Raw genomic sequence first — 72,089 nt, 5'->3', positions numbered from 1 at the left:
TGGGCGACCCAGCCGAAGCTGAGGCTTAGATACGCGCATTGGAGTGCATCTTTACTTTTCTTCGCTGCACGGAAGAGGAGAGACTCTCGTGCGTATCATTCCAGCTAACGGGAGCGGCTGACTTTTGGTGGGAAGCCCGCCGAAAGACACTGACTCCCGAGCAATGGGCAGCCTACACATGGGAAAGCTTTAAGACTGGCTTATACGATAAGTATATTCCCAAAAGCTACAGAAAGAAGAAAGAGGCTGAGTTCTACAACCTGAGGCAAGGGAAGAGGACAGTGACGGAATACGATAGAGAATTCTGTGATCTATCACGTTGTAATGGCCCGACTTTTTATTAAGGATTATAGACTTTTAATTACTGATTTAAGGATTGATTATGGTAATTAGGGTTCAGCATCCATTAATAAAATACGAACTTATATGAATTTGATGATTTATATTTGTGATAATTTATTTTTATTTTCAATAGATAATGCATTCAAAATATATTTTGAGTCCATTAATTTATTGTGGAGGATTTAAACTGAAGTGTTAAATATGAATCTTTTATCGATTGTTTACTTGAGCACATGAGTTATTTAATTTATGTTAGAGGCAAGTCCAAATGGATTTTATGCTTCAATGAGAATTAGGCTTATATATCTTAATGTGTTTATATGAGATTGGGTTTATATGATTAGTATGTTAATCTTTAGATATTTTATTTAAACCTTAGATATTTTGCTAATTGAGATTAAAGGAATACATGGTTACAATTCATCCACCTATCTCATTCCTCTATAAAACGTCCCCAACACTTCACATTTTTCTTCACTCTCCTTCACACTCAATTCCTGCAGCAAGTTCACACAGCAACTACACCACCAGACCAAGGTTTTCTTCTTAAACTGAGCTCGTTTATTTTGAGCTCTCTATTTTATTCAACTATTGCAGAGAACCACCAACACATACGAATTTCTCATATTCCATTTCATGTGCATATGTAGCCTGCCTGTTTATAAACGGAATTTACACATACAAATGAAGGGTTGAAATTACAGGAATGAATGTTTAAGTGCAGTATGCTCGATTGAAGAACATTTACAGTATTTGAAAATGAATTCAGTAAAAAGCCTATTTCTATGCGTTTGACTGAAATCTGGGGTGAGCCCCTGTTTTGTGTCAGATCCGAGGGAGACGACAGCCGCGGTGGCTGCCGATGGTCGACGGAAGGCGGTGGAGCCGTGGTTCCGTTCTGCCAAAGGGCAAAAGAAGAGAGAGAGAGGGATTTCAGATTTTTAATTTAGAAAGGGAAGGATATTGAAAATAAGAAAAGAGGAAGGAAAGTTAGGGTTTTTACCTGGGCTATCTCAGGCGACGGCGGCTCCTCTACGGCTCCTGGCCGTGAGTCCACCGGCGAAGGAAAGACGGCGTCGACGGCACAGCAGGGGCTGTTTCCGTGCATCCTGTTTCCAGAGAAGGAAACTGAGACGAGAGAGAGAGAGAAATAGAGGGAATGGAGAACAGGGGGCGGCCGTGGCGTTGAACGGAGCCGGCCGTTCCGCCGTGGAGGTGAGGCGGAGGAGGTGACAGCGGCGGCGTGGTTGCGCTTGCTGTGTCTTGTTTCCGGCAATCTAGAGGGAGAGAGAGATAGAGACGAGAGGGTGAGAGAGGACGAGAGTTCAGGGGAGGAGAGAGAGGCAGCAGCCGCGCCGCTCGCCGGCGGCGGCGGTGGCGGCCGCGTTGAACGGCAGGCGGACAGAGGGAGTCCGAGAAAGAGAGATGAGAGGGTGAGTGTTGGCTGAATGTGTGTGTTTGAGTATGTTTAGTGTGTGTTTTATTTAGGTTTAGAATTAAAAGTGGGCTTTGGGCTTTTATTTAAATTGTTGGGCTTCCTTTTAATTTTTTTGACTGATGGGCCTTTCCTTGTTAATTGGGCTCCTTTTAATTTAAAATGTTTGGGCCTTGATTAAAGAAAATATAATGGACCTAATTTATCTAATTAATTTGGGCTTGTATTTATTTAAATCATTTGAGCTCTTATTTATTTAATTTAAATTGAGCTTGATTAATTTAATTACATATGAACCTTTAAATTAATTATTTAAATAGAGTTCATTTATTTCAAGTATTTTTATAAGTGGATTTTAAAATAAAATATTTTGAGTTAGACTCTAAATTAATGAATTCTCTTCAAAGGCTTATTATATGGATTATTTGAAAAGGATTAAATTGTTTTACGTATGAGAAAGCATGATCTATGATTGTATAATTTGTCTATGTGATATTATATGATTCATTAATAAATGACGGAATGTCTGACTTGATGGCGTGAGTAGAACGAGTTATGATTTATGTGCATGATGATGTTCGAATAAATAGTTTCGAACCTAAATGTTAGTTATGTGATAACTGTTTTGAGTTAAGGTTTTGAACGAGACAAGATTAATATGGATGCTAGAACCCTAAAATCATTAAAGGAGATAGTTTAGTTTAGAGACCTATCTTCCTTTCTTTCACAACTCCTTCTCGAACTTATCGATTCTTTGTCAATAAAGGTCCAGGCGGGAAGTGATAGCTAAAGAGGGAAGTAACTCTACGCCCGTTGTGGGAACGAATAAGGTGGGCTTTCTTAAAACACGTATATAGAGATCCCCTGCATACAGGCCTCTTATACGAAATGAAATGAATGACATGATATAACTGTATTATTTTAAATGGTGAATGGTTCTTACGAAATGAAATGTTTATGGAAATGATTAAATGATGAATGGTTCTTATGAAAGGAAAGGAAATGTTTATGAAATGATTGTCTGCCAAAAATGTTTATGTTTTATGTATGTATCCTATCTGTGTTGGTTCGCCAACTATAAAGGAAATCGAATTCGGACCCTACGCTAGACGAAGGTTTGCTAGTAAGGGTTAACGTGTACACCATGGAGACTGTGTGTCGCTTGCGACCGGTCTTGGCGTCCGTGGAAGGAGGCCTCCTTCCCGGCGCGTGAAAGGAACAGATATGGATCATATAGACTGAAAATGGGATGCGCATCCAACTTTATGAAATGAAAGAAAATGTTTAGTAAGCACAGGTTTTTCAAGTAAAACCCTGTGTGTTACTGTTGGCAGTACAATAAATGATATAAAATGTTATGTTTCCGGCATATGTTCACTGAGTATTTTTACTCAGCCCTGCATGTTGTTTTCCCTAATGTGCAGGTTGAGCGGGTGATGGAATGGAGTGGAGTTGAGCGGATGTACCTTTTGACATAGAACAGTAATGTAACCTTGAGTATACATCTTCATATGTATAACTCACACGTATTTCCGCTGCAAGATACTATGATTATGCTAATGTTTTATTTCAAGTATGATACTCTTCTGTTGGGTAATCCACTTTGACGGGCCTTCCCGAACGAACGTCTTGTATTTGCCCAAGTGATCAGTTATGATCCTAGTGTTATATAATAAATGTCTCTTTTCGTAAAATGTTTGATTGTTAAGTAAATGCCCCTTTCTTTCCCCGCTTCTTAATCCCCTTCCCGAGTCATAACCCCGGTTTAGCCATCCTTAGGGATTGCGGGCTGTGACACACGTTATGCTCCACAGCAGGTGGATACTGATGAGAAGATGGCGGAGAAATTTTGTGCCGGTCTGAGGCACGAAATTAGGATGACCCTAGCTAGTCACGGTGGACTCTCCTACACCGAGTCCCTGAACAGGGCACTGGACGTCGAAGCTGCGATGCTAGTGGAAAGGTTGGCTCCGCCACAAACTTCAGCGCCAGCCAACCTACCTGTACGTCCTCAGAACTTCAAAGGGAAGCGCAACTGGAACAATCAAGGAGGGAGTGAGAACCCGACCAACAAGAAGCCATGGCAAGGAGGTGCGCCGTCCTGGCAAGGAGGTGCGCCATCATGGCAAGGGAGTGCGCCGTTTGGATAGTTTCAGCCACAAGGGCAAGGGAAGCAAAAGGGTCTTGCCCCGGCCGGAGGCAACCAAAGACAGAACGAAGTACCCCCTTGTCCAAAATGCAACAAACCACATCGTGGTGTTTGTAGGGCTGGAACTGACGGTTGCTACACGTGTGGCCAGAAGGGTCACTACTCTCAGTGCCCCAATAGACAGCAGGGCGCTGCAATTAGGGCCACTTATGCCCAACCCCTCCGAGCAGTTCCAGGGCAACAGCAGCCCCGCCAACAACAGCCACACCAGCACCAACAGCGCCAGCAGCAACAGAAACAGCTGCAACAACCGCCGCAGCAGGCAAGAGCCTTTGCTATCACCCAAAACCAGCCCGAGAAAAACCAGGGAAACCTGGCAGGTATGGGCAAGCTTAAAGGTTTTTCCATTATGATTCTGTTCGATACTGGTGCTTCGCATTCTTTTATCTCAGCCCCTTGCGTAGATACCTTAGAAATCGAATCAGAACGAGCTAAGTGTGCCTTAAGAATCACTACACCCTCAGGAGGAAGATCTACTACCACTCATGTTTGTTCGAACGTAGAATTTGAAATGGGAGAACTTAAGATGGTAGCAAACAATCTTAATATTCCGCTTATGTGGGACGTAGATATGATCTTAGGAATGGACTGGTTAGCCGAGAATTACGCCACCATCCTTTGTAGTGAACGAAAGATTTCCCTTCGACCACCCGGAAAAGAACCAACGGAATTTCACGGCATCGGTATGAAGAAGAGAGTACCAGTGATATCCGCACTACAAGCCAGAAAGGAGATGATGAAGGAAGGAAGCACAGCTTATCTCGTCTACCTAAATGGGGAAGCTGGTAGCGACAAGAGGGTGGAAGATGTGCCAGTAGTACGAGATTTTCCGGATGTTTTTCCAGAAACATTGCCAGGACTACCCCCAGATAGGCAACTAGATTTCACCCTTGACCTAGAACCTGGATCAGCCCCAGTATCAAAGGCACCATACAGGATGGCCCCAAAGGAATTGCAAGAATTGAAGGTCCAACTACAAGAACTTTTGGACTTAGGTTTCATCAGACCTAGTGTCTCACCTTGGGGAGCGCCTGTACTCTTTGTCAAGAAGAAAGATGGAGCCATGAGAATGTGCATTGATTATCGAGAGTTGAACAACTAACGCTCAAAAACAAATACCCTCTCCCGAGGATAGATGATTTGTTTGACCAACTCAAGGGAGCCAGTGTGTTCTCCAAAATAGACTTAAGGTCAGGGTACCACCAGCTGAAGATCAGACCAGAGGATGTACCCAAGATCGCTTTCCGAACGAGATATGGCCACTATGAATTCATAGTCATGCCATTTGGTCTAACCAATGCACCGGCGGTATTCATGGATCTCATGAATCGAGTTTTCCATCCGTACTTAGACAAATTCGTCTTAGTGTTTATAGATGATATCCTCATCTATTCTAAGAGTGACCTAGAACATGAAGAGCATTTGAGAATCGTCCTAGAGACTTTAAGATCAGAGAAGTTGTTCGCCAAATTCAGCAAGTGCGAGTTTTGGCTGAAAGAAGTGATGTTCCTAGGACATATCGTGTCAGTAGATGGAATCAAGGTAGACCCCGCCAAAGTGCAAGCAGTGCACGATTGGAAATCACCAACCACCCCTAATGAAATCCGAAGTTTCTTAGGTTTAGCAGGATACTACTGGAGATTCATCGAAGGATTCTCTAAGTTAGCAAGGCCAATGACGCAACTACTTCGCAAAGGAATCGAGTATAAATGGACCAAAGAGTGTGAAGCCAGCTTCCAAGAGCTGAAGAGGAAATTGACAACTGCACCAGTGCTAGCAGTTCCAACAGCCGATAAAGAATACCTGATCTACATCGACGCATCCAAAAATGGATTGGGTTGTGTGTTGATGCAGGAAGGGAAGGTCATCGCCTACGCTTCACGACAACTAAGGCCACAGGAGTTGAACTACCCCACTCACGACCTAGAATTGGCAGCAATTGTGCATGCTTTGAAGATTTGGAGACACCATCTATACGGAGTTAGATGTGAAATCTTCACTGATCACAAGAGCCTTAAGTACTTTTTCGAGCAGAAAGACCTGAACATGAGACAGAGGAGATGGCTCGAACTCGTGAAGGATTACGATTGCGGTATCAATTACCACCCAGGAAAAGCTAACGTAGTAGCTGATGCTTTAAGTCGTAAAACTCAATCCGAGTTAGGACTTCTTCTCACTCAAGAAGACACGCTCGTAAGGGACTTCGACAGATTGAAGTTGGAAGTGGTTCAGCCAACAGCAACGACAAAAGCAATCATCGCAACTCTGGTAGCCGCCCCAGACCTCAGAGGAAGGGTCATCAGTGCCCAGAGAGCGGACGAAACCTTAGAGAAAGTTCGTCTTAAGATCCGAACAGGCACGTCCGGAGACTACCAAGAGGCAACGGATAACGCCGTTCTTTTTAAGGGAAGGTTGTGTGTACCCCACAACGAGGAACTCAGGAACGAGATCATGAGTGAAGCTCATGACACGCCCTATACCGCTCATCCCGGGAGTACCAAAATGTACCAAGATCTGAAACAGAAGTTTTGGTGGGACGGGATGAAGCGAGATATAGCCTCGTTTGTAGAGCGCTGCCTTGCATGCCAGCAAGTGAAAGCTTTACATCAACGACCATATGGGAAATTACAGCCTTTGGAAATCCCAGAATGGAAGTGGGAGCACATAGCGATGGATTTCGTGACGGGTTTACCCAAGACGAAGAGGGGTAACACAGCTATTTGGGTAATAGTAGACCGTCTCACGAAGTGCGCTCACTTTTTACCGATTCCAATTACCCATGGATCGGAGAAACTAGCCCAACTGTACATCCGTGAGATTGTACGGCTTCATGGGATACCAATATCCATCACCTCGGATAGAGATTCAAAATTTACTTCTAGATTTTGGATCAGCTTGCAGAAAGAGTTAGGAACACGATTGAACTTTAGCACCGCTTTTCATCCTCAAACAGATGGACAATCGGAAATGACAATTCAGACCCTTGAAGACATGTTGAGGACAGTAGTGCTAGACCGAGGAGTAAGTTGGGAATCAGTGCTGCCACTGATCGAATTCGCCTACAACAACAGTTACCAGGCGACCATTGAGATGGCACCTTACGAGGCGCTTTATGGAAGGAAGTGTAGATCACCACTTTACAGGGATGAAGTGGGTGAAAGAAAAATCCTTGGGCCAGATGCAGTAAGCGAAATGATCGAGACCATCCGCCAGATTAGAGCAAGGATTAAAGAAGCCCAGGATAGACAGAAGTCTTATGCTGATACCCGACGAACCGAATTACAATTTCAAATAGGAGACAAGGTTTTCCTTAAAGTGTCACCCTCGAAAGGGATCGTTAGATTCGGTGTTAAGGGTAAGTTAAGACCCCGTTTTGTAGGACCTTATGAGATCCTTGAATGAATAGGTCCCATAGCATATAGGTTGGCACTGCCACCTAGCTTTGGAAACATCCACAATGTGTTCCATGTATCACAGTTGAGACGGTACGTGTTTGACCCCAAACACGTGATCCACCAAGAGGAAATGATTCTTAACCCAGACCTGACGTACGAGGAAAGACCGGAAGCTATCTTGGACCGAAAGGTGCAAGAGTTGAGGAATAAATCGATCACGTCAGTCAAAATTTTATGGAGACACCATGGACCAGAAGAGGCAACATGGGAAATTGAGGATCAAATGAAAGAAAAATACCCAGACCTTTTTACATAGATATGCAAATTTCGGGACGAAATTTTTGTAAGAGGGGTAGGATGTAGTAACCCACTCTTTTATCAGTATTTTAATTACAGTATTGTGTGTTTATTTACCTATCTGTCAGTAATTGAAGTTTTATGTTTTCTATTATGTTTCTGAATTTATGAATCTCGGTGACAAAGTCACTTAGCTAACAGTATGCTTTATTTATTTTCGCGCGTTTAAGACCGCGATGAGAATCTTTGAGTTGATGAATGATGATTAATCCGAGTTATAACCAACTTAGCTAAGTTGTGTTATTTATCAAGATGGAGTTTATCTTCGCATGATTTACCAAGTCGTGAATTAATTCCGACTTTGAGGATAATTAAATCTACGGATTTAATTTAAGTATTAGAATAACGAACGCATTAAATCCACGGATTTAATTTAGCTTTATCGTTTAGCAAAAACGAAACCCGTTTCTCTATTTCGGAGAACCAACACTGAGAGGTTTTTTTTTAGATCGTTCACTTAAGTCACATCACACCACTCTACACCTCTCTACCTCTCTACTTCGGCTACACCTAGGATTAGAAAGGAAGGAAGAAGGATGAGGTGGGCAACGGCCACGGCAGCAGCCCCCATTGGGCGAGCAGCCGAAGGGCCGCACGCCACCTCCACGCCAGAGCAGCAGCAGCCACGGCAGCAGCCTTGGGCTGGGCAGCCAAAAGGCCTCAACTTCCGCACGCCAGCGCTGCCCAACCACAGCCGAGTAGACTAGGCTGTCCTTGAAGCCCTACACAGCAGCAGCGCCCCCTCAACTTCCACGCCAGCACTGCCCAACCAGCCAAGACCACGCCAGCTGCAGCTCCTCCCATTGGGCAGCAGCCGAAGAGCCGCACGCCACCTCCACAGCACGGCAGCAACAGCAGCAGCAAAGCAGCAGCAGCTCCTCCATTGGGCGAGCAGCTGAAACGTCTCCCCCACTCCACGCAAGCCCTCCCCCTTAGGCACTCGAGTGCATCAGCCGAGCCTATTTAAACTCCCCTTCACTCCTTTGTGCCACCCCTTCTCCCTTCGGCACTCTGAAAATCCAGCAGCAACAGCAAGAGCTCCATTCCTCTCTCTCGACGCCTTCCACGGAGAAGATTAGACCGAAGCCCTTGCTGCACTTTCAAGGTAAGACACGGCCCTTTCTCCTCCCTTCGCCGTGTTCCCTTCCGTTTGTTTTCAAGCCTAAGAACTTAGCTTTCATTCCAGTTTGAACCTCGACGATCGAAGAAGCGAGGATCCATCGTGCTTGTCCGACCAAAGCGCGCAACAACAAGGTAACTCTCGACCTCTAATATGAAGGAATATTAAACTGAATTAACGTTCCGCTTTGCCCGATGATCGTTTCTTGGATTATTATTAATTTATCATACAACGATTAATCCTAACATGCTCCTATGAATTTAACAGCTGCACGTTGGAGTTCAGAAATACCTGAAGAATTCCTAAGAATTCGTCAATCTGTCGCTGAACAGGTCAGCCAACTTCAACGCTCCGTTTGACCCCTCAAACGACCTCTAGTCGTATTTTGTGCCGAAATACGACTTCTTCGTCTTCGAGAGAGCTTACCGTGGCCGCCTGATTCGTCTGAATCGGAGTTCTGTGGAGGAAGTTATGGCCGTTTTACGGAGACTGCCAGAACATGGTTTCCTGCGAAAATCTGACTCCAGCTCTGATCTTCTCGACTGTATCCCGCTCAGCTTTCACCGTTGGATGGACAACGATCTATGAAAGTCCCAAGAGAGAAATAAGTCCCACACGTTTTTCTTCCCTGTGCCCCACAGCTCTCAAAACCCTAATATTTTATCAGTGTGTTTTCCCTGAGAGCTGACAGCTGTATTTAAATAAAATTAAATACGTGTGGGCACAGAATTAGTGTAGAAGGCGTCTTTCTCTCCTTCTAGGGCTAGGAGACATTGGGCCAGTCCAGGGACCAGATACAAGGAATAAAGATGGGCCTCAAATAAATTAATTTATCTATGGTCAGCCCAGACCATAATTAATTTATAAATATCAGTTCATTCCACTAGAGAACCGATACTGACTTACCCCTTTATTGCCGGTGATGAGTCGGGGCTTGTATTTAGACTTATTAAATCTCCGTATTTAAAATATCCGACATCCATTAATTAATTAGAGCTCTGACAGCTTAAATTAATTAATCTCTTTATAAATCCTTAAGCAGTACCACTCAAACTTTATTATTACGCCTGAACTTAATCAACCTGCAGGGTTTAGCGTAATAAACCTTATTGAGCTCCTTAAGGGGATGTCATTATCCTATACCGGATACGGGTACTAATACAGATAATCAAATATCATATATTAACCGCTATCACCCAAGATACAGAGTACTCGAGTTAGTATATAACTTTCACCCATAGTAAGTCAAAGTGATATACGAATTAACATATATATCTGAATACTTATTAGTATTAAGATCTTATAAGTCACCGAGATCTTGATTCTTCACTTAAGTCAGATAGAAGAATACATCTCAACTGTGGTCCTATCAATACGTAATGACGTACCAGTATAGACAAGTAGCCAAGACAAACTACTTCCATCTATACTGCAGCCTAAACCAATAACTTGTCCTAGAGTTATTTCGGCTGTGATCATATTATATCTCTTAAGGTTATTCCAATTATATGGTCTTCTGTGATCTACAACACACCATATAATCTACTTATATAGAGATAAAGAACATACATATGCAATCATAAACACAATCAGATAGGAGATTAGATAGTGAACTTAGGAAACATTGTATACAAGCATAAAACGTTCTTGCTTTCAGTATACAAATCCAACAATCTCCCACTTATACTAAAGCAAACTTTTAGTATACAATGCGTCTATTTACCAATCACCTAACACTTCTCCCACTTATACTTAAAGTTTCCTAAGTGGGTGGCATCAATCTGGCATCAATCGCATTCCCATCTTTCAATGACCATTTGCGATAAGCCTATTGTGAAAGATCAGTAGGTTTCTCCAATATGTGAGAATTTATTCTTTGAGCACAAAAACCTCGATTTACGAATAATCGTATAACTTGGTACTTACTCTCCATGTGTTTAACCCCTTGTGGTTCTTGGATTCCTTATAGTTCGCAACTGCACTTGAGGTATCACGAAGGTGATGCTCCCACGCAAACTAGGAATTACCCTTAGATCCTGGAGGTAGTGGTCAAACCAAAAGGTTTTACCTCCCAAGAAAAAAAAACACATAGCTCGAGGTAATTATTCTTTGTTCCGGTCAGCCTGGAAATCCGAAACCGTATAATCCAAAAAGGGAACTAAACTGTCTAACTGGTAAACTATCCTTATTCTCTAGTCATGGACTTGAGAATATAATTTACCACAGTTCAGTGTCTTAACTAGGACTATACTGATATCTTACAACCATGCTAATTGCATAGCAAATATAAGATCTCGTACATAGTAATCCATACATGAAGCTATCTACTGCGGAAACGTAGAATATTGTCTTCATTTCCTCAACCTCAAAAGGCATCTTAAGACATAGTCTTTAGATAAAGGAACGCCATATCTAAAAGGTAGCAATCCTTTCTTGGCGGTATTCATACTACAACGAGTATTCTCAGTATCAATGTAAGACACTCGAGATAAGCCCAACATCCTTTTCTAGTGATCCCTTATTACTTTGATCACAAAGATGTATACTGTACCTCCTTAGTCTTTCATATGAGACTGTTCGGATAACCATTACTTTATGTCTTAACAATAGCTCCATATTGTCGCCAATTAGGAGGATATTGTTTACATAAAATGCAAGATTAACCACATCACCGATGACACGAGAGCGATTGACACGAGATGTTTCTCTCCCTCCCTCACGTAACCTCGATGGTTTAAGTGAGCTGCTATGGGTAAAATGATCCGAATGTTCTGAGCATGGCACTGGCGAAAATATCATCATAACCTATACCTTCACACTGGGCATAACCTTTCGCCACCAGTCTAGCTTTAAAAGCTACGACCTTGCTCATTCGGACTTATCATTCTCTTGTATACTCACTTGCAACCTATGGCTTTACGGCATTCTGGTAGCAAGATTTTCTTAGTATACAACCATATTCTTAATGGATTGCTCCATTGAGGCGTGCCAGAAATCTACATTCTCGTCTTCCACTAATTCCAAGTAGATATCTGGGTTGATTCTCTTATATTCACTACTAGGGACTGAATCCAAAGATTCTCCCAAGAACATAAATCGATCGGGTTGTCCCACAACCCTCCCACTACAATGGATCTGTGGTGGCACATGTGTGTCAACAGTGCGTGCAGTGTCTTGTGGTACAAAACTCTTGCACACTTGGCTTGGGTGATGGAATCGCCTGTCTAATGTCTTCAATTTCTTGAAGTACACTATCTGACTTGGATTAGTGATTACTCTCATAGTCCACTTCTAAGAATTGTGTGTCATTGCTAATAACCACCTTCTGATTCTTTAGGACTAATTGCAAAGATACATAACTCATCATCGAACATATTTTTTTAATAGTGACCTATTTCTTCTCTCCACCACACCATTTTATATAGGGATTACATGGTGTAGGTAAACTGGGTTGGAATCCCAAACACTGACAATGAATCAGAAAAGATCATTCCTAACACATTATTGGCCCTTTATCCCCTTTGTCATGAATGACCTGGTCTCCATCTTTTCCTCTATACAGGATTCGCAGGTTCGAAATAGTACAACCTGGATTGAATCCAATGTACTTATTTAGACACGAGCCTTTGGATCCTATTAAGATAGATGTGACCTATTTCTAGGGTATCAATATATGTGTAAGATCCTCATGAGAGATTAGCCTTAACTTTTCTCTTTCTTTTGTTCGATGATGTAAATGCAATATAAAGGTATTTTGTAGACAAGTTATAGTATGAAGAGAGATGTTCAAAATACCAGAATAGACAACTTTGTCATTTCTTATGATAGAAACACCACTATCAAAAATGACATAAGATCCATCTATTCAAAATTTTGAAACATGATAAGGAACTCTCAAAAACTAAACTATGTCTTTAGAACTTAAAGACAAGTCTCCAATTGCAATAACTGCGACTCTAGTCACGTTGCCTAGGAAGACAATCATCTCATCACTTCGCAGCTTCCTTGTCAGCTTACAAAAAGCCATGCAAGGTGTAACAATCATTATCAGTTTCTCTCGTTATCCACTACTCACAATTGAGTAGAAAACGAGCTGACATGTCTCAGTTACTATAGCAAGTGAAGTACCTTAACCCTTTGCCTTGAGTATTGAAATAAGAAATCTCCAATACTCAATCTTATCACACCACTACTCCCACTATTTCCCTTGTCTTTCTTGCCCCTTGGATCCTTCTTCTTCCCGTCTTTTGACGGAGAAGATGGCCATCCTTTGGCAATAACAAGTGTTTGCACATCTTTTTCCCACAACTTCCTTAGCTGTAACTAGAGCATTCAACAACTCAAAAGAGTATATTCTTTCTTGCTCACAACAGCGTTGAGGCGGAAGTTCTTAATTAAAAGACTTGGGAAGAAAGTTCAGGATAATATCGACTTTTGCCTCACCGTCGATACTTCCACTGAGCAAGTCAAGTTCGTCAAAATTTGCATGACATGCTCGTACACTGAGTTGTGCTCACTCATAAAAATAACAAGATTACTCTCATCAAATTTAAATGAGCAGCTCAGTTCGACTCTCCGAACACTTTCTTGAGATTTAGCATGATGCTAATAGCATCGTCCATGCCCTGATGTTGGAGCTACAAGGTTTGTGACATTATACTCATAATAAAGCATATAGCCACATTATTCGTCACATGCCACCTTTTATGCAGTTCCTTTTTCCCATCAGTTGTCTCATTGTTCGAACAAATAGAACGTCGAGTAGTAAGCAACACAAAAAATTGTGTTAGTTTGTGATAAAGATGAAAATCCAAAACTGCGTTTCCTTTTTCTATAGGTGGACCGGTTAAAAGACTTTGTGCAAGAATAAAGAAACAGGAGACATAGACATATCTGAAAGTAACGAACATAAAGCACATAATTCGTAACAATAATATTGTAACCTTTTGATAAAACAATATTAATGAAACCTCCAACGGCTCAAAGAATTCCATGTGCAAGCCACGTGGGGTGGACGTTTACACACGAACTCCTCAACCAGACTATTTACCTAGTCATTTAATTTCTATCCATGTCAACTTAACCTTTTGACAAAAGAAATCAATAGTTGGCACCTTAACTAGACCATATCATCATCAAGAAGGGACTCCTTTGGGAGTTGTACATTGTACTTGATATGATATCTAAGCAATGACCACATTTTAACCTTAAAAATTAAATTCTCGAAATTAGCATACTCACTCGGACCATGCCGCTTTCAATTTAATTTCCTTGGTTATCTTATTTAATACCATTCTCCAAAGTACTTGTGAAAAATTATACAAGTAAGCCACGTGGGGTGGACGTTTACTGCATAACTCCCACTACTTTAATGGTTTTAAATATTTTTATAGAAACCTCTTCTGACAAACTTATGAAAAACAAATATGAAGTAAGCCACGTGGGGTGGACGTTTACTCATATTGCTAATCACTTTGTCTAGAGACCGCATGTGGAGGTCTACATAATTTTAAGAATAAAAATTAATAAGAAGTAACCACAATTTAACTTTGAAATTAAATTCTTGAATTTGACATACTCACTCGAACCATGCCGCATTCAATTTAATTTCTTAGTTATCTTATTTAATTCCATCCTCTAAAGTACTCGTGAAAATTATACAAGTAAGCCACGTGGGGTGGACGTTTACTGCATAACTCCCACTACTTTAATGGATTTAAATATTTTTATAGAAACCTCATCTGACAAACTTATGAAAGAACAAACATGAAGTAAGCCACGTGGGGTGGACGTTTACTCACATCGCCAATCACTTTGTCTAGAGACCGCTTGTGGAAATCTAAATAATTTTTAATCATCCATAAAATTATTAAGCTTAGTCTTTTTTCTTTCAAAAGGTTTGATCATGCTCAACACATAATCCTAAACATGCTCATCTAGAACGCAACATGTAAAACATGCTTGCAGAATTCTAAAAAACATGCTTAAGAAAACGATAAACCTAGCATGCTTGTCTAAGCGCAGTTAATAAGCACATATTAACAAGCAAAGATAAAACAGCATGCAAAGAGCATAAAGGATTAACACCACGACATGCAAAGAACAGAATTAAAACAATAAAGTTCTTCGTGACCCATTCGTGGAATCCCAATTCTAATCTATTACATTTAAAACAGAAAAGAAAAGGCGCAAAAACGTAAAAACTCGGCCCGAACAGCTTCATCAGGCCCGTCTTTGAAAATAGGGTTTGGGCCCCCTAGGGTTTGAAAATCGGCCACCTAGGGTTTGGAACCCTAGGCGCCGCCGCCTCCCTTGCTCGACAGCCGCTGGACAGCGCCGCCGCAGCAGCTCCCGGCGTGCATCCCGGCACGAGCAGCAGCCCGGCGCAGGCACCCGCCTGGCTCGGCAGCAGCTCTCGGCGCCACCAGCTGCAGCAGCAGGCGCGCGCAGCCACTAGCAGCGGGCTCCAGCGCGGACTGGACGGCAGCAGCGGCAGCGGCAGTGCGTCGCCTCCCGGGCACGCCGCGCGCACAGCGAGCAGGCACTGCCTGAGGCGCGCGCTGCCCCCATCACTCGCCTCCTCCTCGCCTTGACCCGCGCCATCAGTAGCGGACCCCGGCCCCTCGGCGCGCAAGCAGCAGCGGCCGTGTGACGCCGTCCGGGCACGCAGCGCGCGAAGCGCACATGCGCAGCCCTAGGCGTGCACCGCCCCCACTCGCCCCAGCGTCCGCCTCGCCTCGCCTCGGCCTCGCCTCGCTGATCCGCACGAGCAGCAGCAAGGACGCACGACGCCAGCCCGGGCGCGCGACGCACAGCGCACAAGCGCTCGTGCGCGCGCGGCCCTCGGCGCCGGCGGCCTTGCTCGCTCCGTGCCCGTTGGCCTCTTTACTCTCCAACTCCGTTCTTCGATGTTGATTCGTCGTCGTCATCGTTCCGTTTTCCAACAATTACAGATTACAAAGGAAAACAAATACAATTTGAAACCCTAATCTAACCACGGATTTACTCGTGGTGAAAAACGATTACAACGTCAAACGACGTATTCCACGAATCAACGAACCACGAAGAACAACAGCAGTAAAAACAATGCACATTATTAATCGTACATAAATTAATAATAGAACCAAGAAAATAATCCTGGGCTCTGATACCAATTGAAGGAATATTAAACTGAATTAACGTTCCGCTTTGCCCGATGATCGTTTCTTGGATTATTATTAATTTATCATACAACGATTAATCCTAACATGCTCCTATGAATTTAACAGCTGCACGTTGGAGTTCAGAAATACCTGAAGAATTCCTAAGAATTCGTCAATCTGTCGCTGAACAGGTCAGCCAACTTCAACGCTCCGTTTGACCCCTCAAACGACCTCCAATCGTATTTTGTGCAGAAATACGACTTCTTCGTCTTCGAGAGAGATTTCTGTGGCCGCCTGATTCGTCTGAATCGGAGTTCTGTGGAGGAAGTTATGGCCGTTTTACGGAGACTGCCAGAACATGGTTTCCTGCGAAAATCTGACTCCAGCTCTGATCTTCTCGACTGTATCCCGCTCAGCTTTCACCGTTGGATGGACAACGATCTATGAAAGTCCCAAGAGAGAAATAAGTCCCACACGTTTTTCTTCCCTGTGCCCCACAGCTCTCAAAACCCTAATATTTTATCAGTGTGTTTTCCCTGAGAGCTGACAGCTGTATTTAAATAAAATTAAATACGTGTGGGCACAGAATTAGTGTAGGAGGCGTCTTTCTCTCCTTCTAGGGCTAGGAGACATTGGGCCAGTCCAGGGACCAGATACAAGGAATAAAGATGGGCCTCAAATAAATTAATTTATCTATGGTCAGCCCAGACCATAATTAATTTATAAATATCAGTTCATTCCACTAGAGAACCGATACTGACTTACCCCTTTATTGCCGGTGATGAGTCGGGGCTTGTATTTAGACTTATTAAATCTCCGTATTTAAAATATCCGACATCCATTAATTAATTAGAGCTCTGACAGCTTAAATTAATTAATCTCTTTATAAATCCTTAAGCAGTACCACTCAAACTTTATTATTACGCCTGAACTTAATCAACCTGCAGGGTTTAGCGTAATAAACCTTATTGAGCTCCTTAAGGGGATGTCATTATCCTATACCGGATACGGGTACTAATACAGATAATCAAATATCATATATTAACCGCTATCACCCAAGATACAGAGTACTCGAGTTAGTATATAACTTTCACCCATAGTAAGTCAAAGTGATATACGAATTAACATATATATCTGAATACTTATTAGTATTAAGATTTATAAGTCACCGAGATCTTGATTCTTCACTTAAGTCAGATAGAAGAATACATCTCAAACTGTGGTCCTATCAATACGTAATGACGTACCAGTATAGATAAGTAGCCAAGACAAACTACTTCCATCTATACTACAGCCTAAACCAATAACTTGTCCTAGAGTTATTTCGGCTGTGATCATATTATATCTCTTAAGGTTATTCAAATTATATGGTCTTCTGTGATCTACAACACACCATATAATCTACTTATACAGAGATAAAGAACATACATATGCAATCATGAACACAATCAGATAGGAGATTAGATAGTGAACTTAGGAAACATTGTGTACAAGCATAAAACGTTCTTGCTTTCAGTATACAAATCCAACATAATACCACTCTTTTCAGCATGAAAAACACGAACACTAGAAGCATGTTAGGTCACCTTTCCGGTAGAACCACGGCTTAAAACCTTGATTAAAACGACGAGAACTTTAGGCTTTAAACGTAGATTAGGGCTGACGTACGAGTGAGAATCGAGGCAAGAAAGGACGAAGAACCCTAGTTTTGGAAACTGGAAACCCTCGTCGTTCTGCCCAGAAAATGCCAGAGCAGAGTAGAAAATGCCAGAGCAGAGTTGGAAATGCCAGAGCAGAGTAGAAAATGCCAGAGCAGAGTTGGAAATGCCAGAGCAGAACTGGAAATGCCAGAGCAGAGTAGAAAATGCCAGAGCAGAGCTAGAAAACGCCAGAGCAGAGCTGACCAGAGCAGAGCCGAACATCCAGAGCTGACTTCAACCGTCAGAACTAACTCGCCAGAGCTGACTTTAGAAGCCAGAGCTGACGTTCCAGAGCTAAGTCACCAGAGCTTACTTTCGGAGGCCAGAGCTGACCAAAAGGTCAGAGCTGACTTTCCAGAGGCCAGAGCTAACTTTCCAGAGCTAAATTCACCAGAGCAGACCTAAAGGCCAGAGCTGACTTTCCAGAGCTAAAATTTGCCAGAGCTGACCAAAAGGCCAGAGGTGACTTCCAGAGCTAAATTCGCCAGAGCTGACTTTCAGAGGCCAGAGCTGACTTTCCAGAGCTAAATTCACCAGAGCAGACCCAAAGGCCAGAGCTGACTTTCCAGAGCTAAAATCGCCAGAACTGACCAAACAGCCAGAGCTGACTTTCCAGAGCAGAGAACAATGAGGCAGAGCAGACGTGAGATAGAGAGAGAAAGAACTTAGGGTGTTTTGAGTTTCATTTCTTTTCCTTTACTCACGAAGGGAGATTATTATTAAATTAGCAAATTAGAACACCCTTAAGAGAGCAAATCAATATAGTAATTACTAGATCTCACGAGACGAAACCTAGATGGTTTAATTGCTTTAATAACAAGGACTAGAGATAAGATTTCCCTTAGTATCACCTTAGTCTAATAAACAGAATATGAGCCATGCATAATTACATTACGCATCCTCATTTATGTTAGATTTTCCACGGTCTAAGACCTTGCGTTATTCTTTTCAATTAAGGTTGAACGCAAAGAGTTTAAGGCTTAGACGTGAGTCACCACTACCAGGTGAGGCTTTCTTACGAAAACTAAAACCATATTATAGAATTGTTACAATTTTATGCTTAAGATTTTTGAATGATATTGTCAATGCCTAAATGCTTTATGTTTTGTTGTTAATTACCTATCTGATGCTAATCGAATTCGGATTCTGGATGGGACCGCAAATCCCTTCGGAATTAGTGTACACCCTTGTGATCGTGAGTCATCTAGCGGGTTGGCCGATCACAGTGTCCGTAGAGGGAGGCCTACCTCTCGGCATGAGTTACTGATATGGTGATTAATGATGTTAAAATGCCTACCCGGGTTATTTATGAAAGAAATGATATTTTGGTAAATACGAGCCTTTAAAAGAAAACTCTCGTATCTTACTACTGTTAAAAAGGCTTGACAATAAAATGTATGTATGTATGTATATTTCGGCATGTGTCCACTGAGTACTTTCGTACTTAGCCCTGCATGTATTTCTAAATGTGCAGGTTGAGCGATGATCAGGAATGTAGTGTGCAAGCGGAGCTTTTGTCGAGCTAGGACGAGTACATCAGAGCAGGGTATATGTCTTCATACATATGCCCGAGTTATTGTTATTCCGCTGCATACACTGATTTGCTAGATATCATGATATTCGTCAAACAATATGTACTATTTAACAATGTCCTCAAATACCCGTTTGGGTAATGTTATGTTTCCCCTTTGACTTCCATCAATATCTGTTGTTCTTAAATCGTTGTCTTATATAATGTTGAGTCATCAAAAGGTCAGATATGCCCCTTTCTAATCCCGCTCCTAAATCCCCTCCCCTCGTCGCGATTTCCCCGAACTCGCTATCCCTAGCGGGCGCGGCCGCGACACATTGCCTAGGAACAGCCGTACCGCACCCTAGGGATCGCATATTTGATAGTCTTGGCTAGGGATGTTTTTCCGGAAACGATGAATTTGTTCCGATGTTTTGTAACCCCTGACTTTTTATTTCTAATGTCAACGCTAGTATGAAAACTTTTTGCTTGATGACACAAAAGTCCTCGATGAGGCAAATTTTTATGATATGCATTTTGACCCTAGTATGGGTTTTCGTGCCAATTTCACATATGTTTTATGTTACCCTATGGGTTTTTTTTTCTCCACAAGTCAATTCACGATGTAGTATATATGACTTTGCGACTTGTGCATGCCAGCAGCTCTTTATAAATTGCCTTAGAGACTTCCGTATAGAATGTGCTAAAATAGGTGCTTCGCAGATTGCAGTATGCCGCCTAGACGAGGTCGCACCGCTAGAAGAAATGCTAACAACAATAGAAATCGAGATGATATACCTGAGGAACCATGAAACGACAGGGAACCAACCCCACTCCCTCCACCCCCTGCTAGAAGGATTGAGGAACTCTTCCTCCGACAGAATCCGCCCACATTCAATGGAATGGGCGACCCAGCCGAAGCTGAGGCTTGGGTACGCGCATTGGAGCGCATCTTCACTTTTCTTCGCTGCACGGAAGAGGAGCGACTCTCGTGCGTGTCTTTCCAGCTAACGGGAGCGGCTGACTTTTGGTGGGAAGCCCGCCGAAAGACACTGACTCCCGAGCAATGGGCAGCCTACACATGGGAAAACTTTAAGACTGGGTTATACGATAAGTATATTCCCAAAAGCTACAGGAAGAGGACAGTGACGGAATACGACAGGGAATTCTGCGATCTATCACGTTATGCTCCACAGCAGGTGGATACTGATGAAAAGATGGCGGAGAAATTTTGTGCCGGTCTGAGACACGAGATTAGGATGACCCTAGCTAGTCATGGTGGACTCTCCTACACCGAGTCCTTAAACAGGGCACTGGACGTCGAAGCTGCGATGCCAGTGGAAAGGTTGGCTCCGCCACAGACTTCAGCGCCAGCCAACCTACCTGTACGTCCTCATAATTTTAAAGGGAAGCGCAACTGGAACAACCAAGGAGGGATTGAGAACCCGACTAACAAGAAGCCATGGCAAGGAGGTGCGCCGTCCTGGCAAGGAGGTGCGCCGTCATGGCAAGGGAGTGCGCCGTTGGGATAGTTTCAGCCACAAGGACAAGGGAAGCAACAGGGTCCTGCCCCGACCGGGGGCAACCAAAGACAGATTGAAGTTCCCCTCTGTCCAAAATGCAACAAACCACATCGTGGTGTTTGTAGGGCTGGAACTGACGGTTGCTATACGTGTGGCCAGAAGGGTCACTACTCCTCTCAGTGCCCCAATAGACAGCAGGGCGCGGCAATTAGGGCCACTTATGCCCAACCCCTCCGAGCAGTTCCAGGGCAACAGCAGCCCCGTCAACAACAGGCACACCAGAACCAACAACGCCAGCAGCAACAGAAGCAGCTGCAACAATTGCCGCAGCAGGCAAGAGCCTTTGCTATCACCCAAAACCAGCCCGAGACTAAAAACCAGGGAAACCTGGCAGGTATGGGCAAGCTTAAAGGTTTTTCCATTATGATTCTGTTCGATACTGGTGCTTCGCATTCTTTTATCTCAGCCCCTTGCGTAGATACCTTAGAAATTGAATCAGAACGAGCTAAGTGTGCCTTAAGAATCACTACACCCTCAGGAGGAAGATCTACTACCACCCATGTTTGTTCGAACGTAGAATTTGAAATGGGAGAACTTAAGATGGTAGCAAACAATCTTAATATTCTGCTTATGTGGGACGTAGATATGATCTTAGGAATGGACTGGTTAGCCGAGAATTACGCCACCATCCTTTGTAGTGAACGAAAGATTTCTCTTAGACCACCCGGAAAAGAACCAACGGAATTTCACGGCATCGGTATGAAGAAGAGAGTACCAGTGATATCCGCACTACAAGCCAGAAAGGAGATGATGAAGGAAGGAAGCACAGCTTATCTCGTCTACCTAAACAGGGAAGCTGGTAGCGACAAGAGGGTGGAAGATGTGCCAATAGTACGAGATTTTCTGGATGTTTTTCCAGAAACATTGCCAGGACTACCCCCAGACAGGCAACTAGATTTCACCATTAACCTAGAACCAGGATCAGCCCCAGTATCAAAGGCACCGTACAGGATGGCCCCAAAGGAATTGCAAGAATTGAAGGTCCAACTACAAGAACTCTTGGACTTAGGTTTCATCAGACCTAGTGTCTCGCCTTAGGGAGCGCATGTACTCTTCATGGGATACCAATATCCATCACCTCGGATAGAGATTCAAAATTTACTTCTAGATTTTGGATCAGCTTGCAGAAAGAGTTAGGAACACGATTGAACTTTAGCACCGTTTTTCATCCTCAAACAGATGGACAATCGGAAAGGACAATTCAGACCCTTGAAGACATGTTGAGGACAGTAGTGCTAGACCGAGGAGTAAGTTGGGAATCAGTGTTGCCACTGATCGAATTCGCCTACAACAACAGTTACCAAGCAACCATTGAAATGGCACCTTACGAGGCGCTTTATGGAAGGAAGTGTAGATCACCACTTTACTGGGATGAAGTGGGTGAAAGAAAAATCCTTGGGCCAGATGCAGTAAGCGAAATGATCGAGACCATCCGCCAGATTAGAGCAAGGATTAAAGAAGCCCAGGACAGACAGAAGTCTTATGCTGATACCCGACGAACCGAACTACAATTTCAAATTGGAGACAAGGTTTTCCTTAAGGTGTCACCCTCGAAAGGGATCGTTAGATTCGGTGTTAAGGGTAAGTTAAGACCCCGTTTTGTAGGACCTTATGAGATCCTTGAAAGAATAGGTCCCGTAGCATATAGGCTGGCACTGCCACCTAGCTTTCGAAACATCTACAATGTGTTCCACGTATCACAGTTGAGACGGTACGTGTTTGACCCCAAACACGTGATCCACCAAGAGGAAATGATCCTTAACCCAGACCTGACGTACGAGGAAAGACCGGAAGCCATCTTGGACCTAAAGGTGCAAGAATTGAGGAATAAATCGATCACGTCAGTCAAAATTTTATGGAGACACCATGGACCTGAAGAGGCAACATGGGAACTTGAGGATCAAATGAAAGAAAAATACCCAGACCTTTTTACATAGATATGCAAATTTCGGGACGAAATTTTGTTAAGAGGGGTAGGATGTAGTAACCCGCTCTTTTATCAGTATTTTAATTACAGTATTGTGTGTTTATTTACCTATCTGCCAGTAACTGAAGTTTTATGTTTTCTATTATGTTTCTGAATTTATGAATCTTGGTGACAGAGTCACTTAGTTAACAGTATGCTTTATTTTTTTTCGCGCGTTTAAGACCGCGATGAGAATCTTTGAGTTGATGAATGATTATTAATCCGAGTTATAACCAACTTAGCTAAGTTGTGTTATTTACCAAGATGGAGTTTATCTTCGCATGATTTACCAAGTCGTGAATTATATCCGACTTTGAGGATAATTAAATCTACGGATTTAATTTAGCATTATCGTTTAGCAAAAACGAAACCTGTTTCTCTATTTCGGAGAAACCAACACTGAGAGGTTTTTATTTAGATCTTTCACTTAGGTCACATCACACCACTCTACACCTCTCTACCTCTACATCGGCTACACTTAGAAAAAAAAAAGGGAAGAAGGAGGGTGAGGTGGGCAACGGCCACGGCAGCAGCCCCCATTGGGCGAGCAGCCGAAGGGCCGCACGCCACCTCCACGCCAGAGCAACAGCAGCCACGGCAGCAGCCTTGGGCTGGGCAGCTGAAAGGACTCGCCCCTCCGCACGCCAGCTGCAGCTCCTCCCATTGGGCAGCAGCCGAAGAGCCACACTCCACCTCCATAGCACCGCAGCAACAGCAGCAGCAGAGCAGCAGCAGCCCCTCCATTGGGCGAGCAACTGAAAGGTCTCCCCTACTCCACGCATGGCAGGGCTACCAGCCGAGCCCTCCCCCTTAGGCACTCGAGTGCACCAGCCGAGCAAACCCTATTTAAACTCCCCTTCAACCCCTTTGTGCCACCCTTTCTCTTCCTTCGGCACTCTGAAATCCAGCAGCAACAGCAAGAGTTCCATCACTCTCTCAACGCCTTCCACGGAGAAGAGAAGACTAAGACCCTTGCTGCACTTTCAAGGTAAGACACGGCCTTTTTCCTCCCTTCACCGTGTTCCCTTCCATTTATTTTCAAGCCTAAGAACATAGCTTTCATTCCAGTTTGAACCTCGACGATCAAAAAAGCAAGAAACCATCATTCTTTACCCGACCAAAGCACGCTATATCAAGGTAATCTTCTACCCTTGTTGCTACTCCAATCAGCATGCATCACACTCCAGAAATCATGTTTTATGGCCTATAAACGAATGAACAAAAAGCATGTTAAGTTACGACTTGTTAGAATCTATAACTTGAGACCTTGATAAAAGACAAGAACTTTAGCTTTAAACGTAGGCGAACATAGATAATCACAGCATGCTCACATAAGAAGAGTTTAAGGTTTGTATACGAGTGAGAATAGAGGCGAGATAAGGACGGAGAATTCTGGTTTTGGAAAACTGGACTCCCCATCGCTCTTCCCAGAGCAGAGAAATGGCCAGAGGAATGGCCGGAGGAATGGCCAGAGGAATGGCCAGACCAGGGAAGTCGAGGCGCCAGAGGAGACGAGGCGCCAGAGGAGTCAAGGCGTCAGAGGAATCGCCTCGCCAGAGGAATCGCGTCGCCAGAGAAATCGCCTCGCCAGAGGAATCGCGTCCCCAGAGAAATCACCTCGCCAGAGGAATCGCTTCGCCAGAGGAATCGCTTCGCCAGAAAAATCGCTTCGCCAGAGGAATCGCGTCGCCAGAGGAATCGCATCGCCAGAGAAATCGCCTCGCCAGAGGAATCGCTTCGCCAGAGAAATCGACTCGCTAGAGGAATCGCCTCGCCAGAGGAATCGCGTCGCCAGAGAAATCGCTTCGCCAGAGGAATCGCGTCGCCAGAGGAATCGCTTCGCCAGAGAAATCACCTCGCCAGAGGAATCACCTCGTCAGAGGAATCACTTCACCAGAGGAATCGTTCCTCGCCAGAGAAATCACTTTCATTAGAGAAATCGTTACGCCCCGAGGAATCACTTCGCCGCAGAGCTAACTCAGCCAGAGGTGACTTAGAAGCCAGGGCTGACCTCCAGAGCAAAGAGCGAAGAAGCAGAGCGGACCGCGAGAGAGAGAAGAGAACCTAGGGTGTTTCAAATCTTTGTTATTTTCTTCCCTTGCTTACACAAAGAGGGATTATTATGCTTCACTGACAGTTTAGAACGCCCTAATGAGAACGAATCAATGTAGTTAATCACTTGACTTCATGGGACGGAACCTAGTTGGGTTAATTGGTTAATAAAAAGGAATATGAGCCATGCATAATTGCATTACGCATCCTCATTTATGTTAGAATTCCCGCGGACTAAGACCTTACGTTATTTTTCTTTCCGAATCAAGGTTGAACGCAAGAGTCTAAGGCTTAGTCGTGAGTCACCACTACCAGGTGGGCTTTCTTACGAAAACTAAAACCATATTATAGAATTGTTACAACTTTATGCATATGATTTGAATGATATTGTCAATGCCTAAATGCTTTATGTTTTGTTATTAATTGCCTATCTGATGCTAATCGAATTCAGATTCTGGATGGGACCGCAAATCCCTTCGGAATTAGTGTACACCCTTGTGATCGTGAGTCATCTAGCGGGTTGGCCGATCATAGTGTCCGTAGAGGGAGGCCTACCTCTCGGCACGAGTTACTGATATGGTGATTAATGATATTAAAATGCCGCCTTGAGATATTTATGAAAGAAATGATATTTTTGGTAAATACGAGTCTTTAAAGGAAAACCCTCGTCTCTTACTACCTATGAATGGCTTAACAATAAAATGCTTTGTATGTATGTATATTTCGGCAAGTGTCCACTAAGTACTTCCGTACTTAGCCCTGCATGTATTTCTAAATGTGCAGGTTGAGATGTGATCAGGGATGTGGTGTGCAAGCGGAGCTTTTGTCAAGCTAGGATGAGAACCTCAGAGCAGGAGTATATGTCTTCATACATATACTCGAGTTGTTGTTTCTTTTTTTCCGCTGCGTACACTGATTTTGCTAAGTTATCATGTCATTTATCAAACAATATGTACTATTCAACAATGTTTTCAAACTCTTCGAGTACCCTCTTGGATAATTATGTACGGCCCCCTTTCGGCCCCTTGATTAATATCTAGTCATTCCGTTGTTTCCTTTATATATAGTCGAGTCATCAAGAAGCCAAGCATGCCCCGTTTCTAATCCCGCTCCTAAATCCCCTCCCCTCGTCGCGGGTTCCCCGAGTTCGCTAACCTTAGCGGGCGCGGCCGTGACAGATTCAAGCGACACAGGCGGCCACAGAAAGCTCTCTCTCGAAGAAGAAGTCGTATTTCTGGGCAAAATACGATTTGAGGACGTTTGAGGCTTCAAACGAAGGCTTGAAGCTGACTGGTCTATTTAGCTGCGATTTTGACGAATTCTTCTGAATTCTTCAGGTATTTCTGAACTCCAATGTGCAGCACTTAAATTCATAGAGGCATGTTAGGGATTAATCGTTGTATGATAAATTAATAATAATCCAAGAAACGATCTTCGGGTAAATCGAGTATTAATTCAGTTTAATATTCCTTCACATTCCAGACTGGTCGATTGGCAGTTTTCGGAGGTGGATTGCGGCGGTTCTAGAAAGCTTCTGGAAGTGGGAAGTGGAGGAAACTAACCACAACATGAAGGTCTATAAAACCAGCAAGAAGCCCCATTCATCCTTAAGGGGGAGATTGTTAGAGTCAATGTTGACTCCGACAATGTTGGGACCAATGTTGATAACAAACGTGTTTTCAATATTGGGTGGAATGTTGATAACATTCATGGTGTCAACATTTCTGGGTTGCAACCAACATTTCAGAGTCTGCCTTGACTCCATACTTTGACTCTCCATTGGTAATTGTATATATTTAATCTTTACCTTTCTTTGACGTTTTATTATTCTTTGGTTGTGGAATAAAGGTTTTATGCTTGTTGACCACGTTTTTAATAAGTGGAAAGGATGGTTTATCATGGTCCAAAGTAGTGGGCTGTTAGTTCCTATTTTTCAGGACCCATGATCTCTCAACCAACATTCCAGACTGGTCGACTGGCAGTTTTCGGAGGTGGATTGCGGCGGTTATAGGAAGCTTCTAGAAGTGGGAAGTGGAGAAAACTAACCACGACATGAAGGTCTATAAAAGCAGCAAGAAGCCTCATTCATCCTTACGTTTTGGGAGTGCGTTTTCACCGACCTAACATTCGCTCACAACCAACTCATCATTTTGTCTTGCTGCAAACATGACACCAGTTCTTCAAACTTTGCTTTGACGGAGGAGTCTTAGGCAGCCCATCTGTAAAGGCTCACTCTGTATTGACGGGAGGTCAAGGGTAAGGGTTGAAGATCAAGGACATCGGAGCGTAGCAGACTGTTTTGTCCGAGTTATTCAGCTGTGTTGTTTCAACATTCCTGCTGCAAACGTGATACCGGTTGTTCAAGGATTGCTTTGACAAAGGTGGCTTAGGCAGCTAATCTGTAAAGTCTCGCTTTGTATTGACGGGATGTCAAGGGCAAGAATTGAAGTACAAGACCATTGGAGCGTAGCAGGGTGTTTTGGTTCTGTATTGATTCGACATTCTAGTGCAGTGAGTAGATAGGTTGATTTATCTTAGGCAGCCATTCTGTAAAGATAGATCTCCAAGAGATCTCAAATCTGTACTCTGTATTGTTGATGATCATAGTGTTTTTAGCCTTGAGGCACTCGCGGATTATAGTGATATAATCCGTGAAAAAGTATTCTTGTGTGTTCTTTAATTTCCGCTGCATGTTAGCTTGAATGTTATTAACATCCTGTTATCAACATTCCTGCTAACATTACTTTTACGAATTCACATTTTTACTTGTGGTAATTTGGGGCACTAAATTTTTTCAATTGGTATCAGAGCAGGTTCTTGACGAACTAAGAATCGATTCCTGTGTGCAAAATTACCACCAATGGATGTATCTAATGCTTCGGTTCGTCCTCCTACATTGGATAGTAGTGGGAAAAACTATTCCTTGTGGAAAACTAGGCTAAAGATGTACATAAAATCCATTGATGAATGTGCCTGGGTTGCTGTGTTGGATGGATGGACTCCACCGCGTGATACTGATGATGTTGGCAACATTACTCCTAAACCAGAAAGTCATTGAAGTGCAGATGAACGACTCATTTCCAGTCACAACTCCAGGGTTTTGAAGGCTATTTTCATCTCAGTTGATGTTCCTTGTTTTCGCATGATCTCTAACTGTGTTGAAGCTCGTGATGCTTGATTTATTTTACAAGAAAAATGTGAAGGATTAGCAAGTGTTAGAGCAAAAAAATTGCGAATGTTGACCACAAAGTTTGAAATATCTAGAATGTATGAAGATGAGACTATTTCAGCATATTATGAGAAGTTGTGTGAGATCTCAAATGAGGCAGTTGATCTTGGAGAACCGATCAACAACAAGAGACTTGTAAGTAAAATGTTGAGATCACTTCCGAAGGTATAACATGAAAATTTCTTCTATTGAAGAAACTGCTGATGTTACTTCAATTAGAATTGGTGATTTGGTTAGTATGTTAGTAGCATTTGAGACGAATCTTGAGCATCAAAAACCCGATTACTATCCTAGGAATGTTGCTTTTCATGTTTACAAATCTGCTTCTGCGATTGATGTTACTGACAATGTTGAGAGCGCAGATGTTGATCTGGAAGATGATGATGATGTTAATCTTGTCATGTTGGCCAAGACCTTCAACAACATGATGAAGTCTCTGAAGAAAGCGAAGAACAAATCTGGAGGTAAAAGGATGTCAGTGGGATCCTCATCTAACATCTGTAATGTTAAGAGGAACTACACTAGTCTAGCATCAGAGATTATAAATGCTGACAACATTCAATGTAGGGGTTGTCAAGGCATGGGTCATTATGCAAATGTGTCGCAGCCCGCCGCCTAGCCATTGATAGCGTAGACCGGGTATCGATACGACTAAATGAAAGAAGGATCGAAGGCTGAAAAACTAAACTCGTATGTGCGGAAGCGTAAACAACTCATAACAACTTCAACATTCTTTTAGGTTATAATCATCGGCATCTCTATAAAAGTCAAACATTGGAGTTTGAGTTACTCAATCAAAAGGTCGTAATTCAAATATGTACAGGGATTCTAGTATATACAGAGTTACACAACAAAAGGTGATCGAACTATATGTATGGAGACATATAGCCGAGAGTCTATTTCTTAAATAAGCCAAGAACAGCTTCAAAAACATCATGCTGCCATAGAGGCGGAAAGGCATCAAAAGGTGATCACTAAAAACAACGATTCCCCGCCAACACCATGCCATTCTCCGTCCATGCTTGGCCTGCACATTTAGAAATATATGCAGGGCGTGAGTACATAATACTCAGTGGGCAGGCGCCGAAAGACAAGAAAAGTGCTCTTAGAGCTATATGTTTGATGCTTGCCATAATCATCAGCAATACACAGAAATTAAGTTAACGTCAAAGAGGCTGTGTATGCAGTTTTCATAATCAAACATCATATAAAAGTGTCTGCAGACAAATAATCAACAAGTATGTACCGCATCTACAAATTATCATCATCAAGGTACTGAGAAGTAGGCCTCCTTCTCAAGCACCGTGACCGGCCGACCCGAAGACGGCTCTCAGTCACCTCTGTGTACACAACCCCGCTTGTGGTAGGATCCGAATTCGTCTCATCAGTAGAGGGTAACACACAAGTTCATCATTAGAAATATTGGCAAGTCAAACAGTTCATAAACATCATTTTAACTCAACATTTGATAAGCTCATAACATCAATAAATCATTTTGGAAAACTCGGTAATTTCATACTCATCATATTCTCAACATACTGCCCACCTGTAGTAACTTGGCGTGTTGCAGGTGGTACCTCAGAGAGATCTTTACTTGCGTCCTCGACTGGTCTCTGTAGTTGCGAGGAATATGTTAGAAACTTCCTCACTAAAAGCTTAACCTTAATCCTATATAACACTCCTCATATCTATTCTCCAGCTTATCTCCGTCTAATCACTCGACTCTATGATAAACAAATTCTAATCTTATTCTCAACTTAACGCTCAGAAGGCTAGATTAAAAGCAATCAAGCACATAAGCATGCATAAACACTTAACAAAACATGTCATAAGTGAACAGACACAAGTTGACTCGGGGACCAGAGCAGAGGAATGCTCGGTGGTCAGAGTGGAAAAACTCAGTCGAGTAGAGCGGGGTAGCTCGGCGAAACAGCGGAGAAATACTTGCCAGGGCAGAGGAATCAACTTGCCCGGGCAGCGAAAACATGAACTCTCTGGCAGAGCAGCGGAGAAATGCCAGAGGAATGGCGAACTCTCTGTCGCCAGAGGAATGGTGAACTCTCTGTCACTAGAGGAATCAAACGTCAGAAGACTCGATCGTCAGAGGACTCGATCGTCAGAGGAATCGATCGTCAGAGAAATCGATCGTCAGAGGAATCGATCGTCAGAGGAATCGATCGTCAGAGGAATCGAACTCAGAGGAATCGAACTCGGAGGAATCGAACTCGCTGGCAGGGCAGCGGGGAAATGAATTCTCTGGCATGCCAGCGGGGAAACGATTTCTCTGGCATGCCAGCGGGGAAACGATTTCTCTGGCATGCCAGCGGGGAAATGATTTCCCTGGCATGCCCCAGGAATGACTTCTCGGTTCCGAGAACAAGGCTCAAAGCAGAACATTGCAATCAAGAGCAACTCGGAAACTCATCAACTTTTTCATCCTCAAACATCAAACACTCTCAAACATTTAAACATCATGCAAGACATCGTTTCGCAGATTTTTCCCAAAATCACATATCAACTAATTTTGTAAAAACTCATATCTCCAAACTCAGTTTTGCAAAAACTCATGCTCAAACCTAAGTTTTGTAAAACACATTTTAACCACTTCAGATCATCACATAACACACAAAACATCACGTAACACACATCTCAACTTGGTTTAAGAAAAGAAGGATTTTTACAGGGCACAAACCCAAGTTTTTCGAAAATGAAGAAAAGATGAGAAGGGGAAGCTTCTCATGCTTAATACATCTTATTACTCACACAAATCACCACATACTTCTCACAAACAAGTCTAGACTCGAAAAAATCAGAACACTTACTCCAAAAGTTTCAAGAGAAAGGGCGTCTTTTCTCGATTCTTCAGGTTATAACTCAACAAATCTTCTTGAAACCAGCGTGGAAAGTGTTTAAGGCTAGATTTAGCGGAGTATTTGGTCTCAGTGGTGACTGGTGAAGCTTTGAGCTTAGTCTCCAATGGAGGAGAGAGAGAATATCGTGAGGGAGAGAGAAGAAGTTGATGGCCGAAAAGATGAGAAATGACGGAGAGAGAGAGACGCTTCGGTTTTGTCAATATTCTTATTCCATAAGATAAGTAGCATTTAATGCTCAATAGTAATTTGTCTCCCCCTTAGCAGCAAATTAAATCGGCTATTTCCACATGTGGGAAAAAGGATAAAAATATTGGTGGTGAAAGTAGAAGTGTGCGACGGGAACCAAACATTTGTGTTAATCTTCGAAGATTATACAGACTCAAATAATATAAATGCGCACATATCATATAAATCACATAACATCAAACAAATAACTCTCTAGGTTATCTCATTAAAACAGATCATCACTCGCCATTAATCTAATGGTCATTCTAGCTTAATCTTCTATATAGTGATTCTCGATCACTACCTCGACTCTATCTCTCGCACTTCGTCTCAACTCGAAAACAATTAACAACTCCATCTTACTCATATCACCATCCATCGATAACTTCCTCACGACTATAGTCGGTTAGTCTTTAACTCTCGATAGTATTTCGATACTATTGTAAGGTAACTAAATACAGGGCGTTACAAAATGAGTGTCCTACAGTTGCAAGAAAAAGACAAGCTGGACTTTCACCCGTCCTTAGTTCTTTTTCAAAATCTGAGGAAGAATAATTTTTGTGGTCTGCAACTATTGATGAAGATGAATTGTCAGAAGCCGGAGTGATAGAAGTCCTTGAAGAGCTTGATGTTATCTCTGATGTTAAAATATCTGATGATGTTACTGAACCAGATTTGACGAATGTTGGTGATAATGTTGATAACATTGTTTTAAACATTCAAGATGTTGATGATATGAAGATCTCCACTGACGCAACAAACTGGTATGAAATAATCTTTCTTGGTGAATTCAATACTAACATACCAGATGTTTCTTGTACTGCTGTTGTTGAAGAACAGGTGATTGATCCACTAAAAGAAATGGAGAACAATGAAGCCTTGTATGAAAAAGTGGACAATCAATGTGGAGAATTGATGAATGACCTTTGTTTGTTGCTGGATGAGAATCAAAAGTTGAAAGATGAGGTTACCAAAATTGAAGGCCTTCTAACACAATGTGTTGTTGAATTGGGTAAGGTCAATGATGAGGTTGTCAGTGTTGAAAGAACATTTGAGCTTCTAAACAAAAGTACCTCTGATCTTAACGAAGTGTTGTCTCAAGTTCAAATTGGTCAATGTGGATTAGGATACATAACTGAAGGGCTCAGTATGTTGAATGAACATCACAATACCACTGTGTGTGCTAAGGAGAGAAATGTTGGAGTGATCATGAAAAATGTTACTAACATAGGATTTTCATATGAAGAAAAATCAAAGAGGGAGCTTAAATCCTATGCGTACCATTATTGCTCAACTCCAGGTCACATTAAACCCTACAGTGTTAAATGCCTCAGTGATGTTGATGATCTATCTGCCAAACAGATGTTTGATAGTTACCAAACGAATGTTAGTAACATTAGAAGGTTTGTTTTTGGAGCAATGTCCAACACTGAAAAAGATGACGAACCTTGCAATGTTATATACATATTTTTACATGCTAACATCTCTGATAGTTGGTATTTTGATAGTGGTTGTTCAAGATACATGACAGGTTCTAAAGCGTTGCTCACTGACTATGTCTCAACAAATGGAGGAAATGTTACTTTTAGAGCAGGCATGTTGGTCAAGTTTGACAAGAACATCCTCTGACATCAGCTACAAATCTAAGGATGATAACATTTGCTATGTTGCCAAGCTGAATGATGTCGAGCTGTGGCATCAAAGACTCGGCCATGTTGATCTCAAAAATCTCCAGAAGCTCATTGCAAATGATGTTGTTCGTGGACTCCCAAAGTTTGTGATCAAACGAGATGTTGTATGCCAACTGTAACACCCCGTACTTTTCCTCATGTTGTGAGATAGTGTCTTAACACTATTGAGAGTACTGAGATGTCGAAATACGAGACTACTTTTTTTTATGAGTAGATACGACAGTGTGTCTTTTAAATAGAGATACGAGTGAATAAACCGATGATGGAATTAGAGTGATGAGATTTGAGAAATGAGTTGAGATTTTATTTTATTTCCGACTACCGGGAATAGAATTACCGGATACCGAATTATCAGAGTTTGACTGTCCTGTTAAGAAAATAGGAATAATGAGTTGGAAATAGAGTCGAGGAAGAAAGAGTGAGAACCCTGATAAATTGTCGCAGCCCGACATCTAGCCAGTGATAGCGTAGATTGGGTATCGATACGACTAATAAAAAGATAGGGTAGAACAAAGGAATCTGAAAGACTCGTCAAGCGGAAGCTACTAATAATTCAAGTTAAAAAAAAATATAATATCATCAATCTTAAAAGAAACATTATCAGCTTCATTCATTCAAATGTATAAAGGTTCTAGTCAACATAAACAAAGGGAGTATAGCTAAATAGTTACAATGATTCATATTGTTCAGGGTAGCACAGCATAGCGTGATCAGACTATATGTATGAAGACATATAGCTGAGAGTAACAATCCTAATTAAGTTTCAAGAACATAGTCTTCAACAATTCGCACAACCGTATAGAAGTAAAATACGGTACTCAAAAGGGTCGTCTATGAACAACAGCCCTCCAGCGATTCCCCAATCTCTCTCCTTGCTCATCCTGCACATTTAGAAATACATGCAGGGCTGAGTATAAATACTCAGTGGACATAAGCTGAAAATAAACAATCTCGCTCTTAGAGCTATACATTTATCTTGCCATTTAAACATCACACAGGGGTTTTTCTTTAAAAGAACCCGTGTAAGCAAAAGATAAATTATAAGCATCATAAAGTAATGAAAGATAGACTGCAGTCATAAATACTTAGCATGTAGTACCCCTTCTACAACTCATCATCATCATCATGGTACTGAGAAGTAGGCCTCCTTCTCAAGCACCGTAACCGGCCGACCAGACAGTCGGCTCACAGTCATTTCTGACCGGCCAACCCGGTATACAGCTCACGGTTACCTCCGTGTACACAATCCCGCCTTTGGCAGGATCCGAAATCGTCTTATCTCATCAGTAGAGGGTAACGTACAGGCTTGTCGTCATCAAAATTCGGCAAGTTAATTAGTTCAAACATCAATTTATCTCAAAACATCTTAAAAACTTATAGACATCATCATAATCATCATTTTAAAAAGCCAGTAATAGGAGTATTAGAAAGTAATGCCCACCTGGAAATCTTAGCTTTGGTACTAGTACTTCGGAGAAATCCTACTTATGCCCTTGACTCGCGTCTTCAGATATCATCGTTGGCATAGACGATCATGTAATAAAATAAACGTCAATTAGACAAAACCTCACTAGGTTTATTATTCTTATCTAAGTAGTAGTCTTCCTTTGCTCCCTTGTAACTAATCACTCTTCGTAACAAAACTCTCTTATAATAAATTCTAAATATTCATCATTTTTATTTCCAATGCATCACCAAATTTTAAGTCTAATTAGTTCATTAAGGAACGACTCCTAAATACTCAAACCCATCTATCAATCACATACTAAAGTTGTGAGGTTATAACACATTCTTTAACAAATATCTGATAATTCGCATAATGCTTAATGACTTCACCATGTGGTTAAATCTCTCAAGAGAACCGAATTTGGTTAAGTATATTTATCTCGGAAAAGTATTACATCTATATACATATATAAACATATATATATACTCCATTAGCCTTTTTATGAATTACTAAGGTGTATAGTTATCACCATTAACACATGCAATTTACTAGATCAAAGTAGGTGTAATTAGTGAAAGACCATACTTGACTTCATATACTCTGTCCCAACTTCAAGTAATAAACTGCTTTACCTCGGAACTCTCCTGGGTTTGGGACTCATATCATTTGAAACCTCTTAACGTCTAGTTTCATTTAAAAAAAAGTAGGTTGCAAAACTCTATGTGGTTTAGGAGATATGATCATTTTCCTACAGTCTACCATATTCGACAGTTTTGTGCAACTGAAAGTTTTGATTTTAGAAAAATAGTAGATCTTGTCAAAAAGACTTAAACTTTTATGGGTAGCTAGCTAACATGTTCATCTTGTTCATATAAAAATATAGAAACCATAAACTCATGAAAAACTACTGGAAAAGTGATTCTAGTATCTGTTTCTTTCACACTTTTGGTAGACAGTTGCAGTTGGAGACTCATAATTTAAAAGATTATCAGACGATGTTCAAATGACCTCAAATTTTACATGAACGTTCCTAACACTTATATATGTTTACCATAAAATTTTCAAGATTTTTGGGTATCAAAAACCCCGTCGAAAACAATCAAGTCAGTAGCTTAAAAGCTAGCCAATTAACTCATCAACTAGTCCATCCTAAACGTATAGCCAAGCATACTCTATTTTCTTGTCAACCCAATTCATCATAATCATTATCAAACATTTCTAATCATCATTTTAATCCATCAACAATCATAACTTCAATCTCATAGGCTCATTTCATACTCAAATCCTCACTCTCTTCATGAATCTTATCTTCCAATCATCACACAACCTAACACCTTTATATACCATATCTTAAAATCAAATCATGCTTTTCATTCAATGACCAACAAATAACATTTTAATAGCATGCATATACTTTCCATCTTAAAGTTAGAAGACGACAAAAATTTTAAAAGACTTCCAACCCTAGTAATCTTCAAAAATTACCAATCTTAGATTAAGAGTTGTTTTCATGCTTTGATCCTCCATTTTCATGCTCATAAAGCTTAGATATAAGTAAATTCATGTGTTTAGAAGCTTACTCTATGAGTTTGAAGAGAAAAGTATATAGCTCCTCCTTCTTGAAACCAAGCTTTCAATCACAATCTAGCTTTTGATTAATGGAGATATTGATGTTTCATGCTTGATTTTAGAGCTTCTATGGTGTAGAATTGATCTATGGAGCTTTGGTTATGCCCAACAATGGAAGGTGTTGATGGAGAAAGAGAGAGAAAAGTGAGATGAAAGGGACGGCTGCTATGGTGAGGATGAAAGAGAAAGGTGTTATACATATATATATATATAACCCCATTTACTTAGCCATCAAGTATTGGATAAATAACACATGCTTAATTATCCACTTGCATAAAATATCTTATCCGTTAACAAAGTTTATCCACTTGCTTTGACTCCTCTCTCTCTAAAGTAGGTTCTGCACCAGAGCAGAGAAATGCTCGCCAAAGGAATGCATTCTCTGTCTGGGCAGAGGGATGGCTTCCCCTCTGTTTGGGCAGACGAAGGCAGAGGAATGGCTTCCCCTCTGTCTGGCAGAGGAATGACTTCCCCTCTGTTTGGGCAGACGAATGGCAGAGGAATGGCTTCCCCTCTGTCTGGCAGAGGAATGACTTCCCCTCTGTTTGGGCAGACGAAGGCAGAGGAATGGCTTCCCCTCTGTCTGGCAGAGGAATGACTTCCCCTCTGTTTGGGCAGACGAAGGCAGAGGAATGGCTTCCCCTCTGTCTGGCAGAGGAATGACTTCCCCTCTGTTTGGGCAGACGAAGGCAGAGGAATGGCTTCACCTATGGCATTCCAGAGGAATGGCCTCACCTATGGCATTCCAGAGGAATGGCCTCACCTATGGCAATTCCATAGGAATCGCCTCACCTATGGCATTCCAGAGCCCGCATCCCGAGCAGAGCTCGCAAGCCATAGCAAACTCCTAGGCCAAAACAGAACTCCAAGGCCAGAACTCGGCTAACATACTATCAAAAGAAAAGACATCTTTAACCTCATCCTCGTTCAACCATCATCTCTATACATCTTTCATCTCTATACATCTTTATTTCCTCAAAGTATTTCATTCACTAGTTCTTCATTGAAAACATAATAGTTCAACTTATTAAAAATCTTATCTCATCAATAACTTATTTTTATATCTCAGTGCTCTTAAACATAAATCTCAAAATATTTAAAATGAGGAAAATGCGGGGTGTTACATAAATAGAGTCGGTCTGAGAGACGTCTAGCTTATTTGTGTCTGCCGACTGCTTTGATGTGATGTTATGTGAATTTACGTGACTGATTGATTATGTGATTTCTGTGATGTGTGTCATTACGACCAAGTTATTATGATTTTTATTCGAGACTTTAGCACTTGGAATTTTGATTAAGTTTCCAAAGCTAGTGCGGTTTATTTTTACTGAGAAATCGAATGATGCCGGTTTATGAAAATTTTTCCAAGCATAATATTTTTAAATGATTTTTCCTACGAAGGGGAATATTATAATTGAGTGAGTGCACCAATATTAGTGCTATAATTATTTTATTTGGTCACATGAGTAATTATGCTATGGTATTTTATTAATGAGTAATTTTTTTTCCATAATTATTGTGATTATTAATTGATCACCCTTCTCATATTTTTCTTTAATTTCCCTACCATGTGACTAAATACCACAAATTGCCAAGTGTATTAAGTGAGAGTGTAGAGATTGAGAGTGTAGAGATTAGAGAGAGAGAGATTAGGCATTAATTGCCAAATATTTGATAAGATACCAAATCTTTACTTAAGATTCACAAATATTTACAAGATTAGCAAAATCCTCACAAATCTTGCAAGATAATTCTCTCTCTCCCTCCACCCATTTTCGAGCTCTCTCTCTCTCCCTTCTCTCTCATATTTCCTCCATTGTCAACCATTGGAGAGACCTTCGAAGCTTCACCAAAATATGCCAAACACATAAATCACCAACAAAATCCCACATAAACACATCCTATCAACTTGAATTCAAGAGAATCCTTGAAGATTGGCTTCAAGACTAGAGAGAGAAAGTTTGATATTTGGTGTAAACTTGGGTAACTGATCTCCATATTCATGGATTAAACTTGTATGAGATTGTATGTGAGTATTCTTGAGAGTTTGAAGCAAGAAAATCACCCCCTTCATTTTTTTTCTAAATTTTCGAAAATATGGGTCTCATACCCTTCAAAAAAAATTTCTTTTTCTTTTCTTGATTTGGGGTGAAAAATGAGTTTTATATGATGTTTGTTGATGATTGATGGGTGTTGTGAAGTATGTGCTTAGAGATGTGAAAGTTTGATGTAGTTTAGTTTACCCAAAATTGGGATCTTTTGAGTTGATGATTTAAATGATGAATTGATTATGTAGATGAGTCCATGAGATGTATATGATGATGATTGATGGAGTAAATTGAGTATATGATGTCAATTGATGATTTTGATATGAGTTAGTTTACTAAAAATTAGGGATATGTGTATCTATGCTCTAATTTGTAAATTGATGGAGTATATGTGAGTTTAAATGATTAAAATTGATAGATATATGATGAGATTAAAGATCCATGTGTGTTTATAAAATTTCAAAGAGTTTAATTTAATAAAAATTAGGACTTTCTTGTCTATGTGCCTATTAAGTGATTGTCGTAAGATATATGTTTTTGAGCATGATATTAGTGTTTTAATATGTTTGATTAAGTCTATTGTAAGCTAAGTAAAATTTGGACTTAGTTTAGTTTGAATGAGTTTTTGAGTTTTCATATTTTGAGAAGTCAATGAATGATAAAATGAGGTCTAATTGATTGATGATCATTATGTGAACGCTTGTCATGCTTTTGTTAAGAGTTTGCGTTGATATATGAGTTGTCATTAGAGTTTAGTATACATGATAAAAAGGGAGATTTATATGTGTAAAATGAGTTATATGAGGTATGAGGTCATTAATGAATGATGGAGTGATTTTGAGAATGAGAATGAAAAGAGAATTGTATTGATGCGTTCGTTGAGACGTTTTCTTTGAGATTTGAGTTAAGATGTAAAAGAGGAGAGTTAAATTGAGTATGATGAGTATTATGTTATACTTGAATGTTTTTTGAATGCTATAAGTGTTTAAAATGAGTCTTGATGAGTTTTCTTTGAAGGAATGTTGAGTTGAGCATTTAAGAGTTTGAGATGAGATTTTGGTGATTTCGTGGGCCTACTGACTTACTGTGATTGACGGTTTGTAGATGTCAAAAAGCTTTGACAATTTTATAAAAAGTCCCGACATGAGTCTTGAGCACCCCTGTAAAATGTCAAGTCATTTGGACTTCGTTTACTATTTTTATAAAATGCAAAACTTAAACTGCACATTTCTACCGACAATTTCAGAGAACAGGGGAAAGAGTCATTATTTTCAGTGGCTTCCTGTGTGATATAGCCTCCCAAATTTTTATGGTATTAACCTTATTGTGTTATCTAGATATACACCAAATTTGAGCCCAGTTTTACAACATTTACTATTTTTCAAAAATCAAAGTTTCCGATTGCTCAAAACTGCCGAATATGGTAGACTGTAGTAAAACAGTCATATCTCCCAAACCACTTGGATTTTTCGACTCTACTGTTTTTTATATGAAACTAGACTCGAAGACCTTTCTTTTGGTATGAGTCTCGAGTCCAGGAGATGTCGGATTCAGAACAGGTTAATTTTTGAAGTTGAGTCAGTGTAAAACCAGAACATGTTTTGATAATGTTTGATTGTATTTTCTTATGTGCCTTATGTGATTGTTTGCCTATGTGTTTGAATGAGATTAGACGAGCCTTATATGAGATATAAATCGAGACTTAGAACCATGATTTTCTTGAAACCTATCCTTGAGTTTAAGGATTTGAGATGAGTGGAGAGTCTATGTAGAGTTGAATAAGGAAATAGAATATGAGATAGAGCAAGAGTTAAGACATGAGATTTGTTAATGAGTTTCTAATCGAGATTCATTTTATGACATGAACCTTCGATGATGACGATGATCCCTGAAGACACGAGCGGAGCAAGGAAGTAAGTAACTCCGCTTTGACGGGAGATTTTGAGTAAGGTCTTCAGGTGGGCAATATTTTGAGTATAATTATATTATCCGAGCTTTCTAAAATGATTTGATAATATAATGAGTTGATCAAATGATTTGAGTTAAATGATATTTGAGAACTGTTTGACTTGCCAATTTTTTATGTTAAGCTTGTGTGTTACCCTCTACTGATGAGACGAATTCGGTCATGCCACAAGCGGGATTTTGTGCACAGAGGTGACTGTGAGCCGTCTTCGGGTCGGCTGGTCACGGTACTTGAGAGGGAGGCCTACTTCTCAGTACCTTAATTATGATGATGAGTTGTAGATGCGGTACATACATGTTGATTACTTTGTCTGCAGACACTTATTTATGATGTTGATTATGAAAACTGCATGCACAGATTCATTTAATGCTAGCTTATTTCTGTGTATTGCTGAGATGTGGCAAGCTTCAAACTTATAGCTCTAAGAGCACCTTTCTTGTTTTTCGGCATTTGCCCACTGAGTATTATGTACTCACGCCCTGCATGTATTTCTAAATGTGCAGGCTAAGCGAGGAGTGAGATTGGTCTGGTGCTGGTGGGGGATCGTTAGATGACATATTTACTTTATCGTATTTCCTTTTTAACGATAAAGTCTTGATGTGGAATTACTTTGAATATGAATCAAGTAATATACTCACGGTTATGTGTCTTCATACATATAATCGGTTCGCCTTTTGCTGCGATACTCTGCATATTATGTTTCCTTATGAAAAATAAGCTATACCTGTTTTGTTTTTGTTCGTGAAATTCCTGATAATTAAAAAGTTATAACGACGTTGACGATTTTACCCTTGGGTTCATTTATGATGATTTTCCTTAGCATGCTTTGATGCAAGCTTCCGCTTGATGTTCAACCTATTCTTCTTATCTTTTATTCTTTTAAAAATAGTCATATCGATACTCGTACCCCACTATCACTAGTGTCGGGAATCGGGCTGCGACACCAACCTTGTTAGAAGGAGCAGCAACTAAGGACTGCATATCCAATGTTGTCAACATGCAACACCACCAGATGCTTTGAGATACTACATATGAATTTGATGAGTCCTATTAGGGTAGAAAGTCTTGGAGGTAAGAGGTATGTTCTTGTTTGTGCTGACGAGTACTCAAAATATACATGGGTTGCATTCATGAAAATAAAATCTGAAACTTTTTGTATAAAATGTTTGGTGCACAATATGAAATGAATGTTGGTAGAATCATTAATTTATCATGGAAAAGCGTTTGAGAACTTATTGTTTGATGATTTCTGCACTAACCATTATTTTCTTCTTGAGTACTCGACTCTCAAACCCCTTATCAGACTAGTGTTGCAGTATGGAAGAACATGATACTTCAAGAGATGATGAGAGCAATGTTACTTGCAAAGAGTTTGTCCAAATGTTTGTGGACTGAAACAATCAACACTGCATGTCACATTATCAATCGAGGTTATTTGAGACCAGATGATGAATATGTGTCAGTGTTACTGGAAGAACATGAGGAATCTGAGCAAACATCTGAACAACGGAGAAATGTGAATGTTGACCCAACATCGGATGTAACATCCAGTGACTCAACACCCGAACCTGAGTCAGTTGAAAACACATCAGACCCTGATGATGAACAAGGAAGACATCTTCTTCATGACTCCAGCAGGTGCTATCCTCCAAGACATGTTAGAAAGAATCACACCAACACTCAGCTTATTGGTGATGTGTCAGAACAAATGCAAACTCGAAAGAGGAAGGAGACCAGCTACAAAGATTGGTGATGTGTCAGAACAAATGCAAACTCGTAAGGATTTCATGCATGTGTTCTGCATGTGAAACTGTTGAGTTTAGATGTTACATGTCCGTTGTTGAACCTAGGAATGTTACCGAAACACTAAACGATGTTAATTGGGTGAATGTCTTGCTTGATGTGCTAAATCAGTTTGTTAGGAATGATGTGTGGGATCTTGTCCCTAGACCACATAACAAGAATGTTATTGGCACAAAATGGATCTTCAAAAATAAAACTGATGAGGTAGGTAACATTGTGAGAAACAAGGTTAGGTTAGTTGCTCATAGTTATACACAAGTTGAAGGCATTATTTTTTATGAGACTTTTGCTCATGTTGCTAGAATTGAGTTGATTGGACTGTTATTTGCTATAACATGTCAAGTTGGGATATCTATGTTACAGATGGCTATTAAAAGTGCTTTTCTAAATGGTGTGTTGACTGAAGAAGGCTATGTTGAACAGCCCAAAGGGTTTGAGGATGTTAGTAAACATGACCATGTGTTTAAACTGAAAAAAGCTTTGTACGGTTTAAAACAAGCACCGCATGCATGGTATGAAAGGTTAACAATGTTTCTTGTTAACTATGGTTTCTCTAAAGGTCAAGTTGATAGAACAATAGTTTATTAAAAAATATGTTGGTAACATCATTATTGCACAGAACGATGTTGATGACATTACTTTTGGTGCTACTAATGATAAGCTTGTTAAAGTGTTTGCTCAGGCAATGCCTACCACTTTTCAGATGAGCATGGTAGGTAAGTTGAACTACTTCCTAGATTTACAAGCGAAACTAACATCTGATGGCATTTTTTTCTATCAAAGTAAATATGCCAAGTGCTTAGCGAAAAAGTTTGGTCTGAAAACTGCCAAATACATGAGAACACTCATGGGTTCTACTGACAGATTGTGCAGGAACGATATTGGTGCCAATGTTGACCCAACATTGTATAGAGGTATGATTGACAGTCTGTTATTCTTAACAACATGTAGACCTGACTTTCTGTACAGTGTGCAAGTGTGTGCCAGGTATCAAACTATGCCCAAAGAGTCCCATTTGAAGGATGTCAAGAGAATAATTCGTTATGTTGCTGGGACTGCAGAATTTAGAATGTTGTTTACAAATGACATTAATCCTAATATTATTAGTTTTAGTGATGCTGATTGGGCAGATACCGTTGATGACAAGAAGGGGACAAAATGAGGATGTCATCTCCGAGGTAACAAAGTTGTACCATGGTCTAGCAAGAAACAACATTGTGCATCTCTCTCTACAATTGAGGCAAAATACATTGGGGCTGGAAACTATTGTGCACAACTCTTCTGGCTCAAGCAGATGCTGGATGACTATGGTATGGAAATCAACATTCTCATTGTGGTGTGTGATAACACTAGTTCCATTGAGATTTCCAAAAATCCTATTCAATATTTTCACACAAAATGTCGCAGCCCGATATCTAGCCAGTGATAGCGTAGATCGGGTATCGATACGACTAATAAAATGATAGGGTAAAACAAGGGAAACTAGAAAACTCGTCAAGCGGAAGCTACTAATAATTCAAGTTAAAGCAAATAAAATATCATCAAACTTAATAGAAACATTGTTGGCTTCATACATTCAAATGTATCAGGGTTCTAGTCAACGAAAACAAAGGGAGTTTAGCTAAATATTTACAATGATTCATATTGTCCAGGGTAGCACAGCAAACGTGATCAGACTATATGTGTGAAGACATATAGCTGAGAGTGACAATCCTAATTAAGTTCAAAGGACATAGTCTTCAACTATTCACACTACCGTATAGGAGCAAAATACGGTACTCAAAAGTCGTCTAGGAACAACAGCCCTCCAGCGGTCCCCCAATCTCTCTCCTTGCCCAAAGGGTTTGAGGATGTTAGTAAACATGACCATGTGTTTAAACTGAAAAAAGCTTTGTACGGTTTAAAACAAGCACCGCATGCATGGTATGAAAGGTTAACAATGTTTCTTGTTAACTATGGTTTCTCTAAAGGTCAAGTTGATAGAACAATAGTTTATTAAAAAATATGTTGGTAACATCATTATTGCACAGAACGATGTTGATGACATTACTTTTGGTGCTACTAATGATAAGCTTGTTAAAGTGTTTGCTCAGGCAATGCCTACCACTTTTCAGATGAGCATGGTAGGTAAGTTGAACTACTTCCTAGATTTATAAGCGAAACTAACATCTTATGGCATTTTTTTCTATCAAAGTAAATATGCCAAGTGCTTAGCGAAAAAGTTTGGTCTGAAAACTGCCAAATACATGAGAACACTCATGGGTTCTACTGACAGATTGTGCAGGAACGATATTGGTGCCAATGTTGACCCAACATTGTATAGAGGTATGATTGACAGTCTGTTATTCTTAACAACATGTAGACCTGACTTTCTGTACAGTGTGCAAGTGTGTGCCAGGTATCAAACTATGCCCAAAGAGTCCCATTTGAAGGATGTCAAGAGAATAATTCGTTATGTTGCTGGGACTGCAGAATTTAGAATGTTGTTTACAAATGACATTAATCCTAATATTATTAGTTTTAGTGATGCTGATTGGGCAGATACCGTTGATGACAAGAAGAGGACAAAATGAGGATGTCATCTCCGAGGTAACAAAGTTGTACCATGGTCTAGCAAGAAACAACATTGTGCATCTCTCTCTACAATTGAGGCAAAATACATTGGGGCTGGAAACTATTGTGCACAACTCTTCTGGCTCAAGCAGATGCTGGATGACTATGGTATGGAAATCAACATTCTCATTGTGGTGTGTGATAACACTAGTTCCATTGAGATTTCCAAAAATCCTATTCAATATTTTCACACAAAATGTCGCAGCCCGATATCTAGCCAGTGATAGCGTAGATCGGGTATCGATACGACTAATAAAATGATAGGGTAAAACAAGGGAAACTAGAAAACTCGTCAAGCGGAAGCTACTAATAATTCAAGTTAAAGCAAATAAAATATCATCAAACTTAATAGAAACATTGTTGGCTTCATACATTCAAATGTATCAGGGTTCTAGTCAACGAAAACAAAGGGAGTTTAGCTAAATATTTACAATGATTCATATTGTCCAGGGTAGCACAGCAAACGTGATCAGACTATATGTGTGAAGACATATAGCTGAGAGTGACAATCCTAATTAAGTTCAAAGGACATAGTCTTCAACTATTCACACTACCGTATAGGAGCAAAATACGGTACTCAAAAGTCGTCTAGGAACAACAGCCCTCCAGCGGTCCCCCAATCTCTCTCCTTGCTCATCCTGCACATTTAAAAATACATGCAGGGCTGAGTATAAAATACTCAGTGGACAAGCCGACACTACTAGAAAAACGCTCATAGATAATGGATTTTTTCCGTTATCTATGAGCAAAAAAACTGTTGTGTATAGTGGTGTTATCTATGATATATGTCATACACAACGGTTTAAAAACCGTTATCTATGAAGAGAAAAGATAACAGTACAACCGCAAATGCATCACGGTTATGAAACCATTATCTATATTGATTATACATAACGGTTTTCTACTGTTATGTATTATAATTTATCCGTTATGTATTCTATAATATTATTTTTTTCATATTATAGTTAACAATTTTTTATACTTTTTATAACGGTTTAAACCGTTATCTTTGTAAGAAAAAGATAACGGTTTTTCACTGTTATGTATTAGAATTTATCTATTATGTATTATATAATATTTCTTTTTTCCCATATTATAGTTAACAGTTTTTTATACTTTTTATAACGGTTTAAACCGTTATCTTTGTAAGACATAGATAACAGTTTTGCATGTCTTAGATGACAGTTTTCCGCATATTTTTTATTTATTCTCAATTTTTTCTTTTATTTATATCTAAAAATTAATAAAAAAATTCAAATAATAAAATAACATTGACAAGATAATATTAGCATATATAACATAGTATCCAACAATTCGAGCTACACAAGTTGCCTGTTAATACATGTTTTACTACATGCACAACAAAATACTGCAAAAAATTACTTCCTCAAAACGGGGACCGATCATATGCACCTGCGTATAGAGATTGAAATATAAGATTTGAAACATTTGAAACGACGTTCTCTGCTTTAGCCTTCTCATTAGTAGTAGTCCTCATAACTCAGTTTTTGGCTGCATTCTCGATTGAAAAACAGTGCATCGACTCCCATCAACTTGATCCGCCAAGAACTAGTACTATTGGAAAAAAATTATAAAGGATTATAGAAATATATCCACAAAATATCGAATCAATTAATTCTTAAAAATTATAGATTTAGAATTGATACAAGTACCTTGAAAACTTCAGTGTCATCCACATATGAGATACTAATTAGATACCTGGGAAAAGAAAAGGTCAGTTAGAACATATCCAATTCTCTATTTGTGTTTTCATAAAAGAAAGCAAAAGGCTTGATGATTAATCGGGATCAAGTACCAGCTGAACAGAAAGAAATATTATGACTAGTTGAACAGAACACACAAAATTTACAATTCAAATGACTAATCCTACTCACCAGCAATTCAACAAACAAATTTACTCCTAGGAATGGTGAGAAAGTCGAAAACACCAACCAAGCAAAAGTTAGTCTACATAATTTACATGCAAAAACTCCTAAATTGCCTTATGAAGAACCACACTTGATAAAGTTGGATGATGCAGCCATTTATTATTATTAAGAAATCAAAATATCAATGAGGCATATAGGGAAAAAAACTTACATGCTAAGAAGATGCTAAGAAGTAATGCTTTTTTCATTATGATCAGCAATAAAACATTAACAGTTACGACAAAGGAATTGTGTCTGCTACAACCCATAGGAAAGAGCTGATTCTCAATCTGGTGCATGCGGTTTCATACAATATTGTGAAGCATATAATCAAAACTTTCCAGTGAAGTATGGACAAGGAAATTACAAAGATTAGAAAATCCCAAGCAACATATATATATATATCATAGTACAAATACTTAAGAATATTACTTAGCCATATTAGACTTTTTGAACCAAAATTTATTAAAAATAGATGAGAGAAAAACCAAATCAGAATTCTCACTGTGTATGAAGATGAAATCTTTAACGTGTTTCATATCAAGATCTCGTAAGCCAACAATATACGACGATTCAATTCGGGATGCACCAGCTGCCCTGAAAGTACTGTCCTCCGCAGGTGCAGCTAATCCAGAGCTAGCCTAACATCATCTTTCACAATTGTATTCATAAGAAAAAGACCAATATAAACAGTTACTACTTGAAATACATGGAACTGGAAGAGAATAAGTAAAATAGCACCAAACTGCATTCTCATAATAAGTGTAAGTTAAATATAGAAGAGCACTTCTGTAGAACTCAACAAATTCTTGACGAGCTTTATACTATTGTGATGAAATCCAATAGTAGCTAGTAAACACTGATGGATCAAGATATGATATGGCAGCATCTTTCTTAGAATACTGCTGAGAAACTATGAATGATACTTACATTCTTGCAAATACAAATACGACGAGTAGTTGGGTCCTCTCTCTGGTATTTTTTGGCTAAGGCACGATCTGGCGCGGCGGCAGCTTCTAAAACCAAACTATTAGACACAAGCTCTTGCACATGTAATCAAATAATTTCTCAAAGTTAGATTTTATAAAAACTAAATCAAAATTGAAACTAAATATTGAAATTCGCTGAAAATTTCGGAGGAAGAAGTTGGATGGAAGATTGTTTCTTTTTTCATACAAATCGTTTACTTATTCCTCTTCTTCTTCTTTGACATCCTCGACATCCCATAAGAATTGAGTATACGAAGCCAGAACATAGCTGCGCCATCACATAAAAGACAAATAAGCTTCAACACCACAAACTAAACATGAACTGATGATTCATAATTCTCATTCGTTGCAAAGTATTGATAGCTTAATAGAAGAAGCAAGAAGGGTTCTGACCAGTCATTGGGGTGAGTTTTGACAGCTTGATGAAAATAGGCATCAGCTCGAGTAGCATCTCTTTGCGTCTGCCATATTAGATCAGCGTATAGTGATAGCACATTACCATCACTTGGATTCGCCAAAATCGCCCTCACAATACTCCTCTGCCTTTGCCAAATCTCCCCTAACCTACACATCAAACAATTCCAATTTCAAATTTCAACCCTACTTGAAATAAAATACTAAGATACAATACATGCCTCAATTAGCACAAGGAACTGACCTCCTTCAAGAATCTAACATAATTCCCGAGCAGAAGAGCATTGCCGGGATTAGCTTGTATCATCATCTCATAGTAGACGTCAGTGCTCTCACGCCCGGGCCAGCTTCCCGAATCCTGGGAACCTGACCCATCATCTGACCCCCTCCCGCCCCCGCAAACCCCCCCGCCGCCGCAGCCTCCAACACCACCGCCCACCACCAGCGTCTGCGGCGCCGTCTCCCTCTCCTGCTGGAGAGAAGCTAGGGCTCGACTTTTTCCCTTCAATTGCGCGCTTCCAGTGAGGGATTAGAGAGGGAAACCGAGATGAAGAGAAAAAGAGGGAAAGAACGGTGAAAATCAGTCGCCAGATTTTACAGAAGCGACGCCGGAGTTTCAGAGAAGGATACATCAGCGGCGGCGGCGGCTCGGACCGCTGCTGTTCGCGGAAGAGAAATGGATAGAGGGCCTCAGCGGAGAGGACGGCGGCGCGAACAGCTATGCGGCGGCGAGGACGGTGGAGAATGGCGGTGATGAAGGGAGTAAGGCGGTGGAAGAGAGAGAACGGTGAGAGAAAGAGTGGGTTGGCTAGGGTGTATTAGGAAATTAGGGTTTTAATTTTTTATAATATTATTAAAATTAGAAATAAATACTATAAAAGTAATACATAACAATATTGAGGCGCTCATATATAACGGTTAAAACAATCGTTATAAAAATATGCTCATAGATAACAGTCGACTTAACGGTTTTTAATACCGTTATGTATGCAACTAATAGATAACGCAAAAACATAACGAATTTGTTCAAACCGTTATCTATGCATATACGCAACACTACATAGATAACGGATTTTTCCAGAACCGTTATCTATTCCTAAAAGTGCGCTCATACATAACGGTTTTTGAAAAAATTCGTTATCTATGTACTGTTATGTATGTAAACTTTTGTAGAGTGCGAAAATAAGCAATCTCGCTCTTAGAGCTATAAATTTAACTTGCCATTTATACTTTACACAGGGGTTTTTCTTAAAAGAACCCGTGTAAGCAATTGATAAATTATAAGCATCATAAAGTAAAGAAAGATAGACTGCAGTCACAAATACTTAGCATGTAGTACCACTTCTACGACTCATCATCATCATCAAGGTACTGAGAAGTAGGCCTCCTTCTCAAGCACCGTAACCGGCCGACCTGACAATCAGCTCGCAGTCATTTCTGACCGGCCAACACGGTATACAGCTCACGGTTACCTCCGTGTACACAATCCCACCTTTGGCAGGACCCAAAATCGTTTCATCCGTAGAGGGTAACGTACAGGCTCGTCGTCATCAAAACTCGGCAAGTTAATTAGTTCAAACATCAATTTATCTCAAATCATTTTAAAAACCTAAAGACATCATCATAATCATCATTTAGAAAGCCAGTAATAGGGGTATTAGAAAGTAATGCCCACCTGGAAATTCTAGCTTCGGTCCTCGTACTTCGGAGCAATCCTACTTATGCCCTCGACTCGTGTCTTCAGGTATCATCATTGGCGTAGACGGTTCATGTAATAAGATAAACGTCGATCAGACAAATCCTTACTAAGTTTACTATTCTTATCTTAGTACTAGTCTTCCTTTCTCATCGTTTCCTTGTAACTAATCACTCTTATAATAATACTTCCTAAATATTCATCGTTTTCATTTTCAACTCATCACCAAAAATTTAAGTCTAATCTGTCCATTAAGGAACAACTCTTAAATACTCAAACCCATCTAACAATCACATACTAAAGTTATGGTGTTATATCACATTCTTTAATATATTCTCGATAATTCACATAATGCTTAATGACATCATTATGTGGTTAAATATCTCAAGAGAACCAAAGTTGGTTAAGTAAATTAAACTCGGAAAAAGTGTTATATCTATATATATATATAAATATATATATATATATATATATATCCCATTAGCATTTATGAATTAATAAGGTGTATAGTTATCGTCATTAACACATGAAATTAAAATAAATCAAAAGTAGGTGTACTGTGAAAGACCATACTTGACCTCATACCCTTCTGTTTTAACTTCTAGAAATTAAACTGTTTTACCTCGGAACTCTCCTGGGTTTGGGACTCATACCGTTTTGAAACCTCTTGAAGTCTATTTTCATTTTAAAAAAAAGTAGGTTGCAAAACTCTACGTGGTTTAGGAGATATGACCATTTTCCTACAGTCTACCATATTCGACAGTTTTGTGCAACTGGAAGTTTTGATTTTTGAAAAATAGTAGATCTTGTCAAAATGACTTGAAATTTTGTGGGTAGCTAGCTAACATGTTCATCTTGTTCATATAAAAAGTTTGAAACCAAAAACTCCAGGGGAAGCTACTGGAAAGTTGCAGCTGGAGATTTATAATTTAAAAGGATATCAACCGATGTTCAAATGACTTCAAATTTTTCATGAGCGTTGCTAACAATTATATCTACTTACCATAAAATTTTCAAGATTTTTGGGTATCAATAACCCTGTCGAAATCAATCAAATCAGTAGCGTGATAAGCTAGCCAATTAACTCATCAACTAGTCCACCCTAAACATATAGCCAAGCATACTCTAATTCTTGTCAAACCAATTCATCATAATCGTTATCAATCATCTCTAATCATCATTTTAATCCATCAACTATCATAACTACAATTTCATAGGCTCATTTTTATACTCAAATTCTCATTTTCCTCATGAACTTCAACTTTCCAACATTACACAACCTAACACCTTTAATATTCCATATCTCAAAATCAATCCATGCTTTTCATTCAAAAGACAAATAAATAACATTTTAATAGCATGCATATACTCTCCACTTAAAGTTAGAAGATGACAAAATTTTAGAAAACTTCCTACCCTAAATAATTTTTGAAAATTTTAAAGAAAAGATAAGGTGATGTTTTCATGCTTGATCCTCCATTTACATGCTCATAAAGCTTAGATATAAGTAGATTCATGTATTTAGAAGCTTACTCTTATGATTTGTGTAGAGAAAAGTATAATTCCACCTTCTTGATTCCTAGCTTGAACCTTCAACCTAGCTTTTGTTGTATGGATTAAAGAGTGATTTCAGCTTGATTTAATCGGTGGTTATGGCATAAAGGTAGCTTGTGAAGCTTTTTACTATCTCATCAATGGTGTTGGGTGAAGACAGTCGAGAGAGGAGAGAGAGAAGAGAGAGAGGAAAGGGACGTCTGTTATGAGGGATGAAAGAGAAATAAGGTGCTTTATTTAATCCCTTTTACTTTGCCATCAAGTATTGGATAATTAACACATGCTTAATTATCCACTTGCATAAAATATCTTATCCGTTAACTATGTTTATCCACTTGCTTTGACTCTTCTCTCTCTCTAAAGTTAGTTCCGCACCAGAGCAGAGCACATCTCAACCACCAGAGCAGAGCTCGATTTCAGCTCTGCCTCGCTCGTCAGAGCAGAGAAGAAATACTCGCCAGAGCAGAGGAATGAAATCTCTGTCAGAGCAGAGGAATGACTTCTCTGTCAGAGCAGAGGAATGAATTCTCTGTCAGAGCAGAGGAATGATTTCTCTGTCAGAGCAGAGGAATGACTTCTCTGTCAGAGCAGAGGAATGATTTCTCTGCCAGAGCAGAGGAATGAATTCTCAGCTCAAAACAGATCAAACGGCGCCAGCTCTGTCCAAAGCAAAGACCGCTCAAAACATAACTCACTTGGCAGAGCAGAGCTCGCATCCAGAGCAGAGCTCCCAGGTCAGAGCAGAGCTCAAAGCCAGAGCAGAGCAGACCTTTCAGCTCTGTCGTAAGAGCAGAGCTCGGGTTTTCAGCTCTACTGTCAGAGCAGAGCAGAGCTCAACTTCAGCTCTGCTTCCAGAGCAGAGCTCGGCTACAAACTATTGAAAGAAAAGAAATTTTTAACTTCAACAATGTTCAACCAACATCTCTATACATCTTTATTTTCTCAAAGTATTTCATTCTCTAGTTCTTCATCGAAAATATAATAGCTCAAACTATTGGAATATCTCATCTCATCATAAACTTATTTTTATATCTCAGTGCTCTTAAAAATAAATCTCAAAATATTTATAAAGAGGAAAAAGAAAAAAAAAATGCGGGGTGTTACACAAAACACATTGACATTTGTTATCTTTTCATTAGAGATTTTGTTGAGAAAAAGTTGATTTTATTGGAGTGCATCCCTACTGAAAAACAATTTATAGATTTATTCACTAAGGTTGTTGATTTTGAGAGATTTTCCCTTCTTAGGAAGTCTTTTGGTTTATGTTGCATGTAGGATGTTTGCATGTCATGGATGTTGGGACTTAGGATGTTTGTTGGATCCCAACATCTAATTTCTGTTTCTTGTGTTTTATTTTTCATTTTTTTAGGCATATGCATGTGGAGACTAATGTTACTAACATTGTAGAACAATCTCGGATACTTTGATTTTCTAACTGACTTGATGTGAGACTGTCTCATAAGCAGATGTTGATTTCTCAAAAATCATTTGATGTTATAAGACCGGTAGCACAAGAGTGAGGCTTAATGGTCATAAAACATCCCCAAGAAAAGAGATCACACAAAGAACTCTCATCTAAGTACTCGGGGCACGGCGTTCGCTGCGACGATGCACTCAGGGAAAACAGATGTTGAGAACAAAATATCTCAAATATTTTTCAAAAGAAAAAGAGAAATCTTCTCTGCATAAGGTGATATGTCCTCTGAATTGAAAATGTTGGCTGTTAATGTTATCTGGTGACGTTCCAACATTGGTAGCTAACATTGTCTCCTCCCTGTTTGCGTTCATTAGGCATACTGTTGTTTCTTCTTTCTTTATCTCTCATTATCTGATCGCGTGTGAGTTTTTCTACAATTTTGATTTTCTTTGGGTTTGTTTCTTCATGATTATCTGCCTATCTCTCCAGATTTCGATTGATTTGGTACTGAATTGATATGATTTTTGAAGAGATTTTATGGGGTTTAAAAGTTATCTCCTTGTGCTTGAGAGTTTGATGTTGGCTGGTGTCTTAGGGTTTTTATGTGCCTCACTTTCATAACTTTGCATGATTTAACCTTGGTTGTTGGAAGCTTTTTCGAAGAGTTGTGCAGGCCTTAAAATCCAAGAGTCATGGACGAAAATCCTGATTTGAGTAAATTTTTTGAAAGCTTCATCCAACACTTCGGCTCATCGGAAATCGCTGCAAAACTTCTCTCTACCCTACTGATGTCCAATCCAGCACTACTGTCTTTACCGTCCTAACATCCGATGGCCAACTTTCAAGAATCCACAAAATCTCTGGTGTCCTCACCTAAAGCTTCGCCAAAACAGAGCTCTTCAAGCTCGTCGATGGATGTTGGCACATATATTGAGAAAGGTGTTGCTCCAGATGTTGATGCCGATGTTGCTGATGTTGATATTGTATTTGTCCAAGGTTCTCGTGAGGAGGTTGGAAGAAGAAGGTTGTATCCTCAAAAGGATATCGGAGATCCACCAGATTCAAGTCTACACTCCATGTATCACAAAACATCAATCTTCCAAACCGTACTGAGTCTGATGTTGCACCAACATCCAAGCCATCATTGCCGAAGATGAAGATCTCTCATTCTTATCCCACTAAAGCAGGCAAGGCAACAACCTCCATATAAGCAGTCTTTCAAACCTCATATCCTCATAGAAGTACTTCAGACAGCACCTCTATTTCAGAGGTTGAGGTAAGCAAGTCCTATTCCTCAAAGTTCTATTCTAGTGAAGCCAAATGATTGCTTAAGACTATGTCTGCTCATGCTGAAAAAAAATTCTTTCAAAAATATAAGCATGATGTGTTCTTGCAAGATAGAAGGATGTGGGGACAGATTGTGGAGATTGATTAGGAAATTATGTGTTAATCTGGTGAGTGAAGTCTTCAATGTTGAGTCTGGAAAACATGAAAATATGCGTGTTTGATTTTATGAGGTATTTATTTTTTCTCCTACTACCGTTGATAAATCATTTGTTATGGAGAATGTTGATTCCTCTGTTAGCAACATTGATGAAAACGAAATGATGCTGATGTTGACTGGTGAAAAGCTGACCGAATGGACATCAAATTGTTGCCTTTGGCTAATATGGAAGCATGCTTTTCTGCACAAGATCGATGTATACAAATGGATGCCGAGTAAAAACACCACTGTGCTTACTCATGATCAGGCTGAATTTCTTCATGAAGTTTGTAAGCCTCTTATTTTTATATTTGGTGAATTGATGTTAGCTAACATCAGTCGTGCAACATCCAAGTTAGCAGGCTCTTGTATGCTTCTCTACCCCAACATTGCCCACAACTTGTTGATCATGTAAAGGATCTTCCCTATAGTCCAACGAAGCTTGGTGGACTCAATGTTCCTCAGAATGGTCTTAATAATGAGGAAGAATTCTTATGGAGCCATGAAGGTTGAGGAAAATGTTGTTGACTCTATAACTGTCTGGGGTACAGATGTTAAATCCAATGTTACTAACATCTCCACTGCAAAGACACATTTGTTTGCAGGCTCCTCTTCTCATTCCAAAAAAGGCGAAGAGCTCATACATGCTGATTCCAGAGCAAAAGAGGTAGATGTTGCTATTGACATTAATGAACTAAAGAAGGCTATGGTGGAATTTTGCTACTTTCAAAGGCCAAGTCAAGAATGTTGATAGAAAGCATGAAAAAAATGGGCGAAGCCATCATTGCACGTTTGAACACCTGGAGGAAGTGTTCCAACAACTTCTAAATTTTCTTCCTTCAACAAAAAAGGGGGAGTTGTTTCTGTTTTACTGATCAATTGATGTTGATGCCTGTGCTGATGCAGTTGGTGTTGATATGCTGAAGTTTGACGTTGTGGAGTGGTTTTTTATGTTTTATCATCTGTTTTTGTGGTGTTTTCATACCTTTGGATGTTTATGGTGTATGAGCACCTGATTTCGGTAACATTTTAAATGTTATCTTGTTTTTTTTGGATCTGCTGTCTTGAGGGGGAGATTCGAAGTTCAATACTTGTTGTGTTTCACAGACATTTGTTTTGCAGGTTTCAGTGTTGCTGAATTTAGGGGGAGTTCCAAACTATCTCGTAATTTGTTTCAAAGGGATTGTTGTTCCAACATTCTCTCTGGACTTTGTTGAGGTTGTCACCTCTTGTTTGTTTCAGGGGGAGTGTTGTTCCAACATCTTTTCTGAACTGTTTTTGAGGTTCACCTCTTGTTTGATCATGGGGGAGTTTCTAACTCTTTCTTGATCTGAAAACCTGTAACATAGAATTCTTTTATTTGTGTTTTTGTTGCAGGAAGGAAAAATTAAGGGGGAGATTGTTAGAGTCAATATTGACTCCGACAATGTTGGGACCAATGTTGATAACAAACGTGTAACATCCCAATTTTCATAAACTTTTCAATATAAAATCTTTGAAAAACTAATAGATAAAATAAAATTTCTTGAATTATAAAAGTTTAAATCAATTTAAATTCAACTTGTCAAAACTAAAGTAGTAGCATGAAATATAATGATAAACTAAAAAGTAACATGTTCAACTTAAATTTCTATGAAAATACTAAATCTCTAGTCATTCTCCACTTCCATGGCCACCTCGACTCAAGAACTGCAAAACTGAAAAGATAAGGCGTGAGCATATTGAAAATATACTAAGTGAGAAACCATGCAAATATTCACGTACACATAAACATGCAAATAATTCACATTGTCATACACATATTCTGAATTTTGAGTGTTTCTGAATTTATGATCATGTACTTGAACATGATATTCTGCGTTTCTAATCATGTACTTGAACATGATATTCTGCGTTCTGATCATGTACTTGAACATGATATTTTGCGTTTCTGATCATGTACTTGAACATGATATTATGCGTTTCTGATCATGTACTTGAACATGATATTCTGCGTTTCTGATCATGTACTTGAACATGATATTCTACGTTTCTGATCATGTACTTGAACATGATATTCTGCGTTTCTGATCATGTACTTGAACATGATATTCTGAACATGTATCTAGACATGTATCTGAGCAAGCATAATCAAATATGAACTAAAAGCACATTCAAACATACATGAATATAACAACAAGCATATAATCCCTCACCTTAAAGTCGAAAGCAATTAACTAAAATCCGGAATGAAGGTCTTAATAGCGCCGCACCAGAAGAATTCGTCAAAATCGCAGCTGAACAGACCAGTCAGCTTCAAGCCTTCGTTTGAAGCCTAAAACGTCCTCAAATCGTATTTTTCCCAGAAATACAACTTATTCGTATTCGAGAGAGCTTTCCGTGGCCGCCTGTTTCGCTTGAATCGGAGTTCTGTGGAGAAAGTTATGGCCGTTCTCCCGAAACTGCCAGAACTTGATTTCCTGCGAAAATCTGACTCCAGCTCAGATCTTCTGCCTACACATTTCTGGCCCTCTCTGCTCTCTCTAAAACCCTAATTAATTAGTGTGTCCGTCCCCTTTAGGGTTTGAAAATAGATCCCATATTTATACTAGTTTTTAAAGAGTTCTAGTTCTAATAGAAAACAAAAATAATACTAATAATAATAATAATAATAATAGTCTAGATAAAATTAATGGTGCATATCTATATGTATCATGTAATTATTTAAAAAAAATAAGCTATACAAGAAAATACTATTAATTAAACTTATAAAATAAATCTAAATTATCGGGGTGTTACAAAACGTGTTTTCAATGTTGGGTGGAATGTTGATAACATTCATGGTGTCAACATTTCTGGGTTGCAACCAACATTCCGGAGTCTGCATTGACTCCATACTTTGACTCTCCATTGGTAATTGTATATATTTAATCTTTACCTTCCTTTCACGTTTTATTATTCTTTGGTTGTGGAATAAAGGTTTTATGCTTGTTGACCACGTTTTTAATAAGTGGAAAGGTGGTTTATCATGGTCCAAAGTAGTGGGCTGTTAGTTGCTATTTTTCAGGACCCATGATCTCTCAACCAACATTCCAGACTGGTCGACTAGCAGTTTTCGGAGGTGGATTGCGGCGGTTATAGGAAGCTACTAGAAGTGGGAAGTGGAGGAAACTAACCACGACATGAAGGTCTATAAAAGCAGCAAGAATCCTCATTCATCCTTACGTTTTGGGAGTGCATTTTCACCGACCTAACATTCGCTCACAACCAACTCGTCATTTTGTCTTGCTGCAAACATGACACTAGTTCTTCAAACTTTGCTTTGATGGAGGAGTCTTAGGCAGCCCATCTGTAAAGGATCACTCTGTATTGACGGGAGGTCAAGGGTAAGGGTTGAAGATCGAGGACATCGGAGCGTAGCAGACTATTTTGTCCGAGTTATTCGGCTGTGTTGTTTCAACATTCCTGCTGCAAATGTGATACCGGTTCTTCAAGGATTGCTTTGACAAAGGTGGCTTAGGCAGCTAATTTGTAAAGTCTCGCTTTGTATTGACGAGATGTCAAGGGCAAGAATTGAAGTACAACCATTGGAGCGTAGCAGGGTGTTTTGGTTCTGTGTTGATTCGACATTCTAGTGCAGTGAGTAGATAGGTTGATTTATCTTAGGCAGCCATTCTGTAAAGATAGATATCCAAGAGATCTCAAATCTGTACTCTGTATTGTTGATGAGTATAGTGTTTTTAGCCTTGAGGCACTCGCGGATTATAGTGATATAATCCTTGTAAAAGTATTCCTGTGTGTTCTTTAATTTCCGCTGCATGTTAGCTTGAATGTTATTAACATCCTCTTATCAACATTCCTGCTAACATTACTCTTACGAATTCACAGTTTTTACTTGTGCTAATTTGGGGCACTAAATTCTTTCAAGTTTTAAATTTGAGTTTTTAAAGTTTGAATTCACAACTAAAACTAGAATTTATTTTAATTGTGAATTCGAGTTTTATTGAATTCACAACCAGAATTAATTTTGGTTGTGAATTCAAGTAGTTGTGAATTTGAGTTTTTAAAGTTTGAATTCACAACTAAAACTAAAATTTATTTTGATTGTTAATTCAAGTTTTAGTTGTGAATTAATAGGTCTGGTTGTGAATTCAAGAATATATTAAGTTTTGAATCCATAGATGTGGTCGTGAATTTAAAAACATTAAGCTGTGAATTCAAAAATTTGGTTGTGAATTTAAGACCATTAAAAAAATAATTATACAGCTCAATCAAATTGTTGTACAACACCAAAATACAACAACTCAATCTACCATCAAAATACATCAATTCCTCTAAATCAACAATCAAAATACAACAAAATATTATCTGAATCAATTCAATCTACACCCAAAATACAACAATTCATTCGAATCAACAATCTCAGCATTCAATTTATGAATCAACAATCTCAACAATAATAAAAAGGCAATACTACATTGGGAATGTGTCGCAGCCCGATCCCCGACGCTAGTGATAGCGGGGTACGAGTATCGATACGACTATTTTAAAAGAATAAAAGACAAGAAGAATAGATTGAACATCAAGCGGAAGCTCGCATGAAAAAGTGTTAAGGAAATCATCATGAATCAACTCCAGGGGTATAAATGTCAACATTGTCATAACTCCATAAATATCAGGAATTTCAAGATGACGAAGCCGTCGTTTGAGCTTCGCACAAATAAAATATCCTGTGCCCACAACTAGACTAGCTAGTGGTAAGTCCAGAGTCGAATCCACAGGGAACTGAGCAGTAACTTCTCGTGCAAGGGTGTCACTAAAAGGGTTTTGTTTTCTGCAGTGTTCTGACTAAAACGTGGTTATGGGCAGAACGGGTATCCAACCTAAACTGAAATACAAAGGTAGATAAATCAAATAACAAAATAATTCTGACTTGGGTTCGAATCACTAAACATGAACTGGACACTCGATCATTGGTGCAAAGATTAATCACTATACTCGCATACCAGTGGTTATAGGCATAAGAATTGTTGTGCCCCTATTGTCACTCGTCACGCACACAACAAACCCCCTGCCCAATCTATCATTTCAGTTTATGATCCCTTAGAAGGGTCAGCTAATGGAAATCAACTACCCCGGACAACATCCACGCTCTCTGCGATGGTCTATCGCTAGTTGTGCTTTGCCCAGAATGCTTTAAGCTCTAGATTGACCCACTTGACTCTTACACCGATATTTCACAGCAGTCACGGCTCCAACACCAATTGTACTATTTTGGAGGTCGATGGCAACTCGCCTTGTGCCCAAATTATTACTTGTGGTCAGAACTCCCTAGTTAACTAGTGACCAATTAATTAACCAAGTTGTTTCAACCTTTTTGGAATCAAACCTAGTGTATCGGGAATATGCTCATACAGTTATTATGCCCAAATTAGACCTCTCGAGTTAGGTGTTCATGCTTAGATCATCTTGCCCAAATCGGAATATAAAACTTAGCCAAACATAAAATAAATAACAAAGGCAAAAGACATAAAGGAAAACATAAAGTAAAAACTGAAATAGAAACTTACTTAAGGTAAAAGGGTACTTACGGCCAAAAGTGCCGCAGAAAACATGAACAGAAAATTAAACTGCTATGCCCATAAGGGGCGACTACTCCTACCTAACTATGGAAAGTAAAACTACAACAATGGTCTCTCAAAATTCGTGCTCCACTCTCTCTATTCTCTCCCCCCACTAATGGTTCACAGCTATGTGGTATTTATAGGCATGAGTTAGGGTACGAAGGCCCAGCCCATGACGTGCGGCCGGATCCATGCAAACATGGAGATGTTTATCCTTTTTCAGACCTAATCTTCATGAAGATATGTTTCCTTTTGGATAAGGCAGTGGTTTGGCCTTATCGGTCTCTTTTGGATAGCTACCGCCTTCCGCCTTTCTCGGACTCCCCTGGAGTGCTCGGAGGATTCTTCTGCTTAGTTGATTCCGCTGCTCGGATGATTCCTCTGGCAAACCCGACTTCGCTGCTCTGGCGTCCAGAGGAACGGCTTCCGCTCTGATGTCCAAAGGAACGGCTTCCTGTGACAACCCGCTCTTTTATCAGTATTTAATTCCAGTATTGCATGTTTATTTATCTATCTGCCAGTAATCGAAGCACTTTATGATTTCAACTATGTTTCTGAATTACGTATTTCGGAGACAGTATTTATCTACACTAGCAGTATGCATTTCTTTTTACCTTCGCGTGTTTAAGACCGCGACGAGAATCTTTGAGTCGATGAATTACTAGTACTCAGTTATAACCAACTTAGCAAAGTTATGTTATTTATCAAGATGGAGTTTATTTCATGATGTTACTAAGTCGTGAATTATTTCCGACTTTGAAGCTAATTAAATCTACGGATTTAATTTGAGTATTAGGATGACGAACGAATTAAATCTACGGATTTAATTTGAGTATTAGGATGACGAACGAATTAAATCTACGGATTTAATTTGAGTATTAGGATGACGAACGAATTAAATCTACGGATTTAATTTAGCAAGTATCGATTTTATCAGAAACGCGAAACCAGTATTTCTAATACAGAGAGAGCAACACTGAAGGATTTTACTTAGATCTTTTTAAATCACACCACCGCCCACGCCACCCTATCCGCCACCTCCTAACGCCACATGTAAGGAAAAGAAGGAAAAATGGGAGAAAGGAAAATGTGGATAAGGTGCTGCAGCAACAGCCATTGGCTGGGCAGCCGAAAGGCCTCCCACGCAAGCTGCAGCAGCAGCAGCTCTCCTCCCATTGGCCGGGCAGCCGAAAAGCCGCACGCCAAGACTGCAGCAGCAGCTCCTCCCATTGGCCGGGAAATCGAAGGGCCTCACGCCACCTCACCTGCTGCACCCTATCTCAGCCTATGCTCTCACTTCGGCACTCAAGTGCACACAGCCGAGCTCTTCCTATAAATTCACTCTTCAATCCTTGAGCCACCCCTTCTCCTTTCAACACTTAGAGTTTCAGCAGCAACAGCGAGGAGTTTCATCTCTCTCCACGCCTTGCACGAAGGGGAGTAAAGCGAGATTCTTGCTACCGCCTTGAACAAGTTTGCACCTCGAAGCTCGAAAAAGCGAGAGAGAAACCATCGTTCTTTACCCAACCAAAGCACGCGAGATACCAAGGTAACCTTCGACCTTTGTTGCTACTCCAATCGGCATGCATCACACTCACAGGGATCATGTTTTATGGGCTGTAAACGAATGAACAAAAAGCATGTTAAGTCACGATTTAGTGGAACCTACGACTTGAACCTTGATGAACGACGAGAACTTTAGCTTTAAAACGTAGACAAACTTGAATAATCACAGCATGCTCACATAGGTAGAGATTAAGGTCTGTATATGAGTGAGAATCGAGATGAGATAAGGACAGAGATGTCTGGTTTTGAAAACTGGAGTCCCCGTCGCTCTTCCCAGACCAGCGAGGACAAGTCCAGAGGGGACAAGTCCAGCAGGGACAAGTCCAGCGAGGCCAAGTCCAGAGGGGACGAGTCCAGCGAGGACAAGTCCAGAGGGGACGAGTCCAGCGGGGACAAGTCCAGAGGGGACGAGTCCAGCGAGGACAAGTCCAGAGGGGACGAGTCCAGCGAGGACAAGTCCAGAGGGGACGAGTCCAGCGAGGACAAGTCCAGAGGGGATGAGTCCAGCGAGGACAAGTCCAGAGGGGACGAGTCCAGAGGGGACAAGTCCAGCAGGGACGAGTCCAGCGAGGACAAATCTAGAGGGGACGAGTCCAGCGAGGAATGACTTTCACCAAGAGGAATCGTTCCGCCCAGAGAAATCACTTCGCCACAGAGCTAACTCAGCCAGAGCTGACTTAGAGGCCAGAGCTGACCTCCAGAGCAGAGAGCGAAGAAGAGACAGAGAGAGAGAGAGAGAGAGAGAGAGAGAGAGAGAGAGAGAAAGGAAAGAACACCCTAATGAGAACGAATCAATGTAGTTAATCACTCGACTTCATGGGACAGAACCTAGTTGGGCTAATTGGTTATTAACGAAATATGAATCATGCATATTCATATTACGCATTCTCATTTATTTGAGAATTTTCATCGAGCTAAGGTTTGACCTTATGTTCTCGCTTTAAAGGTTAAGCGCAAGCAGTAAGAGTTAGTCAAGGAGTTATTGAACTGAAGCAAAGCTTTGCTATCAGGTGGGCATTACTTTCATATATATCAAATGAGTTTAATTGTTACGTTCAAGCAAGTTATTTCATGACAAAATCTTTGAGTGAAAGTTATTTCAAGTATTGTCTTGCCATAAAATGTTTCAGTTCTAGTATGATATCTTTCTGCTTTGGCTTTGCCAATGATGTAATCGAATTCGGGTCTTGAGCAGTTGATAGCTATCCTGCCTTGACTAGTGTACACGAGGGACCGTGAGTCATCTAGCGGGTTGGCCGGTCAAGTGTCCGTGAGAGGTGGCCACCTCTCCGGCACATAGTTCCAGATATGATAGATGACGAGAGAACTTAGTCTGCGCAGACGAGCTTTAAGTATCACAAAAGAATTTAGTAAGCTTGGGCCTTTTTAGCGAAAAACTCCCTTGTTGTACTGTTTATGATGGCATGACAATTTACGGTTTTATGAAGGATGTATTTTATACTTAGGCATACGTGCCCACTGAGTACTCTCGTACTCAGCCCTGCATATATTTCTAAATGTGCAGGTTGAGCGGTGGCTGATGAAGATGAAGTGACGAGTGGAGCTTTTGTCATAAGTTTATTAAATGAACTCTTGGTTACATGTCTCCATACATGTAGTTCAGATATTGTTAATCCGCTGCGTACTCCCGAGTTTTATGTCTTTTAAGTCAAGTCGGATTCATCCTAGTGTACAAGTTATTCGAGTCCTTGATTAAACAACAATTCTGTATAAATTTTTTTCCCTTTATAAACAATGAGTTGAGTCCGATCCTTCATTCATTATTCACACCCCTTTCTATCCCCGCTTCTAATCTCCCCCTCTCCTCGTCACGGTTTCCCGGCTTAGTTATCCTTAATTAGGTCCGGTCGTGACAGAGTGGTATCAGAGCAGTTCGTTTGCTCTGAACCCAAGAGTTATCTATTAGCCTTAGTTTGGATATTGATATAAAAGTGTCAGTCGACAAAAGCTCAGCACTTCATCACATCGTCACGCTCAACAAGAAAGAAAGAGGTAATGATTTTCAAACGTTGAAAAGTTCACGTTTCATGCGAATGTACCGATGCTTACACACAAGTTTTATGCTTTTTGATTGATTTGATATCTCGATGAACTTAGATGCGTTAAGAATACATGATCACTGTTACGAGAAGAACAGTAGAAGCTAGTAACTCAGTTATCTTTCACTATAGCCATAGTGAAGAGCCAAGAAAGAGGAAGAAAATCAAATGTCACTTGAAGAGACGCGATAATCCAATGAGAAGATATGCAATGAGATGAAAAGAAGAGTGTCACACACGAGTAAGTGACACGGGCATAGTTCCTTATTCAGGCTGTTCACACGTGACAGAATACCGAACCAACTATTGCCTTACCCGACCAGAACTTAGTTGAGACATTGCTCATAGCGATGAGATGTGACATGGGTAACTGATTTATGCTTAATTTACACTATTTTTAGGGGTTTGCATGTGCATGTTTTAAGATAATCTTCTGGAATTTGGTGCGTTTATGGTGTATTTTATGCTTTGCAGGAGATTTAGGCTTTCGAGATGGAAGAATGCAATTTTAGATGATTTTCGCGATTTTTAGGTGTTTTGGTATGCAGAGCAGCGAAATCACTCATTCCTCTGGAAGACCAGAGAAGTCAAAGCCCAGATCAGCGAAGTCAAAAACCAAGGCCAGAGGAGTTGAGGCCAGAGGAATCGACATCTCCAGAGCAGAGGAATCACTTATTTCTCTGCCGAGAAGCGCCAGCGTCAGAGACGTAAAGTTCAGCGCTCAATAGACAGAGATGCCAGAGAGATCAACCATTCCGCTGGCGATACCATTCCTCTGGCGAGGTCAGAGAAGTCGTCCATTCCTCTGACGCAACCCGTTCCCCGAGAGACATCCATTCCTCTGGCGAGAATGGGCAGGCAGCGAGAGTGGGAGTGTTTTCAGTGCGTGCATCCAGCTGGAAAGTTGCCTTGTTTTACACGATTCTATTACCTTTAGAATTCTATTTCCTTTTGGAATTCTACTTTGCATGGCAACTCCTATGGTGATTTGAAGGAAATCTGAAGCTTATAAATAGGTCCTCTTTTGACCTAAGGCATATCATCAGACGGCAGACACCCGAAAACCTTAGTATTCATACTTTAGTTTTTAGCTTTAGAATTTTATTGCTTTCTAGTTTTCAAGGCTTGGATCAAGATTGAAGATTCAAGTCGCTACTTCAGTTTTTATTCGGTTTTTATTTAATTCAGTTTTTACAATTGCGTTCTTTTTAATTATGTTTATATTTGATTTCATTATGTCTGGCTAGTCTTTTATTCTGAACCTAGGGTTTGTATATAGCTGATTGATTATGTGTTTTTGATTTATTGATATCAATTTGCCCTCCAACTTATGATTCATGATTCCTGGTGCTTAATCTCTTGTGAATTATCTGATCAATGATTTACATGTCTAGCTGTTCAGTTTGAGTCTTGAATGCGATAATTGTTCAGCCGATTCAGGAATGCATGATATAGTATTATCCTTGAGTCTTGAATGCGATAGGTGAACCTATAGGAAGCTATTCTTTATGTGCTATTTGGAGTTAATTTATTCCTTGGAGTCTTGAATGCGAAAAGGGGTTTATTAATCTACGTTCATAGGTGGTCGTTAGAGACGCTTGTGAATAATATAGTGATCTTTCATCAGGGTTGGATTAAAATTGGTAATTGAATCAATAGGTTAAATGCATATAGTTGATTTGTGAAAGTACATCCCTAGGGTCAGAGTTTTCCTTATATTTGAGTTAGTTTTCGTTATTTATATGTTCTTTAGTTTTATTTGGTTAAATTTAGTTCGAGTTTCACCTTCATTTTTGTTTTGCCTGAATATTACTAGAGTTTAATTAGGATTACTTAGAGTGATTCGTTATAATAGTCCCTGTGGATACGATACTCGGTTACTTTTTACTTGCTACAATTACCTGTGTTAGTTGCAGTTTTTGTTGCTAAGAAATTAGTGATCAACTTTTTGGCGCCGTTGCCGGGGACTATTTAGAATTTACTTTAATATTTCTGATTAGACTTAAGCATTATTTCAGGCGTAATATGTTTTTATTTTATTTTATTTTATTTTTAGCTTTTATTTTCAGTTTCTGATTTTCGTTTGGAGTCTCAGCTGTTGGACAACCGCGAGAAGAAGAAGCACGCGATGGTTGAGAATTTGGATCTTGAAGCTGCGTGGCGTATAGTTGCAGAACTGCAAAGGCAACTGGATGAGCAAAGACAAATTAAAGAGGACAACAGACGTGCACAGCCTCCTCCATCACCTTCACTACTCGATTACATGTACCAATCTCAAGTTGGGCAATTTGATGGAGGTGGACGGGGGTCAGCTATGCAGGCAAATACTTTTGAATTGGAGGAGATGGCCTCCAATAGCTACCAATTGCCACATGATCGGAGCTCCACAAGGATGATTGTCAATGAGCCGAAGAAGGATTCACTAGAGGAGATGATGAAGCAAGTGTTGGTGAAGGTGACCGGGATGGAGGCAAACTCGGCAAACATGGGGATCAAAATCTCCAACATGGAGCAAAATTTGTCAGCATTGTCCAAGCGGGTGCAGATGTTGGAGACTCAAGTTGGTCAGATGGCTAACCAAGCAGCTGCGCAGAACAAGCCAGGCCAATTTCCTAGCAACACTCAGTTCAACCCGAAGAGCCAATATCAACAACCTCAGCAAAATCAGCAATGTCATTCCATCCGGGTGGTTGATAATTCAGTTGAGGATGAAGAACAACGGGATTATCCAGAGCAGAGGAATCACCATTCCTCTGCAGAACAACGGGATTATCCAGAGCAGAGGATGAAGAAGCATGTTTCTATTCCTACTACTCCCAGGACCGAGTACAAGCTTGCTGTTCCAATCCCCCGCTGCTTGGCCAAGCCAAATTCAGATGAAAAGATAGTCAAGTTCTTGGAGATATCTTTGAAGCATAATGATCCCGATTGCTTTATCGTTGATTGTGTGATTGGTTGGCTTACCTTTTCAGAGGTGTTATGGGATTTAGATGTTTGCCTTCTTTTGATGCCCCTCTTTGTTTTCCAGCGTGTGGGGATAGGATGAGCCATGAGGTATCGTCGAGCTCTAGACGTTAAATTAAGCACTTGTTGGGAGGTAACCCAACTGTTTTTCTTTGTTTTGTTTTTCTTTCTTTCAGTTTCGTTTTAGTTTTGTTTTGTTTCTCTTTGTTTTGTTGTTTTGTTTGGGGTTTAGTGTTTCTTTGTCAGATTTCTGGAAGTCGTCATACCCCAGCGCAGTCACTCTCTTCGCTGCTCTGGCCGCCAGAGAAGTCACTCTTACCTCTGAAACAGACCGCAAACCCTCTTCTTCACCACTTCGCCCGATGATTCAGTTTTTCATTGCCGATAATCAGGGACGTTTTCTACACTTTTCATATTTCTTTTATGACCTGAGGACATGGCATACTTTAAGTGTGGGGGAGTGGTGTTTTGTGCTTATATTTTTCAAAATTGGGCGAAATTGATTTTTCTATGCTTAGTTTTTAGTCTCGAATCTAGCTAATTTTTATGAATTTGTGGAAGAGAAGATGGTTTTCGATGTGAATTTCGGGTTTGTGAATGAATGGAGGATATTCTTGTTTTACCTTTGATATATGTTTCTTGATTGTGCAAAGAATTATGAGTTTTGTTGCAACACTTTTGTAAGTTAGTAAAACGTGATTTGTCCGGTAGATGCTAGAAGGAGTGTTGTCATTGTGATTGCCTACGATCGTATCTTATCTGTGAAATGTGAAAAAATGTTGGACGAATTGCCAACTTCAAAATTGCCAGCTCTGAAACATCTGGCCTGTTCTATAATGTGATAGCTCTGAGTCTCTGCTCCTCTAGTCTAACTATGAGCATGGGAAACCACGTGGAAATACTTTGGATTACATCCAAATGGTTTTCTTTCATGAATTATGGCTCAACTGTCGAAAATCTCAAGCACACAAAGTGTGAAAAATGGTGATATTGATTATAAAGGCGATCACATTAGGGAATTCACTTCTAGCGGAGAATTGGGTCTGATCGAATTACTTGCATTACTCTTTTGTTGCTTCTTAAACTTTGAGTTACTTGCATGACCGAGAGATGTATGTTGATTGTAAAGTTTTGAATTGACTTTGTGAATGATGGGATGGAAATAAACGTTGTTGAAATCAATCTCTTCCTAGGATTCATATAGATTTTGCTTGAGGACAAGCAAAAGGCTAAGTGTGGGGGAGTTGATTTATGCTTAATTTACACTATTTTTAGGGGTTTGCATGTGCATGTTTTAAGATAATCTTCTGGAATTTGGTGCGTTTATGGTGTATTTTATGCTTTGCAGGAGATTTAGGCTTTCGAGATGGAAGAATGCAATTTTAGATGATTTTCGCGATTTTTAGGTGTTTTGGTATGCAGAGCAGCGAAATCACTCATTCCTCTGGAAGACCAGAGAAGTCAAAGCCCAGATCAGCGAAGTCAAAAACCAAGGCCAGAGGAGTTGAGGCCAGAGGAATCGACATCTCCAGAGCAGAGGAATCACTTATTTCTCTGCCGAGAAGCGCCAGCGTTCAGAGACGTAAAGTTCAGCGCTCAATAGACAGAGATGCCAGAGAGATCAACCATTCCGCTGGCGATACCATTCCTCTGGCGAGGTCAGAGAAGTCGTCCATTCCTCTGACGCAACCCGTTCCCCGAGAGACATCCATTCCTCTGGCGAGAATGGGCAGGCAGCGAGAGTGGGAGTGTTTTCAGTGCGTGCATCCAGCTGGAAAGTTGCCTTGTTTTACACGATTCTATTACCTTTAGAATTCTATTTCCTTTTGGAATTCTACTTTGCATGGCAACTCCTATGGTGATTTGAAGGAAATCTGAAGCTTATAAATAGGTCCTCTTTTGACCTAAGGCATATCATCAGACGGCAGACACCCGAAAACCTTAGTATTCATACTTTAGTTTTTAGCTTTAGAATTTTATTGCTTTCTAGTTTTCAAGGCTTGGATCAAGATTGAAGATTCAAGTCGCTACTTCAGTTTTTATTCGGTTTTTATTTAATTCAGTTTTTACAATTGCGTTCTTTTTAATTATGTTTATATTTGATTTCATTATGTCTGGCTAGTCTTTTATTCTGAACCTAGGGTTTGTATATAGCTGATTGATTATGTGTTTTTGATTTATTGATATCAATTTGCCCTCCAACTTATGATTCATGATTCCTGGTGCTTAATCTCTTGTGAATTATCTGATCAATGATTTACATGTCTAGCTGTTCAGTTTGAGTCTTGAATGCGATAATTGTTCAGCCGATTCAGGAATGCATGATATAGTATTATCCTTGAGTCTTGAATGCGATAGGTGAACCTATAGGAAGCTATTCTTTATGTGCTATTTGGAGTTAATTTATTCCTTGGAGTCTTGAATGCGAAAAGGGGTTTATTAATCTACGTTCATAGGTGGTCGTTAGAGACGCTTGTGAATAATATAGTGATCTTTCATCAGGGTTGGATTAAAATTGGTAATTGAATCAATAGGTTAAATGCATATAGTTGATTTGTGAAAGTACATCCCTAGGGTCAGAGTTTTCCTTATATTTGAGTTAGTTTTCGTTATTTATATGTTCTTTAGTTTTATTTGGTTAAATTTAGTTCGAGTTTCACCTTCATTTTTGTTTTGCCTGAATATTACTAGAGTTTAATTAGGATTACTTAGAGTGATTCGTTATAATAGTCCCTGTGGATACGATACTCGGTTACTTTTTACTTGCTACAATTACCTGTGTTAGTTGCAGTTTTTGTTGCTAAGAAATTAGTGATCAGTAACTAGAAGTTACCAACCTTTATCATCAACTAGAAAATCTACGCAAGTGCATAAGATGGGAGAAATTCCCGAAAATGATTCAGAGGTAAATAGAGCTAGGAGCATCGATAGCAGTTGACGCATACATTAAGGGATTGAGACCCTAATGAGACTCCAAAGGTATACTCTGGAAACGTATACGTACCTTAGCCTATCAGAGCCATCGCTCTTGTTAGAACATCTTGGATTAGACATTCAGCTTAGTAAGAAGAATGAAAGTGTTGACTAAGATCATTACATGCCTTAGTACTATGTGAGGTGACCCATATCCTATAAGATGCTAAGAGAAGCAAAATCCATTTTTGTGGGAGATTGATGATTCGAAAGGTCCCTCGCAAGGGCAAGAGTATACTTCAAATTACATGGTTGCATCCAAGCGCTATATGAATGAACGCTAAGTACTGGAAGTACCATACCATGACCATTTAGAAGAAGATTGTTGAGAAAGTTTGAGTATGGTCGACATGTCTTGTTTTGCTATTAGAAGCTTTTAAGAAAAGATGTTGATGTTAGATGTTAAGAAGAAAGTAGAGACTTTTTACCAAAAGAACTTTTTGCAGCCAATGATCAAGACCTACCAAGTTCGGAAAAGTATTTCCATGTGACTGAGAAGTAATTGTGTTGGACCTGGCCAGTCCACACGACCAAAATCTCAGTAGTCGTCATATATGGGTCTCTACACCCATACATGTAAACTTTCATCTGAAAAGCCAAACGGGTGCGGACTGTTTGGTCACTTTATTTCGACCCTTCAGTCAATTCATTTCTACCCCATGGTTATTCGTTTTCAATTGTTGGGCAATTTGTTTAAACACTTTGTCCGATTGCCATTTGTGTATTTCGGAAACGATGATTGTTCCGATGCTTTTGTATGCCCCTATGTTGGCTTAGTTGTTATGACTGGTACTAAAACGCTGGTCCACCGGATGTAACGTGACTAAGTTCTTTTGTAATGATTTTGCTAGACCGCCCGTCCATCACGTGTAGTATCTGGATAGATCAGTAGATCCAGATTCGAATGTTGATGTAAAAGTCCTCATCAAGGCACGAGATCCGGATGGCTTTGGCAAGCCATTGGGGATTATCTTACACGGAATCGCATAGCAGAGCGATGGACATTGAGGCAACAAGGCCGAGAGAAAGACCAGTAACAATGCCTATGCCAACATCTCCACATGACTAAGATCTTAGTGGTTGCCAATCGAGATTTGTAATCTTGAAGAAGAGAGGTATCCCAATAGATAGACTCGCACCATAAGATCTTGTCTTATCACGATAAGCATAGTGACGACTAGGATGACTCAGTTTGTCATTAGTTATCAACCACTAGGAAGAGATACTTTTACAATTAGAAGGATACACTAAGCGTCAAACTATCTTTTGACCTTGGATCGGTAGAAACAAAGCTGCTTCTGGAATCTCGAACAGAGAGCCGGAACAATTATTGTGTGTGGTGAAGTTTTTAATCGAATGTCAAGGCATGTTCCACGATGGTGGACACCATATGAGACTTTGGAAAATAGGCCCAATAGCCTATAGATAGAGGCTACCGCCAAGTTATGTGAATGCCCAATGTTTTTCACATTCCTCGACTTAAGAAGTATGTTTTCGGTCCGAAGAGCGTGACTCACCATAACAAAATGATTCTTAGCTCAGACTTGAGCTATGAAGGAAGACCAAAAGCCATGTTTGCTCGAGAAGACGCAATAGCTCAGGAATAAGTCTAGCAATTAGTGACAGTCCCATAGAGACACCATCGATAAGAAGAATTATGTGGAAGCTTGAAACCAAGATGAGTAAAAATGCCAGAACTCTATAGCACAGATATGCAAATTTCGGGACGAAATTTTTGTTAAGAGGGGTAGGATGTGACAACCCACTCTTTTATCAGTATTTAATTCCAGTATTGCATGTTTATTTATCTATCTGCCAGTAATCGAAGCACTTTATGATTTCAACTATGTTTCTGAATTACGTATTTCGGAGACAGAGTCACTACACTAGCAGTATGCATTTCTTTTTACCTTCGCGTGTTTAAGACCGCGACGAGAATCTTTGAGTCGATGAATTACTAGTACTCAGTTATAACCAACTTAGCAAAGTTATGTTATTTATCAAGATGGAGTTTATTTCATGATGTTACTAAGTCGTGAATTATTTCCGACTTTGAAGCTAATTAAATCTACGGATTTAATTTGAGTATTAGGATGACGAACGAATTAAATCTACGGATTTAATTTGAGTATTAGGATGACGAACGAATTAAATCTACGGATTTAATTTAGCAAGTATCGATTTTATCAGAAACGCGAAACCAGTATTTCTAATACAGAGAGAGCAACACTGAAGGATTTTACTTAGATCTTTTTAAATCACACCACCGCCCACGCCACCCTATCCGCCACCTGCTAACGCCACATGTAAGGAAAAAAAGGAAAAATGGGAGAAAGGTGTCGCAGCCCGAAAACCCGACACTAGTAATAGCGGGGTACGAGTATCGATACGACTATTTTTAAAGAATAGAAGATAAGAAGAACTAGGTGAACGTCATGCGGAAGCTCACGTCAAAGCATGCTAAGGAAAAACTTTATAAAATTAGCCCGAGGGTAAAATCGTCAACATTGTCATAACTTTTTAATTATTAGGAATTTCACGAACAAAAACAAAACAGGTATAGTTCATTTTTCATAGGGAAGCATAATTTGCAGAGTATCGCACCAAAAGGCGAACCGATTATATGTATGAAGACACATAACCGTGAGTGAATCGCTTGATCTCAAAAAGGAAACTAAGTATTTCAAACATCAAGACTCTATTATCATAAGGGCAAAATAGTAATTTAAATTACATCGTTTGAAACTCTCCCCCATCAGCACCAGACCAATCTCGCTCCCTGCTTAGCCTGCACATTTAGAAATATATGCAGGGCGTGAGTACATAATACTCAGTGGGCAAAAGCCGAAGAACAAGAAAGATGCTCTTAGAGCTATAGGTTTGAAGCTTGCCACATCTCAGCAATACACAGAAATAAGTTAGTATTAAATGAATCTGTGCATGCAGTTTTCATAATCATGACATCATAAATAAGTAACTGCGCAGTTTAAACATTCATCATGTATGTACCACATCCACTACTCATCATCAAAGGTACTGAGAAGTAGGCCTCCCTCTCAAGTACCGTGACCGGCCGACCCGAAGACGGCTCGCAGTCACCTCTGTGC

At 40.0% G+C, this 72,089-nt stretch overlaps 1 protein-coding gene and 2 long non-coding RNA genes across 9 annotated transcripts in view; 1 reads left to right on the top strand and 2 right to left on the bottom strand.

Annotated features, from left to right (window-relative positions):
- Positions 1 to 37,633: 37,633 nt before the first annotated feature.
- LOC130996899 (uncharacterized) lies at positions 37,634 to 40,707 on the top strand. The gene is made up of 3 exons (XR_009092874.1): positions 37,634 to 37,888; positions 39,848 to 39,911; positions 40,423 to 40,707. It is a non-coding gene; the product is annotated as an uncharacterized LOC130996899 (long non-coding RNA).
- Positions 40,708 to 45,593: 4,886 nt separating this feature from the next.
- LOC130996887 (uncharacterized) lies at positions 45,594 to 48,484 on the bottom strand. 7 transcript variants are annotated; one of them, XR_009092861.1, is made up of 7 exons: positions 47,911 to 48,484; positions 47,646 to 47,816; positions 47,440 to 47,520; positions 47,194 to 47,306; positions 46,769 to 46,914; positions 46,009 to 46,054; positions 45,594 to 45,910 (listed from the first exon to the last, which is right to left on the bottom strand). XR_009092861.1 is itself a non-coding variant. In XM_057922166.1 (7 exons), the coding sequence occupies exons 3-7, from the start codon at positions 47,488 to 47,490 to the stop codon at positions 45,817 to 45,819; spliced, it is 417 nt and encodes a 138-aa protein (XP_057778149.1). In that variant the 5' UTR covers positions 47,491 to 47,520; positions 47,646 to 47,816; positions 47,911 to 48,484; the 3' UTR covers positions 45,594 to 45,816. The 7 variants fall into 7 exon arrangements, 1 of the variants encoding a protein (XP_057778149.1); XR_009092860.1 differs by having other exon boundaries at positions 46,009 to 46,042; XR_009092862.1 differs by having other exon boundaries at positions 46,009 to 46,042; positions 46,769 to 46,904.
- Positions 48,485 to 71,635: 23,151 nt separating this feature from the next.
- The window catches only part of LOC130996903 (uncharacterized), a 2,603-nt gene continuing 2,149 nt past the window's right edge, over positions 71,636 to 72,089 (bottom strand). Inside the window, exon 3 of the long non-coding RNA XR_009092878.1 lies at positions 71,636 to 71,770. This is a non-coding gene — a long non-coding RNA (uncharacterized LOC130996903). The remainder of the gene's footprint in view (positions 71,771 to 72,089) is intronic.

The sequence above is a fragment of the Salvia miltiorrhiza genome, chromosome 8 (genome assembly GCF_028751815.1).
Source record: "Salvia miltiorrhiza cultivar Shanhuang (shh) chromosome 8, IMPLAD_Smil_shh, whole genome shotgun sequence".
Lineage (NCBI taxonomy): Eukaryota > Viridiplantae > Streptophyta > Magnoliopsida > Lamiales > Lamiaceae > Salvia > Salvia miltiorrhiza.
The sequence above is the reverse complement of the archived record's forward strand: the minus strand, read 5'-3'. Positions and strand labels throughout refer to the sequence as shown.

What these genes read in the sequence shown, in the direction of transcription:
- LOC130996887 (XM_057922166.1), bottom strand. Translation starts at nt 47,490, where the DNA reads ATGGGATGTCGAGGATGTCAAAGAAGAAGAAGAGGAATAA. An exon ending in GTATTTGTATTTGCAAGAAT is followed by an intron (nt 46,905 to 47,193) that starts GTAAGTATCATT and finishes AGATGATGTTAG; the next exon opens with GCTAGCTCTGGATTAGCTGC. An exon ending in AGATTTCATCTTCATACACA is followed by an intron (nt 46,043 to 46,768) that starts GTGAGAATTCTG and finishes GTATCTAATTAG; the next exon opens with TATCTCATATGTGGATGACA.